The sequence below is a fragment of the Odocoileus virginianus genome, chromosome 21 (assembly GCF_023699985.2).
Source record: "Odocoileus virginianus isolate 20LAN1187 ecotype Illinois chromosome 21, Ovbor_1.2, whole genome shotgun sequence".
NCBI classification, from domain to species: Eukaryota; Metazoa; Chordata; class Mammalia; order Artiodactyla; family Cervidae; genus Odocoileus; species Odocoileus virginianus.
This window is the reverse complement of record NC_069694.1, coordinates 38163961-38224908: the sequence shown is the minus strand read 5'-3', so window position 1 is coordinate 38224908 and position 60948 is coordinate 38163961. Positions and strand designations below refer to the sequence as shown.

At 39.3% G+C, this 60948-nt stretch overlaps 2 protein-coding genes and 1 pseudogene across 2 annotated transcripts; all 3 read left to right on the top strand.

Annotated features, from left to right (window-relative positions):
• Positions 1-6004: 6004 nt before the first annotated feature.
• Positions 6005-25380, top strand: LOC110144519 (alcohol dehydrogenase E chain). Its single transcript, XM_020904459.2, has 9 exons — positions 6005-6107; positions 9662-9763; positions 10546-10684; positions 12342-12429; positions 12526-12745; positions 15035-15295; positions 21990-22125; positions 22748-22886; positions 25112-25380. Exons 1-9 carry the CDS (start codon positions 6090-6092, stop codon positions 25134-25136), a joined length of 1128 nt encoding a protein of 375 aa, XP_020760118.2. The 5' UTR covers positions 6005-6089; the 3' UTR covers positions 25137-25380.
• Positions 25381-25470: 90 nt separating this feature from the next.
• Positions 25471-41198, top strand: LOC139030227 (craniofacial development protein 2 pseudogene; annotated as a pseudogene).
• A 6431-nt stretch (positions 41199-47629) lies between these two features.
• Positions 47630-59480, top strand: LOC110144515 (alcohol dehydrogenase 1-like). The gene is made up of 9 exons (XM_020904451.2): positions 47630-47705; positions 50032-50130; positions 51102-51240; positions 53875-53962; positions 54120-54339; positions 54534-54794; positions 56385-56520; positions 57963-58101; positions 59299-59480. Exons 1-9 carry the CDS (start codon positions 47688-47690, stop codon positions 59321-59323), a joined length of 1125 nt encoding a protein of 374 aa, XP_020760110.2. The 5' UTR covers positions 47630-47687; the 3' UTR covers positions 59324-59480.
• Positions 59481-60948: the final 1468 nt, after the last annotated feature.

Genomic DNA, 60948 nt, shown 5'->3' with positions numbered 1-60948 from the left:
TAGATACACACTACTATATATAAAGTAGGTAACCAACAAGGACCTACTATATAGCACAGGGAGCTCTACTCAATATTTTGTCATAACTTACAAGGGAAAAGAATCTGAAAAAGAAAAGATAGATAGATAGATATGTATAACTGAACCACTTTGCTGTATACCTGAAATTAGCACAACATTGTAAATCAGCTATACTTAATTTTTCAAAAATCATTCAGTTCAGTTCAGTCGCTCAGTCGAGTCAGACTCTTGCGACCCCATGAACCGTAGTACTCCTGGCCTCCCTGCCCATCACCAACTCCTGGAGTCCAATCAAACCCATGTCCATTGTGTCAGTGATACCATCAAACCATCTCATTCTCTGTCATCCTCTTCTCCTCCTGCCCTCAATCATTCCCAGCATCAGGGTCTTTTCCAATGAGTCAGCTCTTCTCATCAGGTGGCCAAAATTTGGAAGTTTCAGCTTCTGCATCAGTCCTTCCAATGTACACCCAGGACTGATCTCCCTTAGGATGGACTGGTTGGATCTCCTCACAATTCAACGGACTCTCAAGGGTCTTCTCCAACACCATAGTTCAAAACCATCAATTCTTCGGCACTCAGCTTTCTTTATAGTCCAACTCTCACATCCATACATGACTACTGGAAAAGCCATAGCCTTGACTAGACGGACCTTTGTTGACAAAGTAATGCCTCTGCTTTTTAATGTGCTCTCTACGTTGGTCACAACTTTCCTTCCAAGGAGCAAGCATCTTTTAATTTCATGGCTGCAACCACAATCTGCAGTGATTTTGGAGTCCCAAAAAATAAATTCAGCCACTGTTTCCACTGTTTCCCCATCTATTTGCCATGAAGTGATAGCACCAGATGCCATGATCTTAGTTTTCTGAATGTTGAGTTTTAAGCCAACTTTATCACTCTCCTCTTTTACTTCATCAAGAGGCTCTTTAGTTCTTCACTTTCTGCCATAAGGGTGGTGTCATCTGCATATCTGAGGTTATTGATATTTCTCCCAGCAATCTTGATTCCAGCTTGAGCTTCGTCCAGCCCAGTGTTTCTCATGATGTACTCTGCATAGAAGTTAAAATAAGCAGGGTGACAATATACAGCCCTGACACACTCCTTTTCCTAGTCTGTTGCCCCATGTCCAGTTCTAATTGTTGCTTCCTGACCTGTATACAGGTTTCTCAAGAGGCAGGTCAGGTGGTCTGGTATGCCCATCTCTTTCAGAATTTTCCACAGTTTATTGTGATCCACACAGTCAAAGGTTTTGGCATAGTCAATAAAGCAGAAATAGATGTTTTTCTGGAACTCTCTTGCTTTTTCAATGATCCAGCAGATGTTGGCAATTTGATCTCTGGTTCCTCTACCTTTTCTAAAACCAGCTTGAACATCTGGAAGTTCACGGTTCACATATTGCTGAAGCCTGGCTTGGAGAATTTTGAGCATTATTTTACTAACCTGTGAGATGAGTGCAATTGTGTGGTAGCTTGAGCATTCTTTGTGATTGCCTTTCTTTGGGATTGGAATGAAAACTGACACTTTCCAGTCCTGTGGCCACTGCTGAGTTTCCCAAATTTGCTGACACATTGTGTGCAGCACTTTCACGGCATCGTCTTTTAGGATTTGAAATAGCTCAACTGGAATTCCACCACGTCCACTAACTTTGTTTGTAGTGATGCCTCCTAAGGCCCACCTGACTTCACATTCCAGGATGTCTGGCTCTAGGTGAGTGGGAGTGATCACACCTTTGTGATTATCTGGGTCATGAAGATCTTTTTAGTACAGTTCTTCTGTGTATTGTTGCCACCTCTTCTTAACATCTTCTGCTTCTGTTAGGTCCATACCATTTCTGTCCTTTATTGAGCCCATTTTGCATGAAATGTTCCCTTGGTGTCTCTAATTTTCTTGAAGAGATCTCTCGTCTCTCCCATTCTATTGTTTTCCTCTATTTCTTTGCACTGATCTCTGAGGAGGGCTTGCTTATCTCTCCTTGCTATTCTGCATTCAAGTGGGAATATCTTTCCTTTTCTCCTTTGCATTTCGCTTCTCTTCTTTTCACAGATATTTGTAAGGCCTCCTCAGACAGCCATTTTGCTTTTTTTCATTTCTTTTTCTTGGGGATGGTCTTGATCCCTGTCTCCTGTACAATGTCACGAACCTCCATCCATAGTTCATCAGGCACTCTGTCTATCATATCTAGTCCCTTAAATCTATTTCTCACTTCCACTGTATAGTCATAAAGGATTTGATTTAGGTCATACCTGAATGATCTAGTGGTTTTCCCCACTTTCTTCAATTTAAGTCTGATCAAAAATCATTACTTAATATATTTGTTTCTGTATCATCTCAAAAATTATATTTACATAACACCTCAGCACACTGATCTACAATATTTCACTAAAACACCTACATATTAAGATCATTCAAGTTTGAAACTCAGGGAAAACTGTCAAGAAAATCTGCATGACTTTGCCTTAACACTTCTCTGAGATTATTTCCCAACACCTTTCACAAGATCTGCAAACAAATATTTCAATATTCTCTACATGTTTTTTAGGTCATGGTCAGCGGTCAAAGTTGCCAAAATATTTTCTAATTTTGGGGAAAAAGAGATAACTTTAACTCCTTCACTAACTTTGGCTTCAGTGTCAAAGTAAAATATTAAGTAAATACTTGATTTATGGTATTGGATTTGAGCAGATTAAACATATTGCCATAGCAACATAAATGTTTGGCTATTACTAATCTCTCTCTTTATCTGCCCAAACCCCACAATGGTTGAAGCTGTTAGATTATTTATGCAACCATGAGAAGTATTGTTATCTTTTTCCTTTCCAAATATCTTTTAAGTAAATATTAACCACATTGCTTTGCCAAGTCTTTTGGCCTATAAAATAAGGAATTTGAATTGGATTTCTAATCTCCTTCTAGATAAAGTATTCTTTCTCGGGCCTTATATAATGTACGGGCTACCTTTATGGACAGACAAATGTCTTACTCAAACCCTGTTCTGCCCTGCTTTATTTTTATAAAGTAGTGGGGAAAATATAGGCTTCTGAATTGAACAGACCTGGCTAGGATTCTGCCACTGCCACTTTCCAGCTTTATGATACCATTAGAGATGGTGTAACTCTACACCTGCTAAACCTCAACCCTCTGTTTTTACTGATTATTTCATGACTGGGCACCTATATAGACAGATGTTTGCATTCCCCAAAATTTGTAAGTTTGAACCTAATCCCTAGTTGCTGGTATTTAGAGGTGGGGCCTTTGGAAGGTGATAAGGTCAGGAGGGTAGAGCTCTCATGAGTGAGATTAGTGCTCTTATAAAAGAGGCCCTAGAGATTTCCCTTGCTCCTTAAACCATGTGAGGACACAGTGAAAAGACGGTCATCTAGGAACAGGAAGTAGTCTCTCACCTGACACCAAATGTGCCAACACCTTGACTTTGGACTCTCCAGCCTCCAGAACCAGAAAAAATTAACGTTTGCTGTTTCAACCACCCTGTATATGATATTTTTGTTACATTAATAGCAGCTGAGACAGACTAAAATAATACCTGACCCAATTGCTTGACAGAGAGACTTTAATTAAAAGATAGAAGCCAGGGCCAGGCTATGTTCAAAGAGAGAGGGAGAATCAAAGATGTGAAATAGTCAGTTAGCCCTGGTATACCATATACAATTCACTTCTTGTCCTTTGCTGCTTATGTGATTGTCTATTATATTTATACCCTAACACTCTTATTAATGGGCTTCCCAAGCAGTGCTAGTGGTAAAGAACCTGCCTGCCAATGCAGGAGGTGTAAGAGATGCGGGTTTAATCCCTGGTTTTGGAAGATCCCCTGGAGAAGGGCATGGCAACCCACTCCAGAATTCTGGCCTGGAGAATCCCATGGACAGAGGAGCCTGGTGGGCTATGGTCCATAGATAGGGTCACAAAGAGTCAGGCACTACTAAAGGGACTTAGCATGCATTCATTCTTATTAACATCAGCCTGAGTATCTTGATGTTCTTGAAGCCACTATTTCTGATCTAGAAAGGATACTTAGGGACCTATAATTTCTGAGTTTCTCTTATTTAATCTATAAAATGGAATAATAAAGAGTATCTTCCTTGTAGGATTGCTCTGAGGATTGTAGGTGAGAATGCATGAAACACTCCCAGTGGAGTTCTAGAAATATAGTAGGTGCTCAGCTAATTGTGGCCTTTAGCTTCCTGCAAATTTATATCTCATAAATAAACCAACAATTTATTAAGAATTTACATTATTCCCAATACCCTATCCTTCCATTATCCTATAAACGAGTCAATCCAATGAGTCTTTCTAATTGCTTGGGACATATCGGCACTTTGATACCACCCAGAATTGCTGAGAAGTGGTCAGACTCCCTTTTTTTGCACTGCTGTCCTTTACGAGTCAAGGTGAGTGAGAGCAATGTAGTAGCCATCCTGTAGAAGTGGTGTCTAGTCAATGATTATTAGACCACAGTGAGTCAGAAGACCTTTCGACCCTCTCTGCTGGGTGGACAGTGTAGCTGTAGTGTGGCTTTCCATAACTGCATATGTAAAGTTGGCAACAGATGATAGTGTTGTTCCCTTGACAATTCTAGAGAAATATACCCTTTTTGTTAACGTATGTTGACAGACTAAGTCTAATTAAGTAGTTGAATGCACTATATCCTCTAATTGTTGGTAAATGACTTGAGATTTATTAAAAATCAAACTCATATTCTCTTTCTCATACTCACTGCACTGAACGAATACCAAAGGAAATTCACAGTGAGTTTTCTTGAATAATTGCCAAAATGATCATTATTTAGTTTCTAACTGAAAGGTCTACAAAGCCTCCTCTGAGTTCTTCAGTCAGGATGCTCTCTCTCTGATATAGAATATCACAGATCGTCTGACTTGGTTTGCTGTGTCTTTTCCCCCCATAGATTATGAGTTTACTTTCATGGATGATCACTGTAGCTAATATTTATTAAAGGCCATCCTATTTGGCAGGGTCCCTTGAGCTTCCCTTGTAGCTAAGTCAGTAAAGAATTTGCCTGCAATGCAGGAGACCTGGGTTTAATTCCTGGGTCAGGAAGATTCCCTGGAGAAGGAAAATGGCAATCCACTCCAGTATCCTTGCCTGGAAAATCCCATGGAGAGAGGAGCCTGGAGAGCTAAGGTTCACGGGGCTGCAAGAGTCAGACATGACTTAGCGACTAAACCACCACCACCAACCACTAAATGCTATAAGAAGATTAACTCACTTGTTCATCAAACAACCTTTCCAGGTGACACCACTGTTCATCTTCATTTTATAGATAAGGAAACTAAGGCTAAGGACAGTTAAATAACAAGTCCAAAACATACAGCTAGTAAGGACAGGGTCGGCTCAACTCCAAGGTCATGCTATAACCATGGCCTCATATTGCCTCTTGGCACGGGTAGAGGTCATTTCTTATCCATCATTGTCACCCCACAGTACCACTTGAATATCTGGAACAGGGAGGGTCTCAGTCAGTTCTGATTGATACTGCATGGAGCAGAAAAGCCACTTTTGCTGTCACTGACTGGTGTCTGATTTCTCTGTTGTGATGAGTGGGAGCGTGTTGGAGCAAACACATCCCCCAGGCGTGTAGCTCTCTCTGTCCTATGCCTTTTGTGCTGCTTTCTTACTCTTCCTCCTTGCTAACTGCATTATGTAGATTTGAAGTCGGAGCTCAGTTTACACAAAGGGAAAAGAGAACTCTGAACTTCCTGTGTGGGATTGAGAGAGGAAAAATACGTAATCCAGGGGAAAAAAGATACATACAAGAAAATATTTAACTAATGAAGTCAAGATGTTATTTGAAATGAGTATATTGCAAACAAAGTTAATGTATGAGTGCTGGCTCAGTGCCCTGTTATTGCTGGTTTGACTAGGTCTGAGAATAAGCTGATGGGCAGGGCTTAAAGATCCCAGATCACATGTGGGGAGCAGGGTGCTTTCCAAGCACATAAAAATCCGTGCCATCTATCTCTTGGACACAGCTAACAGAGAAGAGTCTGTAAGTCTGTAATTCACATCTCCTGCAAGCAGAAAAAAGAAGAAACATGAGCACAGCAGGAAAAGTAAGGCAATTATTATTATTTTTTACTTTTAGAATTATTCTAATTAATGTAATACTCATGTTTGACTGCTTGATGCTTGAAAACCAATACTCGCGTTGGCTGGAAAGGAAAGTTTCCTTTATTCAGGACAGCAGCAACCTGTATGTTAGTGACTCGGTTGTGTCTGACTCTTTTCCAACCCCATGGACTATAACTTGCCAGGCTCCTCTGTCCATGGAAATTCCCAGGCAAGAATACTGGAGTGCTGTGCTATTTCTTTCTCCAGGGTATCTTCCCAACCCAGAAATTGAACCCATGTCTCCTGCATCTCCTTCATTTGGTGGGCAGATTCTTTGCCACTGAACCACTTGGGAAGCAACCATGTAATACACAGAGATACACTATTTAATGAATAACAAAATTCATATATAAGTTAGAAATAAATACATAAGTTAGAAATACTGAAGTACAATTTAGGATATATGCTTCAATATAAAAAGTATATTAAACTTCAATTGAGAAGGGCAATACCTAAATATCTTTAACAAGAATGCAGAGCATCTATACCTATCAAAGTCTATATCTCCTATACTAAGTAAATGTGAAATAGTTATATCCAATCATGAGTAATTTTCAAGTCTAAAGTTAGAAATAAAATGTTTTTATCAAGAAGTTATGTCAATGTTAAGATATCATAATATAAATATGTTATTCTTTATAACTTAAGTAATATAATTCTTCATAATATAAATGTTATTCTCTTTAATTATAATCATTCTTTTTATGAATACAGGAAAGTTAAATGTGACAAAACTTTTATTGATCTCAAAGCATTAGAATCATCAAAAGTAAGCAAACCAGCTGAGATGCAGACGTGGAGAAGGGATTTGTGGACACAGCAGGGGAAGGAGAGGCTGGGGTGAATTGCGAGCGTAGCACTGACATATGTACACCACCACGTGTCAAACACACAGCTAGTGGGAAGTTGCTGCAGCACATAGGGAGCTTAGCTCCGTGCTCTGTGATGACCTAAAGGGGTGGGATGGGCGGTGGGCAGTAAGAGGGAGATTCAAGAGGGACAGGATGTATGTCTACCTGTAGTTGATTCACAGTGTTGTACAGCAGAAACTAGTACAACATGGTAAAACAATCATACTCCAATCAAAAAGCAAAACATTTTTAAAGATAAAGCAAACCAGAATCAACATGCAAATTCTGATTTTAAAGGGCCCTACTATGGCACAATTTAGGGAATTCCCATAGAAATGTTAACTTCATGCAAAAGTCAATGTGATTGTCCAAAAAAAGATAATAATAATACTGATACAGTTTGAACTACCATTTACACTGAGAACAGATATATTTGGTTCTAAGCCATCCACAGACTCATGTTTATTTGTTCAATGTGCTTATAGCTACAGAGAAATACACGTGGTTGTTCAATACAATCAATTCATGTTGTTTAACTGCTTAATGGCAAAAGCCTGTGCAATTGTTTCTAGTAGGTTTGCTGTGTTAGGAGTTAATTGTGCAATATAATATCTTGCTATAATGGCAGGCCTATATGGTGTGGCCTATATCAGTCATATATATATAACAGGCCTATATCAATAAGACTGGTTGGAAATCATACAGATGATCGATTGGCAGTCTTCTTATTTTAACTTTATTTTCATGCATTACTGATTGGCATTTACAGTAGCATATTACATTTCAAATGAAGAATAGTTAAGAAAAAGAAAATTTTAATTTTTCAAAACTCAGAGTTCAGAGATCAAAAGCGTAGGCCAAATGCATTAATTAAACTTATAAATTACAGGCAATCAATCCCCTCTCCTCAGGTACAACATCCATAGCTTTTAGCTATATGATAACACTTCGCTTATGTTTAACCTTCTGGCATTATATTTTCTTCAAATGCTAAATGACAATAGTAATAATACCTACTTTCATAAGGTGGTTGTGAGAATTTAATAAACTAATACTGGAAAGCATTTAAAATAATGCCTGGTACATAGAAATAACTCACTAAATATTAATCACTGCTATTATTGTTGTTATTGTTATCTAACTTCTAATCTCTTGTTAATCTTTTACTATCATCAAGTAGTGAAAGATAAAATGGTATTCATTCTTCGGACACTCAGCTTTGTAACTTTGGGAAAAGTACTCGTCAATTACTGAGTCAGTTGAGCCTCAAGCTTTTCATCTGAAAAATAAGACTAATGATTCAGTAATACTGCCCTGTGAAGTTTAAAAGTTTAACTTGTATCTCACCCAACACAGCCACTTGTGCCTGCTATATCATTGGCACCCCATTATTCAATACGTGCCTACCATTAGTGTATTATATCCAAGTACTCTTGTATTTATTGTGGCATTGACCATGATGAACACTTTGCAAAGTGGGAGGATTTTATGTATATATAGTAAAAATAAATTATCAGATAAATTTCAATTGAATTTTTATCATGTTTGTAGTATGTTGTTAATTCTCTTTAGAAAAAACTCTAAACTACACAAGCTCTGCAAAAGTGAAGACAACTTTTATGCTACATTACCAATCACTAAACATATATGCTCGACTTTTATTTGTAAGAGCATGTGTAAGTAAGCTTTGCTAGCTAGAAAGTCAAACACAGTTCTCCCATTTTTAAGTGTGTGTGTGTGTGTGTGTGTGTGTGTGTGTGTAGTTTAAACCTCTACAATTTTAGGCTCAAATCCAATCTGGAAAAAATCTCTATTCATAAATTACATAACAAAACAGAGCTGCCAAGTCTAACTTTCAAATGAGTGATGCAAACAAGTAGCCCATAAAAGAAGTAGAGAGAGAAATCAAAGGAGCAGGCAAATAGAGAAAGAAATTCTAGGCTGGGAGGCTTAGGAATTCTAAAGTCAAATCATTTTGGCTCAAGTGGAGAATTGAGCAAGAGGGAAATGAGTTTCATGTAAACAGACACTGAATCTGGTGAAGTGAAGTGAAGTGAACTCATTCAGTCATGTCTGACTCTTTGCGACCCCATGGACTGTAGCCTACCAGGATCCTCAGTCCATGGGATTTTCCAGGCAAGAATACTGGAGTGGGTTACCATTTCCTTCCCCAGAGGATCTTCCTGACCCAGGGATTGAACCCGGGTCTCCCGCATTGTAGGCAGATCCTTTACCGTCTGAGCTACCAGGGAAGACCCTGAATCTGGTAGTAATATGATAGTGATTTAGAACTTCATGGACAAGGCAGCAGCTTTAGATAAACAACCAATTTCAGAGCCACATTAAGAAATAGAACCGTTAGAGGAGAAAATGATGATGATCTTTCTTCGTGAAAGAATATATTCCATTTTTATCTCAATGTCTCCCTATAGTTAATTATGTTTCTCTTTCCTTGTGTTATTGCCTCACACATTTTTATAAAAAGTCACTATTATTCTTTCTGCAAATCAGAGGTTGTTCATGTTCATGGAACAATATTAAGTTTCAGACATGGGGCTAGATGGTGCACGTAAAAAGATCGAAGTCACAATCCCTGAATTCAAGGCTGGGGGAAAAATGGTGTCATCTTTCTGCTCAATTTTCAGGTAATAAAATGCAAAGCAGCTGTGCTGTGGGAGCTCAATAAACCATTTTCCATTGAGGAGGTGGAGGTTGCACCCCCTAAGACCTATGAAGTTCGTATTAAGGTAAAATTTTTTTCCATTTCTATTTAATCTTAGGTTTAAATTTTTCAGAATATAACAATGAAAGTAACCAAAGCACTTGTAATATAGCCATCCAGATAGTGGAATTACATTTGTTGTCAAGGGAAGCTGTAAATCAAAATTGTTAAATTTTTTAAAAAGAGACCAAAGTGTATGTACAGTATAATCCTAATGAAATGAAGAAGAATTTATGTGGTGGCTCAGCAGTAAAGAATCTGCCTGCCAACACAGGAAATGTGGGTTTGATCCTTGCATTGGGAATATCTCCTGGAGAAGAAAATGGCAACCCACTCCAGTGTTCTTGCCTGGGGAATCCCATGTACAGAGTAGCCTGGTAGACTACAGTCCATGAAACCTCAAGAGTCAGATATTACTTAGCAACTAAACAACAACAACCAAAAAAAAGTGCAAAGGAATATAAATCATTTAAAATCAATTAGCATTATGTGGTGGCACTTAAGTAACTTTGTTTTCTTATCTGCATTTTCTATTTCTATCAAAAAGACTGCATATTGTATGACCTCAATAGTTCGTAAACAATTATTTCACAGACTACTCCAAATTATTTAATGTATGAAAGGAAAGTAGAGCATTATTAGGCTGAATAAGTTCAGGTATAAATTGAAATTGTATTTGGAAGATTAGGAATTATTAGCAAAATGCTTTACAATTCTTCAGTGCAATTTCAGGAAAATGAGTATGTTAAGTCCATCTGACAGTCATAATCTTATCTGAACCTAATCAACTCCCCCTTTACCCCATAGATGGTGGCCACAGGAATCTGTCGCTCAGATGACCATGTGGTTAATGGATCTCTGGTCACACGTCTTCCTGTGGTCTTAGGCCATGAGGCAGCCGGCATTGTGGAGAGTGTTGGAGAAGGGGTGACTACAGTAAAACCAGGTAGAGAATTCACACTTAGGAAATGTGCCTTGGTTCAGGGCCCCAAGTTGATGTAGCCTGGATAATGCCACTGGAGTGATGAGAGATGAAAGAACGTGTTTAAGGCTGAGCAGGGACAGAGGTCTCTTTCTTTTCCCCCTTCCTGCCTGACTCAGGCATGTATGCATACATGCACTATTGTATTCTCTCCTTCAGCAAGTATTTCTTGAGGACCTACTAGATGTCAGGCACCATGTTAGATCCTGGGAATACATGGGGATTGAAAGAGACCCAGTGTCTGCCAGGGTAGAGTTCATAATGAGTTAATTCCCATGTTAGTGTTGCCCAGCACTGTTTTCTACCAGGTCCAAAGAAAACTACTGATGAGACAGAAAAAACATGTCTAGACATAGTGGAGATAAACATAATCAGTGTATTGAACCTGTTCAATGCTGACTTCACACAGTGGGGATAGTGAGCTCTGGATTGAATCAACATAATCTCTTTTCAGGTGGGAAGTGGAGCTCATTCACAGGTTTCCCCTTTGAATATATGGCCACTTTTCCTTAAACCATGATTAAACGTGACTGGTTACCAAGTACTATTTTTCTTGAATAATTACTGTATCCTATTATTATATATTAATACAGACAAATATTTTTAGAGGTAAACAGTGAATAAACAGAAAATTTCTGTGCCATCATTGCATATAACCTCTTAAATGTTATTTTTCTGAATCTTTTAGATAAGTAGTATAGATGATTAAAAATAAAAATTATGTTTAATTCTAAAAAATCACTTTAGCTGGTAGATTTGACCTCCCTACTTACAAAACACTTAATTGACCTGTAAACCAAAAACAATAAAATAAGTTGTCTGGTTTGAGTTTCAGCTCTTAGTATTTCCTATAGTTAGAAATCTATTAATAACAAATGACACCCCTACTTTTCACCCCAGCTCCCTCCACAAGTAAAAATAAATTATCTACAAATCATCAGCTACAAATATTTGAAAGTCAGTTCCTATCCTAAAAGAAAGTGTCTAACTCATTATTGAGGGTTGAGGTTTTCAAAAGAATGTCTTAAATTCTTACTTGTCTTATTTTTGTTTGTTTTCCTTAAAAAAGAATTAATTTTTTAAAAGAAGGATTCATTTCATAATGGAGATAAGCATAATCATTTTGAAAAGCCAGGAAATGGGTGTTGAGGTTCTTATTTTTACTGAATTATTACTATTACTATACTATTACTATAAACTATTACCAGATTATCTAGCAGAACTATGGCAGATTGCTCACAACTTGAATATATATTTGTACTTATATTAGTAGTAAGAATATTTAAGTTTTAATTACTAAGTATTAAATGAGATCATCTATATATAATCCCTACAAGAAAGGGCACACAATGAAATAGAACTATCAACACAGTGCAACTACTTTGAAAAATCATGTTTTCCACATTTACATTTTCTTTGGGCATCTTCAGCATATATAAACCCAAACTGATAACAATACTGACAAGCAATGACCAAGACATATTGCTGACAGGACCCCATTCTTGGAGACTTCTCGAAGTCAAGTGCCTCTAATACATATGGGTAAGCTTTAAGTTCTTACTTAAGTTCCTTAATTCCTGTGTAGAAATTTAAGAAGAATCTGTTCTATCCTCACCCCCAGGTGATAAAGTCATCCCACTCTTTGTTCCCCAGTGTGGAAAGTGCAATGTTTGTAAACACCCGGAAGCCAACTTCTGCATGAAACAAAGGTGAGTATCTGTTACTCTCCTTAGCAGTGAAGGAGTCTGCACGTTAGTTGTGCCCCTGCCTTATATCCTCTTGTGTTTGTGTGTTGCATTGACCAGCCTGAACAGGTCTCAGGGGACCCTTGACGATGGTACCTGCAGGTTCACCTGCAGGGGGAAGCCCATCTACCACTTCCTCGGCACCAGCACCTTCAGCCAGTACACAGTGGTGGATGAGATGTCAGTGGTCAAGATCCATGCAGACTCACCGCTGGAGAAAGTCTGCCTCATTGGCTGTGGATTTTCTACTGGTTATGGGTCTGCGGTCAATGTTGCCAAGGTGGGGATAACAATGAGCGATAAAACCGGCTACACTCAGACTGTCAGGAGCTAAAAGCAAAGCAACTTCTCACAGGAATCTGAGATCATTCTTCACAGATTTATTGGAAGCTTTCCCCTCTTCTACCATAATAGCATTGCTATGCTCCACAGAATTGAGGATGTTGATTAAAAGTAGAAAATACTCTCAGAAGGAATTGAGGGCATGTCCTAGAAAATTTATCCATTATCACAAATGAAAAGCTATTGATAACTAGTTAAGAAAAAGTAGTTTTCCATAATTATTCTTCTGTATGTGTTCTTTATGGTATTACTAAATTTTAGACCTAGGAGTTCATTTTATCATTCATTTAGTGCCTACATGAGCCATGCACAGTAGGTTCTGCTAAGTTTTAAGGAAGCAAAAGTAAACAAAATGAAGGGGTTCACTATGAGGAGCATTTAGTTTGTGTATCCTCTACTCCCAGAATTAGGATCAACAGGAGATTCCAGAGTCTGACCTGATATCCTGATAAACCTCCAAACTGAGGGTCACCAACATACCCACTCTGTGTATCTCTATGATGAAAGCAATAAAGCTTTGATGATGCAGGAAGCATTTATTCCACTGCTTTACCTACTCCCCAGCCATGAACACATACACACACACAAACTTCAGAAGTGGTAGGTTTTAAGGAGAAATTCTTTAAAGTCTCCTCTTCCTAAAAGGTTGGAAATCTAGTAGTATCCTTTCATTTTATGAACTGACACCCAGAGACATAAAGCCATTTGCCCCAAATCTTACATAGTTAATATGACATATTAACTGTGACTAGCCTCCTCAAAACTCCTGATGAATCATAAACCATAGTAGACATTTACCAACACATTTAAATCACAATCACAAGCCTCATATTTTTCTAAGGTAAAAAAGTGGTGTCGTACCCCCACAGAATGTTTACTTGGGACAGGAGGAACATTTTACCCACAGTGAAGTCTGACTATAACAGACTAGGTTTATTAAACAGTCCCTTAGGTAAGTTAAACTATTGTGAGCACGTGTTTTCCAAATTTCTGTGACCTTAGCACTAAGTCTCTTGTACAACTGCATCATCTGAACAGATCGTCTAATTGAACCTGCACACAGAGCAGAAGCCAAGGGTACTTGTGATAATAAATTTCATCCATTATTAAAATATAAACCAGCTTTTCATTGCATTATTTTTCATTTGTGTATTTTTTAAAGCAGGGATAAAGACCCATTAAGAACACATTCATCTCAAGCTGTATTATCTTGAAATTACTTGTTAAATTTCCCCTGTTGTTAAGTTTGCTTAAGCTGGGGATAACTCTTCTATGCTTCACAGCTTATTTCTGCCCTCATTTTATGTCATGACTACTGAAAGTTATTGAACCAAGGTGTTAATTATTGAGGGCTCAATTGGATTATTTTCTCCTCTCTTCCATTCATTATTTAATTTCCCTAGAATTGTGTTTGTGTATGTGTGATGGACTGAAGCTGGCTATCAATGGATTTGAACCACTAGATTTTCTTCAAGAGGGGAGTCACTAGCATCTAGAGCTCAATGGTCATCCAGTCCACTGGCTCCCAGCTTGGGTTTCCCACTGGAGTTACTTGGAGACTTGGTCTTACCTGCAGAGCTGTTGTCGTTGTTTAGTCACTAAGTCATGTCCTACCCTCTGTGACCCTATGGACTGAAGCTTATCAGGCTGCTCTGTCCATGGGAATTCCCAGGCAAGAATACTGGAGTGGGTTGCATATCTTTTTCCACTTACCAGCAGAGTCTGATTTAATTGCTTATGGACTGTGACCTGGGCATTGAGATTTTTTTAAAGTTCCCTAGGTGAGTCTAATGTCCAGGAAAATTAGAGAAACACTAATCTATTTCAAACCCTTCATTTCAAGTGTGAGGCAGCTAAAGTCAAAAGAAGTTTTGACAAAAGGTTGGACATAATTTGAGTAACTTCTGACAAGAAACAAAGCATGATACTTTATACAATTTAGGCTCTTTCTAACAATTGTTGTTGTTGTTTGTTGTTGTTCAGTTGATAAGTCATGTTCGACTCATTGTTAGCCCATGGACTCTAGCCCACCAGGCTCCTCTGTCCATGGGATTTCCCAGGCAAGAATACTGGAGTGGGTTGCCATTTCCTTCTCCAGGAGATCTTCCTGACCCAGGGATCGAGCCCACATCTCCTGTATTGTCAGGCAGATTCTTTACCTCTGGGGCACCTGGGAAGCCCTTAACAATCATTACTTAATCCATTTTCACATTTTCTGAAAACACAGGTCAGCCAGGGCTCCACCTGTGCTGTGTTTGGCCTTGGAGGAGTTGGCCTGTCTGTTGTCATGGGCTGCAAAGCAGCCGGAGCAGCCAGGATCATTGCAGTGGACATCAACAAAGATAAATTTGCAAGGGCCAAACAGGTGGGTGCCACTGAGTGCATCAACCCTCGGGACTACGAGAAACCCATTGAGGAGGTGCTGAAAGAAGTGAGTGGTGGAGGTGTGGATTTTTCATTTGAAGTCATCGGTCGGCTTGACACCATGGTATGTACTTTGAAATGTCTCAAAACATCAGCTTCTGCCTTCTAGAGTGTTCTTTAATGTGGTGGAATATAAACATTATATATAAAGAATATTTTTAAAACTATGGCAATTTTCCATCTCCTATTTGTTACCTGGGTTGCTTAATTTATTATGATGAGGAATCTCATTCCATCAGTCAAAAAAAAACCCCGTCATGAGTATCATGTCCTTTTTAGAGAGGAAAGGGGGTTTATACTGAGCCATCATAAATTTAATTTTTAGTTTTAAAAATTGAAACTCAAGTAAATATAAAAAATATAAATTCTGTTCTCAAGTTGGCAAGTTTGATTTTTCAACACATTCTTAACAAAAAAATGATTTAACAATATTTGTGTGTTTTAATGAATTCTTTTTTTCAAAGACCATACTTTGACCAAAAAAAAGAGCAACCTTAAGCTCCCTATCATTTTATTAACAGAAAATATGCCCCGTTTTACCACAACAGACAGCACAGTGCCTGGTACCTAAAAAACATCCAAATCTGTGTTCTGAACTGAATAATTCAAAAGGTCAACAGGTTTTCCCACCAGAAATTTTTAAGAAATTTTAAAATTTTTAAGTGATATGTATCTTTTAGTGTTATTTGTGGATTACATGAGATGACACATGTAACATATTTGGCAAGTGCCACCTGTCAGTGCTAAGCTCTTAATAAATGTTATCTGGTGTTGTCAAAAGGAAGTACCATTTCCAATTGTGCAAAACTTATATCACCTTTAAAATATACATGATATTTCCCTTCTCCAGGGGATCTTCCCAACCCAAGGATCGAACCCAGGTCTCCTGTATTTCAGGCTTTCTTTACTGTGTGACCATCAGGGAAACCCCATACATGATACTACCTTCAAATAATAACAGATATCATCAACCGCAACAGAGAACACATCTCTAGCTACATTCCCCCTAACCAGAATTCTCTAGAATCCTAATGAAAAAAAAACCCAGAGACCAACATAAACAATCTCCCTCTTTAGGTTCTCCAGTAAGTCCCAGCAGTGTTGGTAATGGGAAGCAGCACCTTAGGAGTAAAGCACTTTAGAGCCTTGACCAGGAAAAATTATTCCATAGATGACTGATGTTCCAAGGCTGTCACTTTCCAAGGCTGTCAATTGCTCCTTGTACCATTTTTAGTATGGTTTTTCCTCCATTTTCTCTTGTGGAATTGGATTATTTTAAGTATCTGATAGCCACATGTCCTGAGGTTCTCTGATCTTCCAAGTATCATACTTCAAAATCAAAGGATCAATTATTATATATTTCTGGGGTGGGGGGGGTGTTTTCCTAAACAACTTTCTTACTACACACGTGTCTAAAAATCTGACTGGAGGGAAAACGCTTTCTTTTTAAGTTTCAGAGTAAAAATAAATAAATAAATAAAAGCTCACAGAAGGGCAAAGCACATTTAAAACATGCCCATTTTGACCAACAGCTATATGGCTGTTTTGGCCAACAGCATGCTCCTTGGAAGAAAGGCTATGACCAACCTAGACAGCATATTAAAAAGTAGAGACATTACTTTGCCAACAGAGGTCCATCTAATCAAAGCTATGGTTTCTCCAGTAGTCCTGTATGGATGTGAGAGTTGGACTATAAAGAAAGGTCAGCACCGAAGAATTGATGCTTTTGAACTGTGATGTTGGAGAAGACTCTTGAGAGTCTCTTGGACTGCAAGGAGATCCAACCAGTCCATTCTAAAGGAGATCAGTCCTGGGTGTTCATTGGAAGGACTGATGCTGAAGCTGAAACTCCAATACTTTGGCCACCTGATGGGAAAAACTGACTCATTTGAGAAGACCTTGATGATGGGAAAGATTGAAGGTGGGAGAAGGAGATGACAGAGGATGAGATGGTTGGATTGCACCTCTGACTCAATGGACATGAGTTTGAGTAGGCTCTGGGAGTTGGTGATGGACAGAAAAGCCTGGCATGCTGCAGTCCATGGCGTCACAAAGAGTCATAAATGACTGAGCAACTGAACTGAACACCATTAATTAGAAGGAAAAGCAAATCAAAATCACAAAGGGATTACTACCTTGTACCTGTTCGAATGAATATTATTTTAAAAAAAGCAATAGCAACTGTTGAAGAGGGTGTGGAAAAAAGGAAATTTTGTGCACTGTTGGTGGGAATGTAAAAGAGCCACTATGAAAAGCAGTATAAATGCTCCTCAAAAGATTTAAGATAGATCTTTTATAACATGATCCAGCAATCCCACTTCTGGGAATATATCCAAAGAAAATAAAATCACTATCTTAGACATGTACATCCCCATGTTCATTGCATCATTATTCATAATAGCCAAGATATGGAAACAACCTAAATGTCCATATGGATGAGTAGATAAAGAAATTGTGAGGTATGTGTATATATATATATATCAGTTCAGTTCAGTTCAGTCGCTCAGTCATGTCCGACTCTTTGCGACCCCATGAATCGCAGCATGCCAGGCCTCCCTGTCCATCACCAACTCCTAGAGTTTACTCAAACCCATGTCCATCGAGTAGGTGATGCCATCAGACCACTTTATCCTCTGTCGTCCCCTTCTCCTCCTAGCCCTAATCCCTCCCAGCATCAGGGTCTTTTCAATGAGTTAACTCTTCACATGAGGTGACCAAAGTATTGGAGTTTCAGCTTCAGCATCAGTCCTTCCAATGAACACCCAGGACTAATCTCCTTTAGGATGTACTGTCTGGATCTCCTTGCAGTCCAAGGGACTCTCAAGAGTCTTCTCCAACACCACAGTTCAAAAGCATCAATTCTTCAGCGCTCAGCTTTCTTTATAGTCCAACTCTCACATCCACACATGACCACTGGAAAAACCATAGCCTTGACCAGATGGACCTTTGTTGGCAAAGTAATGTCTCTGCTTTTCAATATACTATCTAGGCTGGTCATAACTTTCCTTCCAAGGAGTAAGCGTCTTTTAATTTCATGGCTGCAATCACCATCTGCAGTGATTTTGGAGCCCCCTAAAATAAAGTCTGACACTGTTTCCCCTGTCTCCCCATCTATTTCCCATGAGGTGATGGGACCAGATGGTATGATCTTAGTTTTCTGAATGTTAAGTTTTAAGCCAACTTTTTCACTCTCCTCTTTCACTTTCATCAAGAGGCTTTTTAGTTCCTTTTCACTTTCTGCCATAAGGGTGGTGTCATCTGCATATCTGAGGTTATTGATATTTCTCCTGGCAATCCTGATTCCAGCTTGTGCTTCTTCCAGCCCAGCATTTCTCATGATGTACTCTGCATAGAAGTTAAATAAGCATGGTGACAATATACAACCTTGATGTACTCCTTTTCCTATTTGGAACCAGTCTGTTGTTCCATGTCCAGTTCTAACTGTTGCTTCCTGACCTGCATACAGGTTTCTCAAGAGGCAGGTCAGGTGGTCTGGTATTCCCATCTCCTTCAGAATTTTCCAGAGTTTATTGTGATCCACACAGTCGAAGGCTTTGGCATAGTCAATAAAGCAGAAATAGATGTTTTTCTGGAACTCTCTTGCTTTTTTTGATGACCCAGAGAATGTTGGCAATTTGATCTCTGGTTCCTCTGCCTTTTCTGAAACCCAGCTTGAACATCTGGAAGTTCGGGGTTCACGTATTGCTGAAGCCTGGCGTGGAGAATTTTGAGCATTACTTTACTAGCGTGTGAGATGAGTGCAATTGTGCAGTAGTTCGAGCATTCTTTGGCATTGCCTTTCTTTGGCATATATATAGTAAACATATGTGAATTGTATATATGTATATATATGAATGAATGTTATTCAGCCATAGAAAAGAAGTGTTGACATTTGCAAAAACTTGGGGAAAATCTGGAGGACATTATGCAAAGTGAGATAAGCCAGACACAGAAAAACAATTATTGTATGATCTCTCCCATATGTGGAGTCTAAAAAAAATCAAATTCTTAGAACCATTGAGTAGAACAGTGTTTGCCAGGGGCTGCCAGAAGTAGGGAAGGAATAATGGGTAGAGGACAGAGAGTACAAACTCTTGGTTATGAGGAAGTTCTAGAGACATCCATGTACAGTATGGTTACTATAGTGTTATTACCTACAGTTAATAATACTGTTCTATATACCTCCAATTTGCTAAGAGGGAGATCTTAAATGGTCTCATTGAAAAAAAAACACTAGTAATTTTGTGGGGTGATAAATGTGTTCACTCAAAAAAATCATGGCATACAACCTGAAAATAAATGATTTTTTCCCATCATACTTCAACAAAACGAGGGTTCAGTTCAATTCTGTTCAATCGCTCAGTCGTGTCCAACTCTTTGCAACCCCATGAACTGCAGCACACCAGGCCTGCCTGTCCATCACCAACTCCTGGAGTCCACCCAAACTCATGTCCATTGAGTTGGTGATACCATCAAACCATCTCATCCTCTGTTGTGCCCTTCTCCTCCTGCCCTCAATCTTTCCCAGGACCAGGGTCTTTTCAAATGAGCCACCTCTTCACATCAGGTGGCCAAAGTATTGGAGTTTGAGCTTCAACATCAGTCCTTCCAATGAACACCCAGGACTAATCTCCTTTAGGATGGACTGGTTGGATCTCTTTGCAGCCCAAGGGACTCTCAAGAGTCTTCTCCAATGCCACAGTTCAAAACCATCAATTCTTCGGCACTCAGCTTTCTTTAATCCAACTCTCACATCCATACATGACTACTGGAAAAACCATAGCCTTGACTAGACGGACCTCTGTTGGCAAAGTAATGTCTCTGCTTTTTAATATGCTTTCTAGGTTGGTCATAGCTTTCCTTCCAAGGAGTAAGTGTCTTTTAATTTCATGGCTACAGTCACCATCTGCAGTGATTTTAGAACCCAGAAAAATAAAGTAAGCTACTGCTTCCATATCTATTTGCCATGAAGTGATGGGACCAGATGCCATGATCTTAGTTTTCTGAATGTTGAGCTTTAAGCCAACTTTTTCACTCTCCTCTCTCACTTTCATAGAGACTCTTTAATTCTTCACTCTCTGCCATAAGGGTGGTGTCATCTGCATATCTGAGGTTATTGATATTTCTCTTGGCAATCTTGATTCCAGCCTGTGCTTCTTCCAGCCCAGTGTTTCTCATGATGTACTCTGCATAGAAGTTAAGCAGGGTGACAATATACAGCCTTGACGTACTTCTTTTGCTATCTGGAACCAGTCTGTTGTTCCATGTCCAGTTCTAACTGTTGCTTCCTGACCTGCATACAGGTTTCTCAAGAGGCAGGTCAGGTGGTCTGGTATTCCCATCTTCTTCAGAATTTTCCACAGTTTATTGTGATCCACACAGTCGAAGGCTTTGGCATAGTCAATAAAGCAGAAATAGATGTTTTTCTGGAACTCTCTTGCTTTTTTGATGATCCAGAGGATGTTGGCAATTTGATCTGTGGTTCCTCTGCCTTTTCTAAAACCAGCTTGAACATCTAGAAGTTCCCGGTTCATGTATTGCTGAAGCCTGGCTTGCAGAATTTTGAGCATTACTTTACTAGTGTGTGAGATGAGTGCAATTGTGCAGTAGTTTGAGCATTCTTTGGGATTGCGTTTCTTTGGAATTGGAATGAAAATGAACCTTTTTCAGTCCTATGGCCACTGCTGAGTTTTTTACATTTGCTGGCATATTGCATGCAGCACTTTCACGGCATCATCTTTTAGGATTTGAAATAGCTCAACTGGAATTCCACCACCTCCACTAGCTTTGTTTGTAGTGATGCTCCTGAAAGCCCACTTGACTTCACATTCCAGGATGTCTGGCTCTAGGTGAGTGATCACACCATTGTGATTATCTGGGTCATGAAGATTTTTCTTGTGTAGTTCTTCTGTGTATTCTTGCCACCTCTTCCTAATATCTTCTGCTTCTGTTAGGCCCATACAATTTCTGTTCTTTATTGAGCCCATCTTTGCATGAAATATTCCTTTGGTATATCTAATTTTCTTGAAGAGATCTCTAGTCTTTCCCATTCTATTGTTTTCCTCTATTTCTTTACATTGATCAGATGCTTATATCTTTCCTTTTCTCCTTTGCTTTTTGCTTCTTTTCTTTTCACAGCTATTGTAAGGCCTCCTCAGACAGCCATTTTGACTTTTTGCATTTCTTTTTCTTGGGGATGGTCTTTAGGGTAAACGTACATAAATTAGGAAAAAAGTTCCCAATTAGAAATGGGCAGTAGAAATATGGATCCATTAAAAAGGGAGACCATCAAGAGAAGAGAGAAATATTGATGATGTAACTGACCATGTATCTGGTTCACCATTAAAATACCTGGTTCAAAGTACTGAGTGCAAGATATCTACTTAATAATTAAATGAAAAATGAGTTAACCATTTCAGATTGCTCTGGGGTCACATTATGATAAACATTACCTTTATTTGAAGAATCAGATTGTATATGTGTAATGACATTTGCATCTTTATTATTTTCTAGAGATGACTTAATTACATAAAACATACAATTTCATTCATCTACTGTTTCATTCAAAAATATTTTCTTGGCATTTCTAAGGCCACATGTAGTGGCTTTAGGAAATAATGGGAAGTGAAGAAAAAGCCAATCTCTTCCAGCCACACACTCACAATTTAACTAGATTAATAGCACAAAATACTGTGTATCACAAATAGGGACTACCATAGAATCCACTTTAATGATGCTAATTATTAATTTTATTCCAGATGTCTGCCTTGTTGTGCTGTCAAGAAGCATATGGTGTAAGCGTCATTGTAGGAGTACCTCCTAATGCCCAAAATATCTCTATGAACCCTGGGTTGTTGTTGACTGGACGTACCTGGAAAGGAGCTATTTTTGGTGGTACGTGGTTAGGCTTGAGGGCCAAATTCTTACTAACGGCAGGAATTCTTCCCTTTTGCAAGTGACAAGACCAGGCTTTAAAATGCAACGTAGTTTAAAAATACACTAAGATTCCTTTGTATCTATAGGCTCCAGATCAACTAGATGTGGAACTAATGTACCCCAAACATCCCAAGATAGACTTTAACGGTGTCCCCATAAACTGACTAGGATCTTTCAGCATCATATCTTTTGATACTGGTGACTGCATAATCACTGAGATACCTAGGGGGATCCAGGAAATACATAGCAACAATTTATGTCTGCACTCACTGCCCAGATGTAGACAACTGCTGAATTTTCATCTTGACTCTGAGAATAACCATCTGTACTATAATTTCTCTATGAGAGAACTAATAACCAAAGGTTCTGGTTTGTTGGGTGGGGAGATTTTTTAAAAAGTCAAATCACTTCAAAAGGAAATTGAATTGAAGGAAATTGAAACACACTCTCTTATTAACCTCAGCAACAGTAGTCTGTGGGCATTTTATCAACTTTCATTTAAGTTTTATGTAGAAAGTCTTGTCTCTAATCCTCTGCTTATATCTGGATGAATATAACACTGATGTCACTTTCTTTTCAGGCTTCAAAAGTAAAGAATCTGTCCCCAAACTTGTGACTGATTTCATGGCTAAGAAGTTTCCACTGGATCAATTAATTACCCATGTTTTACCATTTGAAAAAATAAATGAAGGATTTGACCTGCTTCGCTCTGGAAAGAGGTCGATTTTAAGTTTTGGTGGGGTTTGACTAACAGAGAAAAAAAGGTAGAAGGATGACAGAAAGGCAAGGATGGAGTGCCTTGGTTTTCTATTCCCAGTTCAGTCTCTGCATGTAGAACACTTAAGATCATATTGCAAGAAACTAAAATGCTTTGCATCTCCTGTTCTGCTGAAGCCAAATTATGTTGGTCACAGCAAATCTGAATGATCAGACCCTCTGCCATCTTCACAAGAGATTTCTCTGCTTTGCAAGGAAAAAGAACCAGAGACACATAGTCATATAACATGGAGTTATCCCGGTCCCTGCCTGGCCACTTAAAATGGATGACTATTAATAGCTACTAATTTAAATTACATTCCAGACATCCAAAAACTCATTATGGAAGTCAGTGGAGCTGTATAGGCATCATTTTCTATACATATTACTTTTTTGGAAAAATGCTGACTATTACTTTTACTCTTTTTTTCCATTTACAAAGGATTTTTCACAAATAAAAATTATTGCAAAGAAGAAGGGTACAAAATGCTATTTTAAATGTTTAAATCTACATTTTCTTCAAAACTCACAAAAACAAGTCAGTTCCATTTTATACCTCTAATATTAATCATTTACAAACACCTAAAAAGAAGAATTTCATCACTGGCATTTGTAAATGAGACACAGCTAGTAATAGGCACTTTTACCTAACTCCCACCTTCTTGTTCCATAGTCTCTGCTTTCTCTGTGACTTCACACTTCTTCTCATGAGGTTTTTTGGTTTTAAACACTATTTCTTAAGCAGCCATACACATAACATATACTAGACACTTGGTCTGATAAATATTATTGAAGACGGAAAGAAACTAGCATCCAAACAGTACCAGATCACAGCCTTTCTAGAAAGCAGTTTGGTCATATGTATAAGAAACCTCAAAAAAAGAAACTTAGATCCTATGTCCAAAGAATTACATTTCTGAGAATCTATTCTACAGAAATTATGAGATATGCAAATGTACATATGTTTAAGCATGTTTATTATCTATAATAGCAAAAATTGGAAACATCCTAAAAGTTCAACATTAAAGGAACAATTAAATAAATTCCAAACATTACTAGAAATAAATTAAGCCATTTAGAAGGAAATGATTTCATTAAATTGGGAAATTCTCCTGATGTAATTTTAGGTTATAGAGTAGAGAACACAGAACTTATACCTACAATACAGTTCCAAGTTTTCAATCAGAGCAATAAAAACTTACTTATGTTTAGAAAAAAGATAATCAAAATTCAAGAAAATATTGACATTGGTTATTTCTAAGTTGTGGGATTACAGGTTATTTTTACTTTCTTCTTTATATTGTCCTTTAGTTTCTAAATTATCTATATACATTTTTCATATATATGTGTGTATTATATATGTGTGTATATACATATACACATATATACATATATATTAATAATTTTTTAAGATACAAAGATCACCTTTTTATAAAGTATTTATCCATCAGAAGATGGTTTTTAGAAAGGACATTAGTTCCAGTAAAATGTTACATTTCTGATCTTCCCAAGAATAAAGTCTCTCCAAACACAAATCAACATTTTTCCTACTTTTAAGTCTTCTTAAGCATTTCTTTATCTAAGCTCTGTTAAAAATTTCAATATGGCCTTAACTTTATTACATTATCAGCACTTTTAGGCACATTATCTATCATCTTGTAATTTGTGCAACTTTGTATTTGGATTTAAATCCCAGGAACCCACACTAGATGTATGTTTTAAAGTAAGGTACAAATTTCTCTACATCTCTGTATCTATCATCTCTAAAATGGAAATAATATTAGAACCTGCCACATAGTGTTGTTTAAGTAGAGGTTTAAATGATAAAATACATGATGAGCATCTACAGAGTGACAGATAGCATGAACTTATTACATGTAATTATCAGTTGTTGTTTGTGTTTGTTATTATATAGGGAATGTAGACTCTCAAAGGAGATATTTTGAAAATCTAATACATCATGAAGCCTAAATGATGTTATAATTGAGGTTCAGGTTGGAGAAAGACAACAGCAAAAAGATGAGCTGACCTTTTACTTGACTTGAGTGCATTAGGGATGGGAATGGAATAGCAGGAAACAAAGACAGCTTTTCAAAGAGACAAATTGAATGCTCTTTGTACTCTCACATGGAAGAGTGTATATTATCTAAACACTAAAACACTTTCTATCTCTTATTTTCTGTTGCAGTGTCCGCACCATCCTGACATTTTGAGACCATACACACACCTTCACTTGTAGCAGTCTTCTGCCTCCTCTATCATCTGAAACATCAGCCAAACATCAATAATTCTGTTCTTCAGAGGCACTACCAATAAATTGCACATGGGAGGTTTCCAAAAGAAATAAAAATTAATGTGAAATCATTTTTCAAGCAAATTTTTAAAATGTAAGTGAGAGCTAGATAAACCATCACATGTGTAATTGAGTCTAATAAAGCCTCCTTCTTAATAATTCTACTCGTGTTGAATCATGTCATCTTTCAGACTGAGAAATGGTATTTCTTTTGGCTTCTTGTATTTTTTGTGTCTTTGCCACCCTTAGTCTTTTAGCCTTGGTCTTTTAGCCTTAGTCACTGAGAAAGACCTCATTATACTCATTATACTTGCCCTCAACATACATGTGATGGGGTATTGTACTCAAAATCTTCTAACTGTACTTCCACTGTCTGTAGCAAAACCCTACAGTAAAAACTATAGTTTGCAAAAGAATACACTCTGATTTATAAGTGGAGAAGGTCCAGAAATTCTAAATGCAGGAATTTTCTTAGGTAAATATCACATATGTTTAAGGGGAAGGGAAGTGTTTTTATACTACAGTTTCATATTAATGTGATAAATGTGAGGTTTGAATACTAAATCTGAAAACTGAACTATTCTTAGACTCATATTCCAAAAAGTCTAATTTTTACTCAAGAAAGTAGTTTATTGGTTGCTGCTAAGTTGCTGCTAAGTCACTTCAATCGTGGCCTACTCTGTGCGACCCCAGAGACGGCAGCCCACCAGGCTCCCCCGTCCCTGGGATTCTCCAAGCAAGAACACTGGAGTGGGTTGCATGTCCTTCTCCAAAGCATTAAAGTGAAAAGTGAAAGTGAAGTCACTCAGTCGTGTCCGACTCTTCGTGACCCCATGGCCTGCAGCCTACCAGGCTCCTCCGTCCATGGGATTTTCCAGGCAAGAGTACTGGAGTGGGGTGCCATTGCCTTCTCCAAGTTTATTGGTTAAAAGATCTTCATTATTATCATTGTAACTGTAGTTAACTAAAAATGAGCCATAAGGTAGTCAAAAAGTAATAAGGCAGCTTGAAGTCTAGGGATAGGAATACAGCAACTGCAGACACAGCATGTAAAATGGGTAACTAAGAAATAGCACAAACATCCAAAGCAATAGATTTGCTATGTACATACACATATAGATGTACGTTTTTGCGGAAGTATTTTGAAACGAGAACTTTTTATTAACTATCATGACTCAAGTCTGCAACCCCGAAATATTTAATTGTTTTGAACATGTGAAAGCCTATGGTACCGAATTGTTAATACTTTCTCTAGGGAAGATTTACATTTTGAGCTTCATCTCTAAATGTGTAATGAGAGCTTATTCATGTAAAGAATTTTAGCTATCTTGAAAAAATGTGACTTGCTTCGATACTGTAGAAAGGACTCCACTTAGAGCAAGTAATCTACCCCTTGTTCGTGACCTTCAGTATATTACTCAACCTCCCTAAGCCCATTTTATCATTTGTTTTAAGAAATTATGAACCAATTACAGCTTCTTGAAAATTAGATGGAATGATGCTAGTGAAAAGTCTTTGTCAACTATGAACTGCCGTGTAAATGTAGGAACAGTTTAATTGTCTTCTCAAAGACACTGAAGGAGATATTTAGGGTTAGGGGAGCTTTCAGAATGTCCCTAATTTTTCAGAATGTCCTAACATCATGGAACACTAGGTTCACATTTTGATAGATGCTCCAGTGCTTTTATATTGGTGCTGATAATGTGAGATACTGAGATGGTTCTACATGCCCATGTCACATAGTGGGCATAAAATCTTACTGGCTGCACAGAGGTCTGCATCCAGTTCCTTCCTCCCAGGCTGTGGAGAGCAGATGTAGAGTGGGGTTTGGTGAGCCTATCAGTGTTCTCACAGAGGGGCACAATGCTCCATGAGGTGTATGAAAGGGAGGTTCGGGGTGCCTTCTGCACCCAAAACTTCCTCTTTATTCATATGGACATTGGCAGGGAAGGAGACGTTGAAATCAAAGTAGAAAAATGGAACCACAGAGTGGCTGGTATGCTCTAATGTGCACATGGTCACCGTGTCCTGCTGGCCTTCAGTGATAATTTTGACTCTAGAATCAAGAATTTCCACATTTGCTGGTTTCCTTTAAAAAGTGTTAACTATGAAAACCTTTTTCTAGCCTGAATAAAGTTTTCTCAGAAATGGAAAAAAAAAAAAAGTGTTAACTATGAATATATATAGCTTGCGCTCACTTTCAGCCAACCACAAAAAGCTTAGTCAAAATGAAGAAAATTTTCAAAATTTGTAGAGAAGTAATTTCATGTTGATGGCTTAATAGCATTGATACAGTGACTTAGTGCCTCCAAAAATAGTGAATAAAAAGAAGTAATATAATTACATTATATAATATAATATAATTAAATTAATCCTTTGCTACTTTACAAATCACACAAGCTACTCTAGAATTAGAAAGTCATTTTGACAGAAGCATTCAAAAATTACTCAGAAGTTAAAGTAGAGTAAGAGCAAGTATGTATTTAATAATTATATTCTTAGACACCTGACTACTTAATTCCATTAGCAAATGATTATTGAACAAATAACCCCTACTAAGTAGTCCCCAAAAAATGTTAAATTGACAATTTTATTGAAGTAAATAAAATTCTATTTATCTGTTAAATACCCAGCAATGTTCAGGAAATGTGACACTGCATAGGAAGAGAAACCAAACTCAGTGTGGCAAGAATAAAACTAGAATGAGAGCTCTATACTCACTCAAGGCCAAACACCATTTTGATGAAATTAATGGTCATACATGTCTCCTTGTTCTGCTTATTTCATCCACTTTTGATCCAAGGTCCAGAAGATCATCTGTATAATCTTATCTCAGTCATCAAAAGAACCCAGAGGTTGCTGAATAACTCATAAGGTAATAAATAACCCACAACAAAGAAATTAGACAGGTTTTCTTGTCCAGTCTTTCTCTTTGAAGTATTTGCCATGTCAGCAAATAACTTAGTAGATTTATTATGAACAACAAGTCAGAAATCTTCAGACAATTCTTACCTAAAAATGATATTTAAAGACTACCATTCTGGGGAGGGAGGTGGGAGGAGGGATCGGGATGGGAAATACATGTAAATCCATGGCTGATTCATGTCAATGTATGGCAAAAACCACTACAATATTGTAGAGTAATTGGCCTCCAAATAATAAAAATAAATGGGAAAAAAAAGAAAGAAATGTATTTAACAAATAAATAAATAAATAAAGACTACCGTTCACCAATAAACCAATAATTTACAGTGTTTGGGAGATGCCTAATTGCCTTAAAGGGTTATAACTACAACTTTGAAGTGAAGAGAAATTTAGTATATTCTAAATTTAAATAATGAGTGTTTCCTAGCTAATTCCAAATTTCAGAATGGGTGAGAGAGTGGGAAATAACTTGAGAACTAAATATTTCTTTTGTTATTGATTTTTTACTTGTGATGAGTACCTTTATGGTTTATTCTCCAGCAACTTTCAAAAATCCATTACAATATAATCAGCTATATTCTCTATGTTGTATATTACATCCTTAGGATATTTTTAAACTGAAAGCTTGTACTTTTTACCCTTACACTTATTTCAGCCACCCCCAAACTGCACCCAATGTAAACATTCTGTTCTTTATATCTTTGTGTTTAGTTTTTCAAATTTCCTTATACAAGTGAGACTATTTCAATCAGTTCAGTTGCTCAGTCATGTCCAACTCTCTATGACCTCATGGACTGCAGCACACCCAGGCTTCCCCGTCCTTCACTGTCTCCTGGAGCTTGCTCAAACTCATGTCCATCAAGTTGGAGATACCATCCAATCATCTCATCCTGAGTCAATTCCTAGTCAGGTTGATAAGAAGTCTAAGGGTCCCCATGAAGAGATGGGTCTGGAATTCTCAAGGAGGAAGAAAAGACAAACTTTTTTTTCCCCTCTACATTCCTCAGGATTATATAACAACAATGTATCCTGCTTGAGGACAGTCTCAAAAAAAAACCTTCTGGCTAATTCTGTTATCTCAAATTGTAAATTATGGGAGTAGGTCTCCTGAGGTCTTTACAAACTCCAGACATTATTTTGATTCACTGTAATAACTAATTTGAGAGTATATAATTCCATTGCTAACACTAGCAAGTGGGTACTCTTCCTACCCCCTTCCGATGTCTACATCAGAAGCTTTCTCTATCTCCTTTATACTTCAATAAAACTTTATTACACAAAAGCTCTAAGCAATCCAGCCTCATCTCTGGCCCCAGATTTGAATTCTTCTCCTCCAGAGGCCAAGAACCCTGGCATCTTTGCATGATTCAGCAACAACCTTTCATCTTGGGGTCTCGTCCGGGATTCTTCAGGACAAGGTAAGGATGCTTGGAGCTCTAGTTCTTTGTTCTGTTAGCAAACATGTTTCCTGCTGTACTTCACTAACTCTACGGTGTGCTTGTGTTAATGAATGACATGCCCTGAGTGAAGCAAGTGAGGATCCCTGCTCTGCGGTTTTGTGGTAACCTCATATGACTTATGGCAGAAACCTGTCGGAGGCTTATACCAACCTGCCAATGACAAGAGGCACCAAATGTCTCCTTTGGACCGAGCAGAAATGGGCAAAGCATGTGGACCAAACTTTCCTTTCTCAGTCAAGCTTTTCGGTCTCTTTGACCATTTCATAACTCCTTGAAAATTGGAAGTACTGACCTAATCTGTTCACAGAAGCGCTCCGGCTGCGACGGACCGCAGAGAAGCCTGGCCATGAGGAGCTACCCAAGGTCAGGGGTAGCGACCGAGAGCGCCAGGCTGTGACAGCGCAGGAGCGGCGGCCGAGAGGAGCTTCCCCACGCCGGTGGTCAGGGGCCCCGCCTGAGAAGAGCAACCCCACCTCCAAGGAGCGGCGGCCGAGAGGAGCTACTGCACGTTCAAGGTCAGGAGGGGCTGCCGTGAGAAGATACCCCTCGTCCAAGGTAAGGAGCAGCAGCTTCGCTTTGCTGGAGCAGCCGTGAAGAGATACCCCACGGCCAAGATAAGAGAAACCCAAGTAAGATGGTAGGTGTTGCGAGAGGGCATCAGAGGGCAGACACACTAAAACCATAATCACAGAAAACCAGCCAATCTGATCACAGGACCACAGCCTTGTCTAACTCAGTGAAACTAAGCCATGCCGTGTGGGGCCACCCAAGATGGTAGGGTCATGGTGGAGAGGTCTGACAGAATGTGGTCCACTGGAGAAGGGAATGGCAAACCACTTCAGTATTCTTGCCTTGAGAACCCCATGAACAGTATGAGAAGGCAAAATGATAAGCTACTGAAAGAGGAACTCCCCAGGTCGGTAGGTGCCCAATGTTCTACTGGAGATCAGTGGAGAAATAACTCCAGAAAAAATGAAGGGATGGAGCCAGATCAAAAACAATACCCAGTTGTGGATGTGACTGGTGATAGAGGCAAGGCCCGATGCTGTAAAGAGCAATATTGCATAGGAACCTGGAATGTTAGGTTCATTAATCAAGGCAAATTGGAAGTGGTCAAACAGGAGATGGCAAGAGTGAATGTCAACATTCTAGGAATCAGTGAACTGAAATGGACTGGAATGGGTGAATTTAACTCAGATGACCATTGTTTCTGCTACTGTGGGCAGGAATCCCTTAGAAGAAATGGAGTAGCCATCACGGTAAACAAAAGAGTCCGAAATGCAGTACTTGGATACAATCTCAAAAACGACAGAATGATCTCTGTTCGTTTCCAAGGCAAACCATTCAATATCACAGTAATCCAATATCATGGTAATCCAAGTTTATGCCCCAACCAGTAACGCTGAAGAAGCTGAAGTTGAACGGTTCTATGAAGACCTACAAGACCTTTGAGAATTAACACCCAAAAAAGATGTCCTTTTCATTATAGGGGACTGGACTGCAAAAGTAGGAAGTCAAGAAACACCTGGAGTAACAGGCAAATTTGGCCTTGGAGTACAGAATTAAGCAGGGCAAAGGCTAATAGAGTTTTGCCAAGAGAACGCACTGGTCATAGAAAACACCCTCTTCCAACAACACAAGAGAAGACTCTACACATGGACATCACCAGATGGTCAACACCAAAATCAGATTGATTATATTCTTTGTAGCCAAAGATGGAGGAGCTCTATACAGTCAGCAAAAACAAGACCAGGAGCTGACTGTGGCTCAGATCATGAGCTCCTTATTGCCAAATTCAGACCTAAACTGAAGAAGGTAGAGATAACCACTAGACCATTCAGGTATGACCTAAATCAAATCCCTTATGAATATACAGTGGAAGTGAGAAATAGATTTAAGGGACTAGATCTGATAGACAGAGAGCCTGATGAACTATGGACGGAGGTTTGTGACATTGTACAGGAAACAGGGATCAAGACCATCACCATGGAAAAGAAATGCAAAAAGGCAAAGAGGTTGTCTGAGGAGGTTTTACAAATAGCTGTGAAACGAAGAGAAAAAGCAAAGGAGAAAAGGAAAGATATTCCCATTTGAATGCAGAGTTCCAAAGAATAGCCAGGAGAGATAAGAAAGCCTTCCTCAGCGATCAATGCAAAGAAATAGAGGAAAACAACAGAGTGGGAAAGACTAGAGATCTCTTCAAGAAAATTAGAGATGCCAAGAGAACATTTCATGCAAAAATGGGCTCAATAAAGGACAGAAATGGTATGGACCTAATAGAAGCAGAAGATATTAAGAAGAGGTGGCAAGAATACACAGAAGAACTGTACAAAACAGATCTTCACGACCCAGATAATGACAATGGTGAGATCACTCACCTAGAGCCAGACATCCTAGAATGTGAAGTCAAGTGGTCCTTCGGAAGCATCACTACAAAACTAGTGGATGTGATGGAATTCCAGTTGAGCTATTTCAAATCCTGAAAGATGATGTGTGAAAGTGTCGCACTCAATATGCCAGCAAATTTGGAAAACTCAGCAGTGTCCACTGGACTGGAAAAGGTCCGTTTTCATTCCAGTCCCACAGGCAATCCCAAAGAATGCTCAAACTACCACACAGTTGCACTCATCTCACACTAGTAGAGTAATGCTCAAAATTCTCCAAGCCAGGCTTCAGCAATACGTGAACTGAGAACTTCCAGATGTTCAAGCTGGTTTTAGAAAAGGCAGAGGAACCACGGATCAAATTGCCAACGTTCTCTGAATCATCGAAAAAGCAAGAGAGTTCCAGAAAAACATCTATTTCTGCTTCATTGACTATGCCAAAGCCTTCGACTGTGTGGATCACAATATCTGTGGAAAATTCTGAAAGAGATGGGGATACCAGGCCACCTGACCTGCCTCTTGAGAAACCTGTATGTAGGTCAGGAAGCAACAGTTAGAACTGGACATGGAACAACAGACTGGTTCCAAATAGGAAAAGGAGTGTGTCAAGGCTGTATATTGTCAGCCTGCTTATTTAACTTCTATGCAGAGTACATCATGAGAAATGCTGGGCTGGAGGAAGCACAAGCTGGAATCAGGATTGCCGGGAGGAATATCAATAACCTCAGATATGCAGATGATACCACCCTTATGGCAGAAAGTGAAGAGGAACTAAAAAGCCTCTTGATGAAAGTGAAAGAGGAGAGTGAAAAAGTTGGCTTAAAACTTAACATTCAGAAAACTAAGATCATACCCTCTGGTCCCATCACCTCATGGGAAATAGATGGGAAGACAGTGGAAACACTGTCAGACTTTATTTGGGGGGAGTGGAAGCTTCAAAATCACTGCAGATGGTGACTGCAACCATGAAATTAAAAGACGCTTACTCCTTGGTGGGAAAGCTATGACCAACCTAGATAGTATATTGAAAAGCAGAGACATTACTTTGCCAACAAAGGTCCGTCTTGTCAAGGCTATGGTTTTTCCAGTAGTCGTGTATAGATGTGAGAGTTGGACTGTGAAGAAAGCTGAGCACCAAAGAATTGATGCTTTTGAACTGTGGTGTTGGAGAAGACTCTTGAGAGTCCCTTGGACTGCAAGGAGATCCAACCAGTCCATCCTAAAGGAGATCAGTCCTGGGTGTTCATTGGCCGGACTGATGCTGAAGCTGAAACTCCAATACTTTGGCCACCTCATGCAAAGAGTTGACTCATTGGAAAAGACCCTGATGCTGGGAGGGATTGGGGGCAGGAAGAGAAGGAGACGACAGAGGGTGAGTTGGCTGGATGGCATCACTGACTTGATGGGCATGAGTTTAAGTAAACTCCGGGTTGGTGATGGACAGGGAGGCTTGGCGTGCTGTGATTCATGGGGTTGCAAAGAGTCGGACACAACTGACTGACTGAACTGAACTGAACCTAATCTGTTGGATCATAGACTTTCAAGGGACTTGTGATCTGTTACTGCATTGGTTGTCAGGAAGCACCTTGCCTCGCTAGTCATGGAAAGCTTGAAAGCTAGATGGAGCTCTCGCTCCAAGAGCATCTCTGAGGTAAAGGTTACTCAGATTGGAACTACAAGGGATTTTCCCCCTTTGGTAACGCTGGCTCTTAGTGGGTAAGAGGAGGCTCATACTGGTGCGGTGACGCTTGGAAGGAACATCTCAGTTTCAAGTGCGTGTCGGTCTTACTGTGGTCGGCAATATACTCAGGGTCGTGCACAAGCACTCAGGTGACTAATGTTTCCCTCAGCGGTTTAGCCTGGGAGGCATTCCAGAAGGTTACTCTGATTGCACCCCCGGTGGCATCAGAGGCAAGCAAGGTTGTAATGGTGAGGAGCTGGACTTCAGTCAGGGATGCCATCAGGCCCACCCCTGGTGCATCTCTGCCTGTCTCGATGGTAGGACAAGGAGGGACGAGTAGGTCGCCTGTGTCGGTAAGGGACAGGTTCGATAGGGAAGGACAAGCTTTGGTGTAAAGTCTGTCTACAACCCCGTCTAGAGCAGGGAGGGATGCCTCCAGTAGAAAGATGGAGCTGGTCACTTTTTTTCTCTCTTACAGATGGGAGCTAACAATTCCAGCCTCACTCCTTTGAACTGTATCCTGAAAAACTGGGATATATTTGATCTCCAGGGCTTAAAGAAGACACACCTGGTCTTTCTATGTGATACTGCATGGCCACGGTATCCATTAGAGGATGGCGAACGGTGGCCAGTTGGAGGGGATAATACTGTTTCACCATTAGACCGGTTCTGTAGAAAACAATGGAAATGGGTGGAAGTAGCATATATGTTGCCCTTTTTCTCTCTGCGAAATATGCCAGATTTATGTCCTAAGGGTAGAGATTTGTGTTTGACACCTTCAGCTCCCTCCTGTCCTCCTACTTTGCTAGATGAGATGGAGGACAGAAGACAAAGAGATAAAGAAAAGCAGATTTCTCCAATCTATCCCTGGGATCATATGCGTAGAACAGGAAGAGAGACTGAGGAACACCCACACAAGCTGTTGCCTCTTCATGAAACACCCACCATGAGAAATAATCAGTCTCTGAGAGTTAATAAGCCTTTTTCTTATCAAGAAATACAAAAAAATCAAGGAGGATCTGGGAGACTATTTAGCGGACCCAGAAAAATATATTAGAGCTTTTAAAGGTGTTACTCTGCTTTATGATCTTACTTGGAAGGATGTGATGTATATCTTGGGACAAACGCTGACTCCCGACTCAAAGACTCAAGTTTTGGGAAAAGTGGTGGCTTATGGAGATGAAGGTTTGGTATGGAATCAGTAGGGAAGAGGGAGAATGAGATAACCTCCCACCCCACTGGGAATCAGGCGGTCCCAGCTACAGAACCAGACTGGGAGTACAACACAGTGAAAGAAAGATGGGATCAGAGTCATTTTGTCAGATGTATTCTTGAAAGACTCAGGCAGGCACGTGCTAAGCCTTTAAACTATGGCAAATTGGCAGACATAGAACAGGAGGAGAAGGAAGCTCCTGATAAATTCCTAGACAAACTGAGAGAAGCCCTTTGCAGATTCACTGAGATTGATCCCGAAAGTGAAGAGGGAAAATTGATCTTAAAGGATAGATCTCTCACTCAGTCGGCTCCAGATATCCGCTGTAAGCTATTAAAATGGGTGTATGGACCAAATCAGTCTTTAGATAATCTGTTACAACTGGTTCAGACGGTCTATTATGGAAGGGAATATGAGGAAAAGAAAGAAAGGCAGAAAAGGACAAAGGAACAGGCGGAAGCCCTAGCAATGGCTGTGAGAACTGTTCTGAAACAGCCTGAGAAAATTGCCCAGAGGAGCCCGGGTGAAAGGGATGGGCTTGCTATTACTGTGGAAAGGAGGGGCTCCTCAAGCGGGATTGCCCTCAGGCATCTAAGCCGCCCGCAGCTCCATGTCCAGTCTGCAAAGGACCACACTGGAAGAGAGACTGCCCCCAGAGGCGTAGGTTTCAGGGGTTGGACTCTCAATCAGGACTGAAGGTGCCCGGGGGTCCCCACACAAGCTCCCGTCCTAATTACACCTGAGGAAACCGAGGTATTAATAACTGTGGAGGCCAATCCATTGATTTCCTTTTTGATACTAGGGCAACTTACTCCGTGCTTACTGAAGTCCCTGGCCCACTTTCTTCCCGATCCGCTTCCATAACGGGACTGTCTGGACGAGCCAAAACATATTACTTCAGTGTATCTGTCAGTTGTGACTGAGATTCGGTGCTATTTTCACACGAGTTTCTGATTGTGCCCGAGTCTCCCTCACCCCTTTTGGGAGGGATATACTGAACAAGGCCCATGCCGCTGTTTTCATGAATATGGAGCCTTCCCTTTTTCTCCCTTTAATTGAACAAAATGTAAATCCTAGAGTGTGGGCTGATGGAAAATCTGTGGGTCGAGCACAAAATGCTATTCCTGTAGTTGTCAAGCTCAAAGACCAGCACTTAGTTCCACAGAAGAAGCAGTATCCCCTGAAACCTGAGGTTAAGGAAGGGTTAAAACCCATCATTGAAAATTTAGAGGAGCAGGGACTATTAGTTTCCTGTAACAGTCCATGCAACACTCCTATTCTGGGTATAAAGAAATGAGATGGTAAATGGAGACTAGTTCAAGATTTATGATTAATAAATGAGGCTGTAGTTCCTTTATACCCCATGGTACCTAATCCTTACACTCTATTGTCTGAAATTCCTGAAGGAGCCAAATATTTCTCAGTAATTGATTTAAAAGATGCTTTCTATTCAGTGCCTTTGGCGGAGGAAAGTCAATTTCTATTTGGCTTTGAAGACCCCACGCAGCCAGCTTCTCAGTTAACCTGGACAGTTTTGTCCCAGGGATTTTGTGACACTCCTCACTTGGACAAAGTTTGTCACGGGATCTACAAAACTTTAATAGCTCCGAAGCAGTGGTGTTACGATATGTAGATGATATTTTGCTCTGTGCTGAGACAGAGGAAGCTTGTTCATGAGCCTCAGAAGACTTCTTAAACTTCCTGGCAGGCTGCAGTTACAAGACAATCAAGAGAAAAGGCTCAGCTTTGTCAACAATCTGTTAGATATCTGACCCTAATCATATCAGAAGGGACTAGGGCCATAGGCCCTGAGAGAATTAAACCTATACTAAATCATCCCCTACCTGTGATTTTAAGAAAATTGAGAGGATTTGGGGGAATCACAGGCTACTGTTGCATTTGGATTCCAGGTTGTGGGGAACTTGCCCGGCCTTTATATAAACTTATAGCTGAAACTCAGCAGGCCAGAACCAACAAACTGGTTTGGTCTCCAGATACTCAAAAGGCTTTTAAGGTTCTTCAGATTGCTCTCCTGCAAGCTCCCGCGTTGAGCTTGCCCACAGGGTAAGAATTTAATTTGTTTGTCACTGAAAAAAAAGGTATGGCCTTGAGAGTTTTGACACAACCCCAAGGGCCTCACCAGCAACCTATTGCTTATCTAAGCAGAGAATTGGATATAGTTTCAGTGGGTGGCCCCACTGCCTAAAAGTAATTGGGGCCATGGCTTTATTAGCACCTGAAGCTTTAAAAATAATTAATGGATGAAACCTTACTGTACTGACTTCTCATTATGTGAGTGGAATATTAAATTCTAAGGTTAATATTTGGATGACAGACAATAGGCTTCTTCAGTATCAGTCATTTTTGTTAGAAGGACCAGTAACTAAGCTCAAAGTTTGTGGAAATTTAAGTCCTGCCACTTTCCTTCCTGAGAAGGAAAATGAAACACTGATCACGATTGTTCCCAATTCCTAACTTTAAACTGTGAAGCTTGGGAAGATCTAATGGATACCCCATTAGACAATCCTGACATGGAAATATTTACAGATGGCAGTTCTTTTGTTCGGGATGGAAAGCGCAAAGCAGGTTATGCAGTGGTGACTGCTGAACAGGTTTTAGAAGCAAACTCTCTTCCCCAGGGAACCAGTGCCCAGTTAGCGGAGCTAGTGGCTCTGACCCGAGCTCTAGAGTTAAGTGAAGCGCAGCGATTCTAAGTATGCTTATTTGACTTTACATGCTCATGATGCAATATAGAAAGAAAGACAATTTAAAACAGCAACAGGAGAACCTATTAAACATTTCGGAGAGATTGAGAGACTTTTAACTGCTATATATTGTCCTAAAGAAGTAGCGGCTATGCATTGCAAAGGACACAACAGGGATGGGAGTAAAATAGCTGAAGGTAATCAACCGGGTGACTGTCAAGCCAGAAAAGCGGCACTTTATGAAACTCCCTCACTACAGACGCCTTGATCTGGACAGGTCCTGGGAACAGGAAAAACCACAACATACTGAGGAAGAATAAGAAAGATATGAGAAAAGAGGAGCAAGGATTACTGATAAAGGATGGTTACAGTCTGAGGGTGGATGATTAATAGTTCCTGAAATGCTCAATGGAAAATCCTTAAGGGTTTGCACCAGAGTTTTCATTTGGGTGTAGAGAGTACGTACCAAATGGCCTCTCATTTGTTTGAAGGTAACAATGTAATGAAAACTTTAAAGAACATTATCAAAATGTGTGAGGTTTGTTAGAAAAATAACCCAGAGACTGAAAAGCTAGCAAAAATCTGAATTACAACGAAGTGGAAAGTATCCGGGAGAGGACTGGGAAATTGATTTTACTCATATGCCAAAAGCTAATGGGTATTCTTCCTTACAAATTTGGGTGGATACTCTTACTGGATGGATTGAGGCTTTTCCCTGTCGTAGTGAGCAGGCTAAGGAGGTTATAAAGATTTTAATCCATGAAATTATCCCCAGGTTTGGGCTGCCACAGAGCCTTCAGAGTGACAATGGCTTCGCCTTTAAAGCTGCTGTAACTCATGGGATGTCTAAAGCTCTAGGAATACAATATCACTTACACTGTTCCTGGAGACCCCAATCCTCAAGAAAGGTTGAAAAAGCCAATGACATTATCAAAAGACATCTGTGCAAATTAAATCAAGAGACGCAGGACAATTGGATTAAAGTCCTACCCCTAGCTTTAATGAGGGCTCAAACTGCCCCCAAAAAAGGAGGGACTGTCCCCCTTTGAATGTATTTATGGAAGCCCTTTCTTATGCACGGACATTGTTACAGACCCTGAAGCCTTGGAATTAACTAATTATGTGACTCAGCTCTCAGCTTTTCAACAGGCATTAACAGAACTCCAGGAGACGACTCCTGACCCAGCCTCTGAGTCAAGTAAGCCTCTATTTGAACCAGGAACTGAGGTCCTCATAAAAACATTGGGGTCTGGTGGCCCATCCCTCGAGCCCCTCTGGGAAGGCCCTTACCAGGTTATTCTTTTCTCTCCCACAGCTGTCAACGTGCCAGGAATTGATTCGTGGGTACATCACACTCGAGGTAAGAGGTGGCACCCTGACCATAACTAAGTGATTTCATTTTATGTCTTTACTTTCTATATTCTGACTGTACTTTTCAGATGGGCCTGATAATCTATGTGAGCCTATTTATCCTGACTCCAAAAATCCTGAGTCTGCCATTTGATCCTCAAGACAATGCCTTCCTGTCCTGGGCTCACTCCTATGCTGCATTTCATAATCGGTCTAACTGCTAGGTCTGTGGCGCACTCCCCACTTCATCAGTGGAAGGTTTCCCGTGGCGGACATCTCCACTTCAAGGAAAAGACTTTCTCCAAGTCTGCAAATACCTTCAACAATCACATGTGATACCTCTTCTTAAACTGATGCCATCTCACAACCCTAAAATGGACTGGTGCAACACATTGTACTTTAACTAAGGACATAATGTGACTTTTAATTTTGATAATACAGTGTATACAATCACAATGAGGTACCATTACACATCAGTCAGGATGGCTGCTATCCAAAAGTCTACAAGCAATAAACGCTGGAGAAGGTGTGGAGAAAAGGGAACCCTCTTACACTGTTGGTGGGAGTGCAAACTAGTACAGCCACTATGGAGAACAGTGTGGAGATTCCTTTAAAAACTGGAAATAGAACTGCCATATGACCCAGCAATCCCACTCCTGGGCATACACACCAAGGAAACCTGATCTGAAAGAGACAGGTGGACCCCAATGTTCATCGCAGCACTATTTATACTTGCCAGGACATGGAAGCAACCTAGATGCCCATCAGCAGACAATGGAAAGAGAAGCTATTGAAAGGTTGTTGCTGAATGATAAGACGCCGGGAGTCTTGGCCTCCGGAGGAGACAAATTCAATCCGGGGCCAGAGACGAGGCTGGATCGCTCAGAGCTTTTGTGTAATCAAGTTTTATTAAAGTATAAAGGAGATAGAGAAAGCTTCTGACATAGGCATCAGAAGGGGGCAGAAAGGTTACCTCCCTTCTAGTCTTCAGCTGTATGTTATATAGTCACTCACAGTCTGTTAATGAAAAGAAAGGAGTCTTAAAATTTAGAATGGCACCAGATAATTCATCCCTGGCCATAAACGATTGACTTGAATCTTGTAGAAGGGCAGATTACCAAACAAATAGTTTTATTTACATAGATTAGGGGAACAATATCTGAGTAAGTATGTTGGGCCATTTGGCGGAACTTACAGAGTCTGGGGTAAATTAACATATCTTAAGACAAACATTCCCATAAGAAAAAAAAATGTATTGGTTAACTCAAGGTTTGAGAATAGTTAGCTTCAGGTGAAACCAGGTGTCATGGCAGCACAGCATTTTAAGAGAAACCTGTTTCAAATCTATATAGAGAAGAAAAAAAATATATCGCTAGTTTGTTTCCTCCTGCCACTTAAGAGAGATAAAAATGTCTGGCACTTGCAGCCTATTTCCTCTGTTTGGAGACCACTGGCCTTCCTGCCTGTTACCCTCTCACTATGGTACATATACAGAATGGAATATTACTCAGCCATTAAAAAGAATTCATTTGAATCAGATCTAATGAGATGGATGAAACTGGAGCCCATTATACAGAGTGAAGTAAGCCAGAAATATAAAGATCAATACAGTATAATAACGCATATATATGGAATTTTAAAAGATGGTAATGATAACCCTATATGCAAAACAGAAAAAGAGATGCATGATGTACAGTATAGACTTTTGTACTCCGTGAGAGAAGGCGAGGGTGGGGTGTTCTGAGAGAATAGCATTGATCACCAGCCCAGGTTGGATGCATGAGACAAGTGCTCAGGGCTGGTGCACTGGGAAGACCCAGAGGGATGGGGTGGGGAGGGATACAGGAGGGGGTATCGGGATGGGGAACACCTGTAAACCCATGGCTGATTCATGTCAATGTATGACAAAAACCACTACAATATTGTAAAGTAATTAGCCTCCAACTAATAAAAATAAATGAAAAAATAAAAATAAAAAAAATTAAAAATAGAACTTGAATAGCAAAAAAAAAAAAAGTGTCTTTTCTTAGACAACATGACCCTGGTATATTGCTGGCCATAAAGTAACTGCCTGACACCACTATAGAAACTCCCCAAAAGTGCAAAGTCCAAATTACAAAGTCAAGTTATACATGGGCATCCTTTTATAAATCAAATCAAGTTATTCAAATTTAAAAGTCAATCCACTATTTAGTCAGATTGAGAAGTTCCAATCACTACAATTGCACTTTCTCAAGGCCAGTCAACAGAAGCCCATGTGAGTAATGCTTGGCCTAGAATTCTTCACACCCACTTCAGAGAGCCACATACACAGCCATCTTGATTCCCAGCGGCAACTGGAAAGAGATTCGGGGCAACGGAAAGTTTGTTTCTGCTTTCCTTTTCAGTGGTAGGGTGTGTTAAAAAGCTGAAAACCACATTGAGAAAAGACATCGATAACATCACGCTTCAGAAGTGGAGACAGGAGGCGAGGAAGGAGAATAGGATGGGTGGAGATGCAGACACATGACTAGTAACTAGTAACACTAGTTACATGACTAGAAACACTCCCTACAAGGGAGGTTCCCTCTGATAACACCCACTTTAATTCATTTAATCAATACTTATGTATCAGGCACCATTCCATATACTTGGGGTAGAGAAAAATAACAAGAGATTCAAAGCCTCTCTTCTTCTAGGAACTGTAGGGATAGAGACGTTAGACACTCACAAATGAGGGAAATACATCAGAGACAGAGCTGGCAGAGCTTTTAGTAGATTGGGTATAAGGAGGGAAAGGTTTTTGCCTGAAGCAACTGGGTGACTTTTCAGGATACTGTAAGCTTTCTCACAAGAGAAATGGGGATGGAGGGAAATGGGTAGGGATGCAGGGGGTGATGGTCAGATGTTTGGTACAAGTATTGAAAGAGGGACAGTTATCTCAGGAAACTGGACAACAAGTTGGTTAGGGAAAAGCTGGATTGCCCAGCAATGCTGACATCTCATTTGTCTTGGTGATCATACTTCACAATGGAACCAATCTGCCCTGTGATTTTCCCTGGTTATCTTCCCCGTTCACCCTCAGCTGCTCAGGAATGTCAGCATGGCTGTGATCATAGCTACCAAACTCTTTTCCAACCTACAACTCTGGCCAGTTTTCCTTGATCTAGATGTGAACATCTGACCCAAGCTAAGCAAAAACAACCTTTCATTCATCTTTGGACTTAGGAGAGAAATCTGAACTCTCTCATTGCAGTTGTTAGATTTCATAATCATGTGTGGCTTTTTTGTGGCATATTCTCCAAAAAAGCAAGGCAGTGGTGAGAAAATGAAATAATATCCTAAACACTGTAATAATAATGGAGAGTTCACTTCAGTTCAGTCACTCAGTTGTGTCCAACTCTTTGCAACCCCATGAATCACAGCACGTCAGGCCTCCCTGTCCATCACCAACTCCCGGAGTTTATTCAAACTCATGCCCATCAAGTTGGTGATGCCATCCAGCCAACTCATCCTCTGTCGTCCCCTTCTCCTCCTGCCCCCAATCCATCCCAGCATCAGGGTCTTTTCTAGTGAGTCAACTCTTCGCATGAGGTGGCCAAAGTATAGGAGTTTCAGCTTCAACATCAGTCCTTCCAATGAACACCAGGACTGATCTCCTTTAGGATGAACTGGTTGGATATCCTTGTAGTCCAAGGGACTCTCAAGAGTCTTCTCCAACACCACAGTTCAAAAGCATCAATTTTTTGGTGCTCATCTTTCTTCACAGTCCAACTCTCACATCCACACATGACCACTGGAAAAACCACAGCCTTGACTGGGCAGTTCCTCTTTCGGTATCCTATCATTTTGCCTTTTCATACTGGGAACTCCCCAAGTCAGCAGTTGCCCAATATGCTACTGGAGATCAGTGGAGAAATAACTCCAGAAAGAATGAAGAGATGGAGCCAAAGTAAAAACAATACCCAGTAGTAGATGTGACATGATTGAAGCAAGCTCCGATGCTATAAAGAGCAATATTGCATAGGGACCTGGAATGTTAGGTCCATGAATCAAGGCAAATTGGAACTGGTCAAACAGGATATGACAAGAGTGAATGTAGACATTCTAGGCATCAGCGAACTGAAATGGACTGGAATGGGTGAATTTAACTCAGATGACCATTATATCTACTACTGTGGGCAGGAATCCCTTAGAAGAAATGAAATAGCCATCATGGTCAACAAGAGTCCGAAATGCAGTACTTGGATGCAATCTCAAAAACAACAGAATGATCTCTGTTCATTTCCAAGGCAAACTATTCGATCTCACGCTGATCCAAGCCTATGCCCCAACCAGTAACACTGAAGAAGCTGAAGTTGAATGGTTCTATGAAGACCTACAAGACCTTTTAGAACTAACACCCAAAAAAGATGTCCTTTTCATTATAGGGGACTGGAATGCAAAATAATGGATAACACTTACAGAAAGGCAGTGCTGTGTGCCCACCACAGTTTTAAACATTTGTTGCATGTTGACTCTCTTAATGTTTAAAGGAAACCTATGAAGTAGGAGCTACTATGATCATTTTCATTTTATTTATGGGGAAACTGAAGGACAGAGAAGTTGGATTTCTCACTTACATAAAGCATGTAAGACATGGAAATAAGATTGGAATGCAAGTCTGTTAGTGTTAGTATCTATGCTTCTAACCACGGAACTTTACTGCCTCATGTAACAGGGAGGAAAAATCCTACTGAAGTTGAATTAATCCGAGTTTCTGCTCCCAGTTGCAGTCCTACCCTTGACTTTCTTTGGCTGATTGCTTAGGGCTCAGAATATACACCCAATAAAGGTCTAGGTTTAGGCAACAGGGTATTAAACAAATGACTATTGTTTCGGTCTTTAGCAAGATCCTATTTGGGAGACAAGCCCAAACTGGACCTTCTGATCATTCATGCCAGACTTCATTTCACGTCTGTCAGCCCAAGCATGCTGAATAGGAATAATGTATACATTCTAAGAATAGATGCATGGGTGCAGAAAGCTTAGAGATCAGGGTATTAATTAAAAAGAGAGAAATGAACAAGACTAAGTCCCTTCAATCCTGTTCAGACACCTCCACTCTCATACCTTCTTGCCTATATGGGTGATAGCTCCCTAAATAAAGCATGGTCACCTGGAATGTCTCCCAAGAGCATTCTCCTGAGCTTATAAGACAGCCCTCTCTGCCCTAGCCCAGTTTCTCACCCAAGTCTTGAGATAAGAGCTTCAATAATTCCTAGGAGAATGCAGATCCCTAGGTTTTATGACAAGAGAGAAGCATTGTTAAGGCAAGACGCTGAGAAAATTAAAGGGCAGTTATGAAACTTTTATGAAAGAAAACAAAAAGTTATGAACAAGTGACTAGGGGGTTAAGATAGTTCTTTAGCTAGAAAGGCTCCAAGCCTACAGACATGCAATTATTGAATCTAGTTTCAAACTCTTCTTTCACACCTACTGATACCTAAATTACTCATATCATGGCACCTGAGAACTATAAAGGTTTTCATCAAAGAAGCTGTTTCACTGACTGCCTCGAGGGAAGCTTTGAAGGACAGTGAATAAATCATCTCTAAGGGATGTGAATCAGGGGCTGCCAGAGTGATCAGCCAAGAACTCACATTCTTACTTTGCAAGTTAATAAATAATGCCCCTGGTGTTTTCATATCTAATATTTGCCTTAGTATCTATCTCTCAGTTCAGTTCAGTTCAGTTTAGTTCAGTCACTCAGTCATGTCCGACTCTTTGCGACCCCATGAATCGCAGCACTCCAGGCCTCCCTGTCCACCACCAACTCCCGGAGTTTACTCAAACTCATGCCCATCGAGTCGGGGATGCCATCCAGCCATCTCATCCTCTGTCACCCCCTTCTCCTCCTGCCTCCAATCCCTCCAAGCATCAGGGTCTTTTCCAATGAGTCAACTCTTTGCATGAGGTGGCCAAAGTATTGGAGTTTCAGCTTCAGCATCAGTCCTTCCAATGAACACCCAGGACTGATATCCTTTAGGATGGACTGGTTGGATCTCCTTGCAGTCCAAGGGACTCTCAAGAGTCTTCTCCAACACCACAGTTCAAAAGCATCAATTCTTCAACGCTGAGCTTTCTTCACAGTCCAACTCTCACATCCATACATGACAACTGGAAAAACCATAGCCTTGACTAGACAGACCTTTGTTGACAAAGTAATGTATCTGCTTTCTAATATGCTATCTAGGGTGGTCATAACTTTCCTTCCAAGGAGTAAGTGTCTTTTAATTTCATGGCTGCAGTCACCATCTACAGTGATTTTGGAGCCCCCAAAAATAAAGTCAGCAACTGTTTCCACTGATTCCCCATCTGTTTGCCATGAAGTGATGGGACCAGATGCCATGATCTTAGTTTTCTGAATGTTAAGTTTTAAGCCAACTTTTTCACTCTCCTCTTTCACTTTCATCAAAAGGCTTTTCGGTTCCTTTTCACTTTCTGCCATAAGGGTGGTATCATCTGCATATCTGAGGTTATTGATATTCCTCCCGGCAATCCTGATTCCAGCTTGTGCTTCCTCCAGCCCAGCATTTCTCATGATGTACTCTGCATATAAGTTAAATAAGCAGGCTGACAATATACAGCCTTGACACACTCCTTTTCCTATTTGGAACCAGTCTGTTGTTCCATGTCCAGTTCTAACTGTTGCTTCCTGACCTACATACAGGTTTCTCAAGAGGCAGGTCAGGTGGTCTGGTATCCCCATCTCTTTTAGAATTTCCAACAGATATTGTGATCCACACAGTCGAAGGCTTTGGCATAGTCAATGAAGCAGAAATAGATGTTTTTCTGGCATTCTCTTGCTTTTTCCATGATCCAACGGATGTTGGCAATCTGATCTGTGATTCCTCTGCCTTTTCTAAAACAAGCTTGGACATCTGGAAGTTCTCAGTTCACGTATTGCTGGAGCCTGGCATGGAGAATTTTGAGCATTACTTTACTAGCGTGTGAGACAAGTGCAATTGTGTGGTAGTTTGAGCATTCTTTGGCATTGCCTTTCTTTGGGATTGGAATGAAAACTGACCTTTTCCAGTCCTGTGGCCACTGCTGAGTTTTCCAAATTTGCTGGCATATTGAGTGCAGCACTTTCACTTCATCATCTTTCAGGATTTGAAATAGCTGAACTGAAATTCTATCATATTCACTAGCTTTGTTCATAGTGATGCTTTCTAAGGCCCACATGACTTCACATTCCAGGATGTCTGGCTCTAGGTGTGTGATCACACCATCGTGATTATCTGGGTCATTAAGATCTTTTTTGTACAGTTCTTCTGTGTATTCTTGCCACCTCTTCTTAATATCTCCTGCTTCTATTAGGTCCAAACCATTTCTGTCCTTTTTCCAGCCCATCTTTGCATGAAATATTCCCTTGGCATCTCTAATTTTCTTGAAGAGATCTCTAGTCTTTCCCATTCTGTTGTTTTCCTCTATTTCTTTGCATTGATCGCTAAGGAATACTTTCTTATCTCTCCTGGCTATTCTTTGGAACTCTGCATTCAAATGGGAATATCTTTCCTTTTCTCCTTTGCTTCTCATTTCTCTTCTTTTCACAGCTATTTGTAAGGCCTCCTCAGACAACCATTTTGCCTTTTTGCATTTCTTTTCATGGGGAATGGTCTTGATCCCTGTCTCCTATACAACGTCATGAACCTCCGTCCATAGTTCATCAGGCACTCTGTCTATCAGATCTAGCAGAAGCCAAATATCAAGCCAAATATCATCCTTATTAACAGGAGCAGAAGCTTTGCCATCATCATCAGCATCACTCCAAGCCCACATTAAACAGTTTCATTTTACCTTGATTGAGCTCTACACCCTATTTGGAATATGTTACCTACTCTTTTATTTTACATAAATTTCTTCTTCAAAATGCAGCTAAAATGAAAAAGTATTTGAGGCTCAGCCATGTCCAACTCTATGCGACCCCACCAGGTTCCTCTGTTCATGGAATTCTCTAGGCAAGAATACTGGAGTGGGTTACCATGCCCTCCTCCAGGGGATCTTCCCAACCCAAGTATCGAACCCAGGTCTCCTGCATTGCTTGTGGACTCTTTACCATCTGAGCCACCGGGGAAGCCCAAAAGAGCCTGTAGCCTTCCCACCAGGAACCTCAGTCTCCCAAGTGACAGGCAGGGCTACTCACCACGATAGTAACAAGGATGGCAAGCCTCATCTGAATCTCATCTCTCATCATTCATCATGACCTCACATGGTCTTTGTCATCTTTTTTTGGTCATCTATTTGTCTTTGTCATCACTTATCTCTCAGCTTTTAAACATATATTGTATTATTACTTGTGCTTTTCCATCTCTTTGACTCTTGGAGGCCCAGTGTTATACTGGTATCACCCGTGTCTAGCAATACCTGGTATTAATTGATACTCCAGAAATTCTTAATAACTAATTATGAGCTGATCGTTCTCTTAGTTTATTCACTTTTTTATCATCACTTCATTGCGTTTTCACCTAAAGCTTCTCTTCAAATGGCTTCTCCCCAGTAGACCATCCTTGCTGATGCCCCCCTGAATCATTCTCATATTCCTTGCTGTCCTACAATTTCACATATTTGCCAACCACTTACCTCTCTGGTTTCCCCATGTTGTTATGTCATTATATCATTATTTTTAATTACTCTCAGCTCATAAATAGTCCAGTTTCCCCAGGAGCAGAGTCAAAGAGCTGATATTCTTTGGCACATTATAAGACATCAAGGAAAATAGAAAACTCATCATGGACACCTTGGGAAAGGTAAGTGCTACTTTTCAAATAGGTCTATATCATCTTTATTAGTTATCCAAAAAGTGCACTTTGAAACAAAATTAAGACATTTTCTCCAAACAGGTTGTCAAAGATTTTTGTGGATAATACTCAATGTTGTCCCATCTATGAAACTCATGCACTACTCCTAGGAAAATAAATTGATAGAAACTTACTGGGTGATAGTTTGACAATGTTGTACTAAATGCCTTAAAAATGCGCTTATCATTTAACAAAGAAATTTATTCCAAGGAAATAATTATGCTTTTATTTATTTATTGAATCAGTTTCCTAGTGTTAGACATTATGTTCCTTCCAGTGTCATACTCTTATAAACAATGCTTCATTTTCTCCACATCCTCAACAGCATTTATTCTTTGTAGATTTCTTATTATGGCCATTCTGACCGGTGTGAGATGGGGTGTGAGATGAGAGGGAAGTTCAACAGGGAGGGACATATGTACACTTGTGGCTGATTCATGTTGATGTTTGACAGAAGCCAGCACAATGTTGTAAAGCAATTATTCTCCAATAAAATTTTTTTAAAAAATGCTTTAGTTAATCTGTTTATGAAATCTTAAAAATGCTGATAGCTGGGTACTGGGCTTGAAGTTTTCCCTCCTTTACACTTATCTGAGTTTTCCAAGTTTTTGCCTTGAGTGTGTATCACTTCTGAAATAGGAGACGTTTTCCATAAAGTATATAATTTTACTTGCTTTTATTTGAACTTCTTTTGTGGCATTTTCCCCTTTTCTTTGTGTTACAAGACATGTATTATCTCCTTGATTGATTTCTAAGTTTCTTGAAGACATAATTTACTCAGCTCATGATGTCTTACAGTTACTAGTGCAGTAACCTTGCAAATGAAACACCGATAAAATTATGAAGGACTCTAGTACCACCAGATATTAAAAAATATCAAAAAGTTATTCACTGAGGTGTCAGTGCAAGAATAGACAGTAAGATACATTTATGTTTCCAAAAAGAAACTTGTAAATTGAAGAACTTATATAGTAAAGGTGCTAATTTAAGTATAAATGAAAGAAAAATTCATCAGGAGTTCATGCTGAGACAATTCATTTAGATTCTATAAATTTATATTACACAAAATTATTTGAGGTAGATTTAAGCATTAGATATCTAAAAATCAAACTATAAAAATCTAGAAAGAGGGTGACAAATGTTGATTTGGTCTCTATATGGAGAGAAAGTGAAGGACAGGGAAGCCTGGCGTGCTGCCGTTCATAGGGTCGCAAAGAACCGACACGACTGAGTGACTGAATGACAACAAGAATGGAGAGAATTCTCAAAGTACAGAAATGGACCAAATAATAAAGGAAAACATAGTTTTATGAATCAAAAGTTTAATATGTATGTTATGCATGTATATATGAACATATAGCTTCATAAAAAATAAAGGTCAAAAATCAAGGAGGAAAAATCATATATGACAACTTAGTAGACTGCCAGTCACTCCTTTTATGTGTAAACAGATCAAATGATTAGTAAAAAAAATACCAAGATGCAAGTGGATACCTACGCAAAATATAGGACCAAACATTCCACACACACAAAAAAAATGTATGACTAACGTAAACATAAAATATTTCAACATTCTTAATATTGAAAAATACTAATAAAAAGAAATAGCTAGCTTTTTCTGACAGTCACTTTGTTTTTAATGACTACAGTCAATGCTAATGAGAGTAGGAAAAATGATGACATAGATTTTGCTTTGTAGTCCTAGGAGTTGTGCCAAATCATTCAAACTTTCTGTAGAGTTATTTAGAAATCAGTTTCATTCTAACCATGTCTCTATCCTTCCCCTAGTAATTCTTACTTAAGGAAACCAGGCAAGTCAAAATTATAAACAATATACATTATAATGGTCAAAACAAAGGAAATGATTGTTTTATCAAGGTAGTTGCTGATTAAGAATATTTGGATATATTCAAATGATGAAATATAAAACAGCTATTTAAAATTATAAAGCAATTTGAAATCATGAGAAAACATTTTAGAACAAGCAAACAGTAAATGTTTAATATATGGTGGCTTTCACTGGCAAAAAAAATGAAGCCTAAAATGTGAAACTGCTTATATGACATGATCTCTACCATACAAAAATTATTTTAAGAGACTCAAAAGAAATACGCTAAAATTTTACTAGCTTATGTCTGAAATTGCAATGATCTTTTTTCTTTTTTGTGTGTGAATTTCTTACTGCTACAAATTACAGCGAGTTAGTGTCATTTGTATGATCAGAAGTTAAATGTTATCGCTAAATGATGTCATCTTATTGTCCTTGTGTCAACAGACAATCACATGCCTGGCAGCCATTGCCTGGAAAAAGAACTCTCTTTCACTTGAGAAAGTGGAGGTTGAACCACCAAAGGCTGGGGAAGTTCGTATTAAGGTAAATTTAAATCTTAGAACTTGTACTTGTGAAGACAATTGTAAGGAAATCTTATTTCATGTATCAAAGTTGTTCCCAGTGTTCCAGCACTCCCACTACTGATACTGAAACAGCTAGTCAGTATCCCTGCCTGTATGCTTTCTGGCTGAATTCCAGACAGAGCAGTAATACAGTGACTATGCTATAGGAAATATTTCATTTCTATGATCAATATGAATGGACTGAGTCTATCCACAGACAAGAAAACTTAGGCCATTAACTGAGAAGTTTTAAAACTTCTCAATGCCAATTAAATCTTGCAGCAGTTAAACTCATTTTACATTACTAACAATGTTTTCAATATGCTAGTTTAAAATCAATTTTCCCAGAGGATTGGGAAAACATTCCACAATACTGGGCTAAAAATTTTGGTTTCTCAATGGTGGTGCTATGGATACGTGGTCAAAAATCCTTCACTGGATAGAATAGACTCTAATATTGCGAACTAGTTGATGACATAGGGTGTACAGAGTCGATTTCAAAAGACCTAATTTATTTCCAGATCTGAACGTGCACCATGAGAGTGGGTGAGTCATTTTAAGTTCAAATCTTCCCTTTCCACATCTTTGAGTGAAGTTGCTCAGTCGTTTCCGACTCTTTGCGACCCTGTGGACTGTAGCCTACAAGGCTCCTCCATCCATGGGATTCTCCAGGCAAGAATACTGGAGTGGGTTACCATTTCCTTCTCCAGGGGATCTTCCCGATGCAAGGATCGAACTTCCTGACCCAGGGATCAAACCTGGGTCTCCCGCATTGGAGGCAAACGCTTTAACCTCTGAGCCACCAGGGTAATTAGACCTGCCCTGTGTTTCTCTGAATATTATTACAGGGATCAAATGAGGTCATTCATGTAAAAAAAATATTCATAATAAGTCTCAGACAAAAGAAAAAGTCCAAACTAATTTATCCTTGGCCACTTAATTCCTACCCAGATGACATCTACAGGGATCTGTGGTTCTGATGATCATACTATAAAAGGAATAATCTCAGTGAAGTATCCCTTCATCCCAGGCCATGAAGGAGCTGGAATTGTGGAGAGTATTGGCGAAGGAGTGAGCTCAGTGAAACCAGGTAGGAAATGGGCCACAAAAACTTCTGCACAAACAACCCACCACCAAAATGCATTAGCATATTTACAGGAGAAATAAGTTGGTTTGCCTCTAAATTGTTTTATCTAATCACATATCATGGTAGTAAATGTATCCAGTGATTCCAAGGGTCACACAGTTTCTCCACTCTCAGCACTAGCAATCCAGAGTGGCAATGCCTGAGCCAAGTAACTAGTTGAGATAGGACCAGTGTACTTCTAAATAGATCATAATCTCCTAGGAGCAGGGGCTGCTTGTTTTATTTCCAAACAAACAATAAAACTATATTTTAAACATTAAGCTTGCTAAGTCACTAGATTTTAATTGTTACTGAAACTAAAAGAAATTATAATTACATGACACAATAGAAGTGTTAGCTAAAAAATAAAAAATTAAAAAATAAAGAAGTGTTAGCTAATATGAAAATGGCAATCATATTGCAATATAAATGTATCAAATCAATATAAACTTACACACAATTTTGTTTATCAAATATATGTCAGTAAAAACTTTTTTCTAATGAATTATTTGTCAGCAGAAAGGGAAATTTTATAATCTGGCAAGTTAATTTATTCTGACATAACTGCAGAAGAATTCACTGTTTCCTTTTTTATTGAAATACAGTTGACACACGCACAATACTATGCTACAGGTATTTCTTAGCAGTCCAGTGGTTAGGACTCCATGCTGTCCTGTCAATAGCCTGGGTTCAATGCCTGATTGGGCAATTAAGATCCTATAAGCCTATACAAATACATATCAGTATGTGTGTATCAGTTCAGTTCAATTCAGTCACTCAGTCATGTCCAATATTTTGGGACCCCATGGACTACAGCACGCCAGGCTTCCCTGTCCATCTCCAACTCACAGAGCTTGCTCAAATTCAAGCCCATCAAATTCATGCCATCCAACCATCTCATCCTCTGCCATCCAAAACCATGTCATCTTCTGTTGTCCCCTTCTCCTCCTACCTTCAATCTTTCCCATCATCAGGGTCTTATCTAATGAGTCAGTTCTTTGCATCAGGTGGCAAAAGTATTGGCCACAGCTTCAGCATCAGTCTTCCAATAACTGATTTCCTTTAGGATGGACTGGTTTGATCTCCTTGCAGTCCAAGGAACTCTCAAGAGTCTTCTCCAACACCACAGTTCAAAACCATCAATTCTTCAGCACTCAACTTTCCTTATAGCCCAACTATCACATCCATACCTGACTACTGGAAAAACCATAGCTTTGACTAGATGAACGCCTGTTGACAAAGTAATGTCTCTGCTTTTTAATATTCTGTCTAGATGGGTTATAGCTTTTCTTCCAAGGAGCAAGCATCTTTTAATTTCATGGCTGCAGTCACCATCTGCAGTGATTTTGGAGCCCAAGAAAATAAAGTCTGTCACTATTTCCATTGTTTCTCCACCTATTTGCCATGAAATGATGGGACCAGATGCCATGATCTGAATTTTTGAATGCTGAGCTTTAAGACAGCTTTTTTCATTTTTCTCTTTCTCTGTCATCAAGAGGTTCTTTAGTTCCTCTTCACTTTCTGCCGTAAGGGTGGTATCATCTGCATATCTGAGGTTATTGATATTTCTTCTGGCAATCTTGATTCCAGCTTGTGCTTCATCCAACCTGGCATTTCACATGATGTACTCTGCATTTAAATTAAATAAGCAGGGTGACAATATACAGCCTTGATGTACTTCTTTCCCGATTTGGAACCAGTCTGTTGTTCCATCTCCAGTTCTAACTGTTGCTTCCTGACCTGCATACATATTTCTCAGGAGGCAGGTAAAGTAGTCTGGTATTCCCATCTCTTTAAGAATTTCCCACAGTTTGTTGTGATCTACACAGTCAAAAGTTTTAGCATAATCAAAAAAGCAGAAGTAGATGTTTTTCTGGAATTCTCTTGCTTTTTCTATGATCCAACAAATGTTGGCATTTGATCTCTGGTTCCTCAGACTGTGTTCATTAATTCTCTTCACCTTCCCAGCCTGTAACCCTAGGTCCCAGGAGGGTTAATTATTGGACCTACACATAATCAGTATGCTCTCTAGAACTGTGCAACATAAAAAACCACCCTCTATAGTAAGCACTCCAGGAGCAGCCCCTCTCTGCAGAAAGGAAGCTATTCCTTTTACTCCCTGAACTGAGAATATCTTGAACCACAGCCCCCTAAAAAAAACATGTCATAGACCTGCTGTGGCTCTATGTGCCATCGTGAGGCAGGTAGGCTCAATAGAAAGGTCTCTGCTGTTATCCAGCTTCAGGCAGGTAACGACCGCTGTGGACTTAAATCTCTCAAAGGAAAACCAAAAGGTTAGAGTAGATGACATCTCTAAGGGTCATTCCTAGTTTTATTAGTTTATTTCCAGAGTAAAAGCAGACCTACAATTATCTATCCAGCAAGGAATATCCCCATATTTCCATCATTTTTCCAAAATAATAATGGGATTTCTGAAACTAGGTTATAGGATTTTTCCTCCAAAATAGCCATGGGGTGTGTTATACTTGTCATAATCTGTCTGCAGCAAGTTATCAAATCATTCAATGAAGTTTTTATCACCGCACTATTGTGTTTCAATAATATTTTAAACTAATGATTTTTTTTCCCTATATATAGGAGATAAAGTCCTCACACTTGCTGTTCCACAGTGTAGAGAATGCAGTGCCTGCTTGCATCCCAAGGGAAACTTCTGTGAGAAGCAAGAGTTAGTAGATTTGCCCATCTTTTGTTTATCTTGTCACTTTTTATTAAATCACTTATGTTATGCAAACGCTGACTTGGAGCTAAAGGTGTTCATTTCTCTCTTTACAACTCTATGTTTCTGGGTTGCTGCTGTGTCCATCTGTGTCACGGCTGAACAGCCTTCTGCCCTCTTCTGGATTAATGCTGGATGGCACAAGCAGGTTTACCTGCAAAGGAGAAAAGATCTACCACTCTTTCCGCACAAGTACATTCACCGAATATACTGTTGTGCCTGAGATTTCGGTGGTAAAAATTGATGCTGCTGCTCCCATGGATAAAATTTGTATCATAAGCTGTGAAGTGGCTACAGGATATGGGGCTGCTGTTCACTCGGCCCAGGTGAGGAAAATAGCTGTGTGTTAGTATGTTATAGTGATCTGCCAAGAAAACATAAAAACAATACCAAAACAATCCAAATGTTTCAACTGGGCTCTATAGTTCCAAAAGCCTCAATGGTTGTTTTTGCTTGTTTTCTTAATTATACGAGTGTCCAGATGTGATTCCTAACACAAACATGACTTGTGAATTTGTAGGTCACTCCCGGTTCTACCTGTGTGGTCTTTGGACTTGGAGGAATCGGCTCAGCTGTTGTCATGGGCTGTAAAGACTCTGGTGCTTCTAGAATCATTGGAGTTGATATCAATGAGGAAAAATTTCCTCGGGCAAAAGCATTAGGGGTCACAGATTTTCTCAACCCTTCGAATCTCAAGAAGCCCGTCCAGGAGGTGGTCAATGAGATGACAGGCACCGGTGTTGACTTTGCCTTTGAGGCCATCGGACTCACAGAAACCATGGTGTGTGGGTTTGGGTCACAGTGAGTAGAAGCAGATCTGTAGGTTTGGTTCCAGACCAGCACAATTAAGTGAACATTGTAATAAAATGAGTCAAGTAATTTTCTGGTTTTCCACCACACATAAAAATTATATTTATACTATACTGTAGTCTATTAGTATGCAATAGCATTTGGTCTAAGAAAAAACAAGGTACACACTTTAATTTTAAAACAATTTATCGCTAAAATATGCTAGTCATCTGAGCCTTCAGTGAGAGTCATTATCTTTCTGTAATAGTAACAAAGATCACTGATTACATATCATAATAAGAAATATAATAATAGTGAAAATGTTTGAAATACTGTGAGAATTACCAAATGTGACACAGACAAAAAGGAAGCAAATGCTGTTGGAAAAAATGTGCTGATAGACTTACTCAACACAGGGTTGCCACAAACCTTCAATCTGTAAAAAATGCAATATCTGCAAAATGGAAAACAGTAAAATGAATTGTGTCTATAGATGCTTGCTTAGTGGGTGGGAACACACTATGTATAAAACTCCCCTGAACATGTTTTGGACCTGTGGACCCCAAACCTAAAAATGGAATGTATAGTCACTCTAAAATATCCATCTTAAAAATAAAAGCAATATATACTTTGAAGATATGATACTATAATATATGAAGTTTAAACAAGCACTATTTCCTTTCCTGTAGTCCTAGCTCTTTATCCACGAACATGTTTTTATATTTTAAGTATCAACATTATGTAATTCACATATGATATTCTTGTGTGTTCTGTTTCAGAACCATTCATCATTTGAAAAATGAGCCTATGCACCAGTATGTTAAGTTCAGGGAGAATAAAGTAGACTCTACACTCTTGGAACTGACAGCATAGAGGAAATAATTAGGCATTTGATTCATTTCAGCGTGTATCTAATGTACATGGTCAAAGGGTGAAGGAAGTAGATGCAGTGATGTAACAGGAAAGAGACATAGGCAAAATGCAGGAAGGGGAGAGATAGAAGGTTAAGAACCAGAAAAGAAGTAAAATAGATTGACCTGAAGTATACTCTACACCCTTAAAAAACTGGATTTTTTTAATTAAGCTTCACACATACATATGTATATATTTGTTTTGTTTAAATATAAATGAACTAAAGAGTGTCATACAAGTGAGAAGATCAGGCAAAGAATAATAGTGTGTGTGGTCTTTGAAGTGGCAGGTAATTTTATTAAATAAACACACAGTACTTACTCTGTGCCAGATAACATTGTAAATGTTTTAATCACTTAAGCCTTATAACAAATCTATGACATAGGTGGTATTATTCTTCTTTTTACAAATAGACATAGGGAGGTTAAGTAACTTGCCTAAAGTCACCGGCGGCAGGGTCTTTGCCACTTTACTCTAAACTCTTTACCACTAAACTCTACTGGTTCTCTAATGAGATTCCATCACTGGCAGTGTTGAAGCTGAGCTCAAAGTAAGTAGCATCTGCCCAGGAAAAGGCCTGAAATCTAGGAATCCACAATTCCTTCCAACACTGCAGATAGTTGCTACTTCCATATGGGCGTCTACTTACGGTCATTATTCTCACTATCAGGTTGCTGCTTGGGACTCCTGCAACCTAAGCCATGGTGTCTGTACAATCATTGGGGTGTCTGCACCAGATTTAAAGCTTTCCCTTTCTGCTGTAGAAGTTTTCACTGGACGGACACTGAAGGGTACGTGTTTAGGAGGTAAGTCAGTTGCTTTTGCTTTCACGAAACCTCTTTCAACTTTGTTAGTTCAGCTCAGTTCAGTCACTCAGTCGTGTCCAACTCTTTGCGACCCCATGAATCGCAGCACGCCAAGCCTCCCTGTCCATCACCAACTCCCAGAGTTTACTCAGACTCATGCCCATTGAGTGGGTGATGCCATCCAGCCATCTCATCCTCTGTCATCCCCTTCTCCTCCTGCCCCCAATCCCTCCAAGCATCAGGGTCTTTTCCAATGAGTCAACTCTTCGCATGAGGTGGCCAAAGTATTGGAGTTTCAGCGTCAGCATCAGTCCTTCCAAAGAACACCCAGGACTGATCTCCTTTAGGATGGACTGGTTGGATCTCCTTGCAGTCCAAGGGACTCAGTCTTCTCCAACACCATAGCTCAAAAGCATCAATTTTTCAGTGCTCATCTTTCTTCACAGTCCAACTCTCACATCTATACATGACCACTGGAAAAACCATAGCCTTGACCAGATGGACCTTTGTTGGCAAAGTAATGTCTCTGCTTTTTAATATGCTATCTAGGTTGGTCATAACTTTCCTTCCTAGGAGTAAGCGTCTTTTAATTTCATGGCTGCAGTCACCATCTGCAGTGATTTTGGAGCCCCAAAAAATAAAGTCTGACAGTGTTTCCACTGTCTTCCCATCTATTTCCCATGAGGTGATGGGACCAGATGCCATGGTCTTAGTTTTCTGAATGTTGAGCTTTAAGCCAACTTTTTCACTCTCCTCTTTCACTTTCAACTTTGTAGAAACATGTAATTCAAAATATTTCTCCTTGGGGAAACAGACCTATAGTGGTATAAGTTTTCAAAGACTTCTCCTCCAATGAATTGGTATATTTTGCAGATCAATTTTAGCCAATTTAATTAAATAGGTTTTTTTTACATTTAAATAAAATTTTTTATCTCCTACAAAACAGTTTCTGGGTTTTCCCAGTGTTTGGAATAATTCAGCTAAGTTCAGTTCTGCACTGGTGGACTCAAAGTTTGTTGTGCTATTTTAACAGTGAGGCTTTCTGAATAATTACATGTACCAACTTGGTATTTGGCACTGGTATTTGCCTTCCCATAGGAGCCCTTATTTCTGAGCAGTACTGACCAATAGCTTTACTAAATTAATATTTCTATCTCCATCCATTACTCTGATCAAAAGTTCCCATGCTATCTCAATGTGTGTGAATAGAGAGATGAGGAAATAGTTGTATATTCCTCATTTTTTTCCAAAGGTGTTCTAGGTAACAGAACTGTCTGTAGCAGCCACACTTAGCAACAAAAGCCAACAACTTCTGATGTACAAATGAACTCATCAATGGCAAATTTTCAGAATAGTTTACCCATCTCCACAACTTACTTATTTTTCTTTTGGTTAGTTTGATATTTCTCAAATCTTATTACAATAGCCTTTTTATTTTGCAGATTATAAAACCAGAGATTGTTTTCCCCAACTAGTGACTGCTTACCTACAAAATAAAATTAATATAGATCCATTAATAACCCACCAGTTGCCTTTTGACCAACTCCACAAAGCTTTCGAGGTGTATCATGCTGGAAAAACGTGAGTGTTTTCTTTGATGAACTTCTGTACCCTAAACTCACAGAAAAAATGACTTCTCAAACATTCCTAAGTGGTTTTGTGAAAAAAAGTTGACTACCTGAAGACCTTCAATATCTTTCATATACTCTATCCTATTTCCTGTTGTCACAAGGATAAGAAAAGGTTTTATCTGCAAGTTCCTCTTTGGGAAAGACCTGTATTAACCTATCTCAAAGAAATGTTTGAGGAGGCAATGTAACACTAAGCACAAGTCTACTCCACATCTGTCAATTATGCATTATTTTTCTAATTAGAGAAATAATCTAGAATAAATAAGTTGATGTTACTGGCATCATAAAATCTTACAAGGACCTTCAAGGCAAAGGTTCAGACTCTACCCAGGGCACAAAGCCTTTCTACATAATTTCCTGACAAATGTCAGTCTGCTCCAGCTAGCATACTTTTAGGGATGAAGTGTTTACTCACTGTGTTCATGTATACACTCAATGCATATTGAGAGATGGTACAGTCTTTGCCAGGACTGTCCTGAGTGCTGGGGACAGTGGGGAGCAAGTAACAAGGAGTAAATGAGAAATTACTTCTGTGATGAATTCTTTGACTTTCTAATTCTGGTTCTTAAGAACATCTCTCTTTCCTATTCTCTCCCCACTTCTATACCTATATCGTTTGTTTGTTTTATGATTTATTTTTATTTTAAGATAGAAATTTAAATTTTAGCCTGCTATATACCTTGTTGGTTTAGACCTAGCATGTCAGCGCATTTAAATCAAGAATGAAGAGCCAAGAAACCTCATCTAAAATTTTAGAAACAAATAATAGAGGAGGGGAATGGATCTAGCAGGTAGTAGACACACTACAAACAGAAAGGAACTAAGGGAACCCATTTATTCTTCCCTAATTAGACATGGTATTAGATTTTAGGATTGATGGGAGCTGATCAGAAGCTGTAGCAAAGGGTTTGGATGTCTTTGTGATTAAGTAGCCAGAAGGAATGGTGCTCAAAGTTGGGGTCTTCCTGTTATAGCTGATTTGGGATCCTGCTTTCACCCCATCCTATATTTCTTACAGGTAAACTAGATGAAGGTGGAGTGGGGTGGGGATAGACAACTCAGTTTTTCAATACAGTGCATAATTGCTTTGCTGATATCACTGTTTCTCAAGGAATTCAGTTGCTTTATTATTACTTTTATGTTTCAGGATCCGCTGTGTTCTGCTGTTCTGAGATCCCAAATAATGAAAGGTACAAGGATATCCTTGGGAGTTTATTCCTTTCCTGTTTCACCTCCCTGATTGTTCCAGTGCAGTGAAAAGAGCAGCAAAAATATGGAAATGCAATCTGATTGTAAAAATGAAACCAGTGCACCTTGAATTTAATTATAATAAAATAACCTCTTAAAGAACAGATGTTATATAATTCATTTTATGACATTAAAAAAAGGTATGGTGGGATTTGATTTATAACATTAGTGATATGTCCGTCAACCCAACTGATCTCTGTCATTAGTCCACGAAAGTTGTCCCTGAGTTATCCCTTATTCCTATTCTCAATATACAGATTTCTCTGTATCTTTCACACCACTCCAGGGTTTACATGATTTTGCTGTTTCTACAACATATGCGGTCTCATAAATTCTTGGAAGGCTCTCTCGGGACACAGTGAGCCATTTTCTATCCTGGGGTAGATCCTATGCCTACAATGCCCATGACACGCTGAGGCACAGTTCCCATCTGCTTTCAAACATACAAGCATATCTGGGAAATCTTGCCACCTGCACCCTGAGGAAGCATGTGTAGGACTCTTTAAGAGAAACTCACCTACGACCTCATAACTTCCTTTTCAAGTCTTTTTCTCTTCACTAAACAAATATAATTATTTCCTCAGTCATTTACATTCTCCTTAAACTTTTGCTGTTGAAACAAAGAAATCACAAGGAAAATTTATTTATAATCTTGTTTCATTTGTAATATCGCTTTCTGAGATTTGAGCTCAAAATGTCCGGCTGACTTAATGAGGGAAGGTCCAAGAATTTTAAAAAAACACATGAAGATTTTTCTTAAGTGAATACTTTAAATATAATCCTGCCAATCTATCTCTGTCACCTTAACAAACCCTTCCCTCTCTGAGTATCAGCTGCCACATTGTCAAGTGGTAAAATAAAAGTAATGTTATAAGATGATTTTTAAGATTGGAGATCACATGTATAAATGAAGAAATAAAATGAAAACATGTATAAAATTTTAAAGAATAGAATAATTGGGATCTAAGGAAAGGGAAAAGATAAGGCAAAGAAATTAAGAAATTTTAAACCAAGAATTTAAGAATAAAAATTATAGAATTCAAACATTGTAAAGAACAGAAAGACAAGGCTAGGAGAAATTGAGTTTCAAAAGAATAAAATAACTATTTTGTTACATAGATAAAAGCTATCAATGTGACCTAAAATCATGAGGAAAAAAATTAGTAACAATGTATTCTTAACAAAATACAACTGGAAAAATAAAAGAGCTGATACAAGAATTGTATCAGAAGCTTGGGGTTGGAAATACCCAGCTATCAAGAACTGACCCCCAAGCTGGAAGACTTCTACACTTGAACAGAAGCTTAGAAACAAAAACAAAAACAAAAACCCCATGAAACACACAGCAGGGCCAGGAGAAAGATGCATTTAGATGGGAGGCTTTTTCCTGAACCTCACTGTCCCCAGACACTATTAGAGAGACACTTAAGTTGATTCTATTGCATCAAAATTGTTGCCTCCTCTTTTTTTGTTTCTTTTTGTTGGGAGCATGGTGCAACATGCAGGATCTTAGTTCCCTAACCAGGGATGGAACCCTTGTCCTCTGCAT

Excerpts from the sequence above, each read along its gene's own strand:
- LOC110144519 (XM_020904459.2), top strand. Across the intron at positions 22,126-22,747 it reads GAAAGGAGCTATTTTTGGTG|GCTTCAAAAGTAAAGAATCT; the intron begins GTACGTGGTTAG and ends CTTTCTTTTCAG. Across the intron at positions 22,887-25,111 it reads CTGCTTCGCTCTGGAAAGAG|TGTCCGCACCATCCTGACAT; the intron begins GTCGATTTTAAG and ends TTTCTGTTGCAG.
- LOC110144515 (XM_020904451.2), top strand. Across the intron at positions 51,241-53,874 it reads AGTGAGCTCAGTGAAACCAG|GAGATAAAGTCCTCACACTT; the intron begins GTAGGAAATGGG and ends CCCTATATATAG. Across the intron at positions 53,963-54,119 it reads AACTTCTGTGAGAAGCAAGA|CCTTCTGCCCTCTTCTGGAT; the intron begins GTTAGTAGATTT and ends ACGGCTGAACAG.